The sequence below is a fragment of the Lathyrus oleraceus genome, chromosome 3 (genome assembly GCF_024323335.1).
Source record: "Lathyrus oleraceus cultivar Zhongwan6 chromosome 3, CAAS_Psat_ZW6_1.0, whole genome shotgun sequence".
NCBI lineage: Eukaryota > Viridiplantae > Streptophyta > Magnoliopsida > Fabales > Fabaceae > Lathyrus > Lathyrus oleraceus.
Genome location: NC_066581.1, coordinates 240,437,475 through 240,509,563, shown reverse-complemented (window position 1 = coordinate 240,509,563; position 72,089 = coordinate 240,437,475). Strand labels below are relative to the sequence as shown.

Below are 72,089 nucleotides of genomic sequence, written 5' to 3'. Positions count from 1 at the left end.
TTTGCACCTCCAAAGTCACCCAGGAGTCTTTCCGGAGGTGGAGGAGGTGGAATTGGAGGAACTTCAGCCATTGGTTCCTTGACTTCTGAGTGATCAGAGGTACTTTCTTCTGTAGAATCCACTTTTTGTTCTCTGCGTTTTCGGTGAAGGGTTCTCTCGATCTCTGCGTCAAAAAGAAATCCAGCTGAGGGTTCTCCTCGCATACACAAATTAGTAAATTATAAATGACAGAAAAATAATTTTTATTGCAGAGCAACAAAATTTTAATTGAAATAAAATTAAACTCTATATTTTTGGCAGTCCCGGGCAACGGCGCCAAAAACTTGATCGGGAAAATAGCAAGTGTACTATTTCGCCTTTTATAGTAATAATGGGGAAATTCCCCGGATGTCGATCTCAAGGATTGCACGTTAATATTGAGTTTAAATTATCATTCAATTAAACAAAAAATATTAATTTGGTTTTTGAGTGTAAAAATATAATAATAAAAGTGAAGGTAAAGAAATATGAAAATAAGGGTTTATAGAGGAATAGGAACAATGCCAGGAAAGGTGTATGATTTATCCCTGTAACAACTCCGAGTCACTATTGCATCAACAAATATCAATTACTACCAGTTCTCAAGGGTATTTTCTCCCAAGTCCTTTGTGAGAAAAACTTTAATCAATCTACCCTAATTCCTATGTCCATAGCCAATTAGGGTGAAGTTAAGTTGTATAATATCAAGAATGCTCTGGTTCATACAGGGTATCCCTAGTCCTAGGTGATATCTACTGTAGAATAACCTTATGAAAACCTTATCAATTGCAGTACAGCCTAAATGATAACCATAATTCAATCTCAATTGGTCTGAAAGAGAAAGCAATAAACACATCAAAAGATTACCGTAAAACCAATATTATAAATGCAAATGTAAACTCAAAGTTATTACAATTCTAAATCAGGGACACCCCCTAGCATTGGGGGGTTTAGCTACTCATATTGTTTAAAACAAATTCAAGATAAAAATTACACATTACAAGTAATTGGATGACTTTGATCTTCAATCGCTCTCGCTCATGAATATCTTCAGCTCTCTGAATGCCTTGATCTCTGTAATACTTGATTGCTTCACAATACTGTGTTTTGTTGTATTCCAAGATGATTTTTCCTTTGGCAGAAGACCTCTTTTTATAGTGAAAATTCCCAGCAGCAGTTGGACAGGTCCAAAGATGTCTCTAAAAAGCCCGACGAATGAAAAGCCCGAGAAAACTGGAATTTTTGGGCTTGGGCTGACACGGGTGGCCGTGTCAGCCTACTGTTTAAGATGACATGCCCATGGCAGGGGGTGACACGGTTGAGGGCTCCGCCTGACACGGCCCGTGTCAGCTGACACGGGTGGCCGTGTCAGGCTACTGTTTTCTTCACTTGTCTTCCCTTGCCCTGACACGGCCCGTGTCAGGTGACATGGGTGACCGTGTTAGACCTCCTGTACCAGGGTTTTCTGCTCCTTTGCGTGCCAGAATCTTGCACTGTCTTGTTCTGAGTTCTTCGGTTCCTCTACCTGGATCTATCGGACAAAAACACAGCTATCCCACTGTAACACCTCAAAATTTGCCCTCCTCTTCTTGAGACTAGTTTGACACATTGTATTTCATATTTTAGAGCATTAGCCATTGCATTTTGCATCTCATGTGAAATAAGAAGGTCATCCTCCAAAGTCTTTTCAAAAGATGGAGAAGTTAAGTGATTCAAGCCTGAGGGTCTCTCTGAATTGATTATCAACCATCTTAGAGTTGCTTTTCATTAGGGTTTCTTGATTCTTCAAAGGTCTTGAGCATCATCTTATCTGCAAGGATATATCACCATCATCATGGTTTTATCTTCATCAAGGCATTTCAAGGTCATCTGAGGACCAATGGTCAATTGTGCAATCAACTAAGGGCTATAAGATGGGGAAATGAGTTGAGACACCTCAATCATGTTCAAAAGAGGTCCATTCATCATTTTAAGCATATATCTTGAAGATTCAAAGGTCATGGCAAAAGTTACTAAAAATGGAAAATGACCTATAATTCAAAGTTTCCAAATTTGGCAAGTTTTTGGTCCACTTTCAACTTGACTTTTCAATATCAAATAAGTTTCAAATGGATTTTTGGTGAACATGAAAGTTATAGATCTTTGTCTCCCCTTTCCAAAAAGTCCTAATTCATGTTCATATGATGAATGGTTGAGGAGTTATGGTTATTTGATCACAAGGTGTGCATGGAAATTCAAAATGGCATAACCTGTGATACAATGCTCCAAATTGGTTCATTCTTTTGGCAAAATGTTTCTCATGTTCAAGGCATCTCAAATGTGCTTTTGCCATGCATGGGAAAAGTTTGTATGCTCATTATTTCACACATGTTCAAATTAAAGTGAATCTTCATCATTCATATTTGGCTTAAGATACAAGCAAAATAACACTTCAATCTTGACCCTTGGATGTCCATAAGTGAGTTGAAAGCCTCGCATGGGAAACTATACGTGCATTATGGCCATGAAGTGTCATTATTCATTTTTTGCAAATTGGTTTAATAATTCATTAATCATGTTTAGTGAAGGTCTAATTTGGTTTTCAACATCATTAGCATGAAGCATAAATACCAAAACCCTAGCCATAACTGCCATAACTAACTTTTGAGATCAAAAATTCAAGAACTCTCTCAACTTTCTCTCTCTTTGAATCTTCATTTTCTCCACATAACTCTCAAAGATCTTTGCATATTCTTGTTCCTGGTGCTTCACTGATCAAGAATCACCATTCATTTTTTGCAATTCATCAAGAAACCATGCAGATCAAGAGCTTCCTCATGTGGATCGGATTTGGAAATTGAAGAAGATTCAAGAGGTTTCAATCGTTGATTCTTGCTTAAAGCTTCAAAGGAAGCGCAGTGGAGTTGATCTGGAGCTATTGAGCTTGTGAGAGCGTGAATTCAGAGGTCTTCACTTCAAGGTGACTCGAATTTCACTTTCTCCTTTTGTTGTTTTTAGACCATAGATGTGAAGATCGTTTTGCATAGGTTATGTACATATGTTTAGATTTGAATTTGGTGGAGTATTGAGGTTGTATGATGAACTGGAAGTTTGGATCTAGGAAATGTTTCTCTTCGATTTGAAAAATATAGGAAGAATTAGGAGAAATGGATTACATATTTGGAATCTACATGAGAAGGCGGTTCGAATGATATAGGCCTTGCAAATTTCTGGAAATTTTTTAGTGGCGCCACCGTGGGAGCCACCGCTGGTTCGCCGGAGAAGACGACCGGAGCTGTAGCTCCGGTGTCTGTAATATGTTAGGGTTTGTGCTGATGTTAGCGCCACATGGCCTCATGCGTGGAAGGATGATTGGCTGAGCTTCATTGACCAAGTCCACGCACGCTTTGACTGGTGATTGGGCTGATGACATCGTTTAATGAAACCATGCGTTTTGATTGTTTGAATAAGAGCCATTGATCTCATCAGCGCGCCATATCCAATGGTTGTGGATTTTCTGGATTTAATTCAAATTAATTTGTTTCCCTCCAATTTTCATGCATTATTCAATTATTTTGCTTGTTTTAGAAAATTCATAAAAAAATGCAAAAATAGTCCAAATGAACCCCAATTTTTTTCCATAGTTTTGTATGGATGTCTACTTTTTTATGGTGCTAAATTCATGAATTCTTGATGGCTGGATTTTTATTTGTGAATTTTTGAATAGATGTTGTGTTAATTGGACCTATTACATTCAATGCTTTGTGAAATCCTCATTTTTGAGCCATTTGATCCCATCTTTTGCATACATGATCTTCACATATGATATGAATTTTTGGTCACTGGTTTGGAATTTTTCTCACAAGCTATCATTTATTTTGACACATGGAGATAAATGTGACAATTTATGTCATATTTTTGACATTGAATTGGTACATTTTTGTTCACATAGCATTTGCATCATTCTGGATTTGATTTTTTTGCATGTTGATTATCCATGACATAAGAAACTTGTACAAAAAATCTCAAGGTCATTGCATGCATTTCTGATTTGATATGGATTTTCTAAGTTGGAAGTTCATTTTGTGCATATTTTTTGGACATTGCATTACATAAACCATTTGAGACACTTGCTTATTGATTTGATGTTGGTCCTTTTGAGGACATTTTGTGGAGTGTTTGAATGTGTGATGTGTAGAATATTGGGTTCTGTTCTAGTCATTTGGTTAGGTTTTGAATTCATCTCTTATGCCTTTGTTTGTTGGGGTTTTGTTGTGTTGTTTGAATGCACATAAACTAACTTCGTTTTGTGTTTCAGGTTTGGATACTCATCATTGATGATTGTGAGATGCAAATGCATTTGAGTTCTAACCTATGTTTGTTTTGTAGGTTTTAATTGATGTAGTGAACTCATGAGCTCATTTGAGTGCTAAGGCACTTGTGCATTGAATTGTGTAACTGGTGGAGAGTTTCACTGTTTGTCTGTTGGTTTTATGACTGAAGTACTAACTGGTTAGCCTTTGTACAGGTACCTTAGTTGCTTGCTTGCTTTAGCTCTTGCTTGAGCATTGGATTGTGGTTGATACACCATTCAGGTAGTTAGCTTCTTATTTCATGTAGTCTGAAGTCCTGTCACCTTTTTGGCAGGCATTTTGCTGGCAAGTCCTCCTTCAGAGGCTCTGTTTGTGTTTGTCTACAATTATGCTCAAAGACCTCCAAGATGAGGCATGTGCTATCTGATAAGACCTCCAAGAGAAGAGGCAATTGACGGATAAAAGGGATTAGCAGCCAATCCCTCGTTATTCAGTGTGTCGTTCTTTATGCTCGCACTACGTGCTGATGCTTCTGAACATGTACCCCAGATCTTTGTTCAGAGTCTGTCAAGTGGAATAGGATCCCACTTTCCGGATCCCCACGCTTTCTGTGTCATGAGCTCACCCTAGCCAGGGTTAAGAGCTATGAGGTCTCATCCTCATTACCATTTTGATATGTTCACCCTAACGTTCAATGTTAGTGGTTAAGGGCTACAAATTACCTCTTACAGTTTGGCTTGTTTGTCGAGGTTGATATGACCCCTCTTGACTAAAGCCCACCCATTGTTTGAGCCTCTTGTATGAATATAGAGTGTGATGGCTTGTATGAATATAGTAATTGTGACTATAATATCATCCACGTACACCAATAACACAGTTACTCCCCATGTTTCAGAATGTTTGATAAATATGGTATGATCTCCTTGACTTTTTTTTAAACTCAAACCTATCATAACTTTGGTGAATCTTCCAAATTATACTCGTGGTGATTGCTTCAACCCATATAAAGTTTTTCTTAATTTAGACACATTGTTGGTGGAAATATGTTCACGAAACCCAGGAGGTATCTCCATGTAGATTTCTTCTTCAAGTTCACCATGAATGAATGCACTTTTCAAAAGAAATTGGTTTGAGTTCTAATTGTAATTATATGCTAGAGATAATATCACTCAGATAATATTCCTTTTTGGAACTAGAGAAAATGTCTCTGAATAATCTACTCCATAGGTTTGGGTAAATCCTTTGACTACCAATGTTTCCTTGTATCTCTCAATAGACCCAATTGCCTTGTATTTAATAGTGTATGTGGAACCATATTTTTCAGGTTAAGGAAGCTTTAATGATGAATATGCTTTTGATGGTGACAACTAAAGGAAAACATAACAAGCGGTTAAAGAAGCAAGCAAACTAAGTAGGGTTTGATGAGTTTGATGATCATTACACATATCCTCTGATGATGACACCATATAGAATATAACACAATCCTCGTCTTCAAGTGGAATTCAAGTAAGTGTCTATAAGATTGAAGTACCTGGAAAGTTTTGAAGCTTCAAAGTGAGAAAGCTTGTAGTGTCATGCTTGAGTGAACAATATGTTGTAAAAGTAAAAGGGCATTTTTGTAAAGTTATACTGATTAATCACACACACACACACACACACACACACACACTAAAAACATATTTTCAAGTCTATTTTTCTAAAAGAATTATTCCTGAAAATGTTTTGAAGTCGTGCCAGTTAAATCAGGAACTGCCTAAATGATTTTGGACAAACTTTGTATTGTCCAATCGATTGGCACTTATAACCAATTGACTAGGTCAATGTAAAAATCGTCCTTAATCATTTTGGACAATGTATTAATGAAAGTTAAAGACTATAAATACATACACACTTATACCCAATTGATTAGGTCAATGTAAAAATCGTCCTTAATCATTTTGGACAATGTATTAATGAAAGTTAAAGACTATAAATACATACATACATACATACATATATATATATATATATATATATATTTCTTCCTTTTTAAATAGCCTAAACAATCAATTTGGGATCTTCCAATCAAAGCGAGCAAGATGTCAGTCGATTGGAGCAAGATGCCAATTGATTGACACATCAATTTTTTCGTGTCAGCATCTAGCCTATAAATAGAGGACATTTCCTTCATATTTTCACATCCAGAATCGTGACCTCTCATCTCTCTCTCTCTCTCTCTCTCTCTCTCTCTCTCTCTCTCTCTCTCTCTCTCTCTCTCTCTCTCTCTCTCTCTCTCTCTCTCTCTCTCTCTCTCTCTCTCTCTCTCTCTCTCTCTCTCTCTCTCTCTCTCTCTCTCTCTCTCTCTCTCTCTCTCTCTCTCTCTCTCTCTCTCTCTCTCTCTCTCTCTCTCTCTCTCTCTCTCTCTCTCTCTCTCTCTCTCTATATATATATATATATATATATATATATATATATATATATATATATATATATATATATATATATATATATATATATATATATATATATATATATATAATATATATATATATATATATATATATATATATATATATATATATATATATATATATATATATATATATATATATATATATATATTAACTTCCTCTCACTTAGACTCACTTAGAAATTTAGTCATATTGCTCTCGAGAAAGGTCTTTTGCAAGTTAAGCATATTTGTAATTTTGGAAAGGTAGCATTGTGAATCTGCAAAGGAATAGTTTTACCTTGGTTGAATAATTTATCCAATTAGGGATTTTTTATTTGGGTTCGAAAGTAAACTCTTTAAAATATTTTTTTCAGGGATTTAATTACTAAGTCGTCAGTTCAGTTCGGAAGCTCAGTCTGTTCAAAAGCTTTCATCGGTTCGAGATTAACCCAATATAATATCTTCCTTTGGTTCGTGGTTATCCTAGTAAATACTTTGGTTCGATTCTTAAGCTCATCCCGGTTAAAATATTTCTATGGTTGGATGTAAGCCCAGTATAAAATCTCCTAGATTTGTGGACATCACGTCAAAACCTCAGTTCGGATCATGTTCAGCCCAGATCAAAAGCTCACCTAGGTTCGAGATCAACCTATGTAAAATCTTAGTTTATCTTGGGTCTAACCGCTTTTAGTTTGAAAAGAAGACTAATCACTTCAATTCATCGTTTTGGAAGGAAGACGCACTTCTTCTCTCCTTGTTCAATATTTGGTTGGAAATTAGCGAGAAATTTCATTTTCCTTGTATAAGGGGGTTCGAGAGTTCAACCAACTAAAAGCTCTTAAGATTTATTGGATTCTCCCAAACACATATCTTGGGGACATGATTAGGTCTTTTATTTTTTACTAAACCTCTATAATTCTTGGTGTTATCTCTCTATCCCTTAACTCTTTACTTTCACATTTTATTTTCGTTGCTAATTTCTAAAATCTTTTTTAAATGAATTTAAACTCCGAAAATGATCCTAATTTTTTTTAAACTACCTCTTTTCTAAAACCCATTTTTCACCCCCTTTTGTGTGTGGAGTCATATGTCCAACAATGTATACCCATTTGCACCCTACAAGTTTCTTTAGATTTGGTAGAGAAACCAATTTCCAAGTATTGTTCTTTTCCAGTGCCTCCATTTTCGAAGCCATTGTTTGTTTCCATTTCCTGTCAAATAATGCATCATATAGAGAGTTAGGTATTGTTATAGTCTTCATATTTGTTAGGAATGTCTTATGGGTAGGTGAAACAGGTTCAAAGCTTAGGTAGTTGGATAAAGGGTAAAATGGTTTCTTGGTACAATTTATGGTATCTTTCTTAAGGGAAATTGGAAAATGTAAATATTTATAATGTGATGGTAGTGATGGTAGAGAAAGGTTGGATTATGGATCATTTCATGAGAAAATTCAAAAATTGAATCACTAAAGGTTGAAGGGCTAACAGAATTTAGGTCATGTAATGTCAGATCAAACTCTTGAATATGAATAAATTCAAGAATAGTCTTATTTCTTGTATATACTAAGTTTTTCCCATATCTTACATCAATTTCAACATTTTCATCTTTTTCATAATTAAGTTCAGTTCCAACATTGTCACTACTAGTTTCAACCTCAACTTTTGATTTGTGAGTATGGTCAGAAAGTAGGAGAAACATGTCTTCCTTATTTATGTTCTCCCCATGGATATGATATTCAACAAAATAAGTTTCTTGTTCCTGAAAGGTGACATCTCTAGAGACAAAGAATTTATGAGATGGTTGATGACAACATCTGTAACCCTTTGGGATGGAAGTATAACAAATGAAAACACACTTTAAGGCTCTAAGATCAAGTTTCCATCTATCATCACTATGAATATGGACAAACAATGTACACCCAAATATTATAGCAATGAGGTTACTAGAGATGGACACATTAGGATAAAACGAGGATATGTCTTCCATAAGAGTTTTAGAGGCAATGATAGTAGAAGGAAAACGATTTATGAGATGTGATGTAGTTAAAACTACCTCGCCCCAATATTTCTTGGGAACTTTATTTTGAAATATCATAGCACGTGTTTGGTCTAACAAAATCCATTTTTTTCTCTCAGCAATTCCATTTTGTTGAGGTGTTTTAACACACAAAGACTTATGGATGATACCTTCATTTTGACACAAAGAATTAAGATTATGATTAAAGTAATCCCTAGCATTATCATACTCAATCTCCTTAATACTCATACCAAATTGAATTTTAACCATGGAGAGAAACCGACGAAACACACTACTAACTTTAGATTTTTGTTTAAGTAGACTCAAGTAACCCGATCACAATCTTCAATAAAGATTATAAACTAACGGGCACCCTAAATACTTGAATATTAGTGGGACTCCATACATCTCTATGAAAAAAAGGTACATGTTTGTGTTTAGAAAGCTCACACACCACATAATGAAGACTCTAAACATCTAATGTTTTAAATAAAACATAAAATAACTGCTTAATGATTCTAAATGAAGGATAACCCAAACAACAATGGTATAAGATAACCTTATCCCTATTGGTCTTTATTAATTCGTAAAAAAAGGAATTGTTGTTGAATAATTGTGACTTGAATCTTTGTTATCCAAGTAGTAAAGACCACTCCTTTCTCTAGCACTTTATAGTTATAAGAGTACCTTCTGCAGTGGATTTCTTTTTTACTAGAAGAAAAGTGAATAAGTGGTGAAGAGTGTGGATAAGAGTGTCATGTGATTAGTGGTTCCAGAACCCAGTATTTAGTATTATTTAAATGGTACAAATGAAGTATTAAGTCTAAACGAAAATTGCATGTGTGTATGTCCTTCCTTTTTTATAAGTCTCCCTTTTGTCCCCACTTTCTATTAGGATGTTCTCCATTCAATTTTTAACATTTTCTCGATTATGACGGACACTCTTTCGCTCTTCTTCTTGACTTAGGTTCCTCCCCATTTTTTCATATCATCCATGGAGAAGAAAAAAATATTTTTTTTCGATAGTGGTGTGAGTGGTGAAATTAAAAAATGGACTGAAATAGGTTCAGTTGTATGAATAGTTAACACAGATGAATAGTACTTGAAATTTGTTAAAGGTGAATGCAATGAAGGCATCAACAAATAAACTCAACTAAGATAGCTAGAGTTTTGGCAAAGGAGTAGTAATTAAGATAGTTAGGATTTTGAAAAAGGAACAGTAGTTAATGCGACTATAATTTTAAAAGAATAAACTGCAATTAAAGCGACTAATGTTTGTTATGCAAGAAACATAACCCTCTCGAATCGGGACTTTACCATATTAAATCTAAATATTATTTATATTAATTAATATATGCAACCATTAATCTCGTTAAATAAAATATTCCAAACTATCGATAGTTAGTTGGTTCATTAGTAATTGGTGCTAGACTTCACAGAGAGCACCACGTTCGATTTCCCACAACTGCGATCGGGAGGGGGTCGGAATCAATATTTTAAAAATTAGATCGAAGATCGAACCGATTAAATAATCAGATTAAGGTTCAATTGGTTCAATCAGTTAAATCTATGATTGAACTGTTTATTAAATAAACTAATAATATAACATTAAATTTCATAAATATAACACAGTCATATATTCACAACTTAATAAAATAAATATTACAAACTCGATATAATAATATCAATAATATATATAATAACACAGCATAAATACACTTAATTTCAACTTTCATTTAAGAATAATTTGAACAAATTAAAAAATTAAAATAAAATAAATTAAACTAATTCAAATCAAAACTAAAATAATAGAACATAATAACTAAAATAAAATTCAAATAATTAAGAATATCTAAATTAAATAAGATAGGATTACAAAGGTAAACAATATAATGTATTTAATTAAATAACAATAAACAAATTTGACTTCAAAGACAAAAAAACAAAGAATTATTTTTTGTATTTGAGTAATATTTTAAATTTTGATATTGACATATTAATTTTTTCAAAAACAAAAATTAAAAAATGACTAGTTTGATGTATTTTTTTTAACCGAACAGAATAAATTTGACTTCAAAGACAAAAAAACAAAGAATTATTTTTTGTATTTGAGTAATATTTTAAGTTTTGATAATCATATTAATTTTTTCAAAAACAAAAATTTAAAATTGACTAGTTTGATGTATTTTTTTTAACCGAACAGTTTTATAAAATCGGCTTCGATTCTTTGATTCGAACAGTTCAATATGATATTACTCCAATTTTAACCTACTAACGGTTTTAAAGGGTTAATCGGATCGAACTCAACTCTTATTTCCTATCCAACCGATTGAACCAGCAAGTTCATATCAGTTTTCAAAATATTGAGTAAAACCACTTGATATCAAAACTGACCTCCGAACCTGATTACTTGATATATAAAAAAATTAACTATTTGCAATACAATACAATTGATTAAGAAAATGTTTGGAATTTCAAACATTTTTAACTTGGTAAAGGTTTCGATTGGTTATAGATAATGAAATGTTTCTTTAGAAAAGAAGCTGTCAAACTTGTATCTTAATTAATATATCCATGCACCCGCACAACTTTTTAAAGTATGGTTAAAATTAATGAGATTACCCAATAAAGCTGGTCTTCAGGTTATCTAAAATACCATTTTTCAATTAGCCAAATAAAATGTCGTGCACATGCACAATAATATTACTTCTCCCGTATCACAAGTAAGATAGTACTGTTGTACTATGATTTACATTGGATATCATTTAAATAATTGAAGATTAGAGCACAAGGCTTAAGATGCAGAGGTATCATTGGGAGAAACAGAAAAAATTCCCATGACATACTATTATCACATACAAACATCTTATGCAATACAAGTGAGATTTGCAGACTATACAAAGGGAGTTTCGAATAGTAAAACTCTTGGCATCTTTCCCTCACAAGCAAGATTTATGTGCCTTAAAATGTAGAGTCCCGTAAGTGTCTATACTCTCAGTTCAGACACCAGGATGTGCCAAAAAATCTGTTGTGAATAGCATCTGTTCAGGGAAAGTGAATCAGGAGAATGATTGATTGCTCATACCATTTATTTGTTAGTTTGTAAGTTGCAGCCTCTTTGTGTGCATATGATGAAACCATTTTTATCATAAGCATTGTCATTCTCCGTTTTCCTTGGAAATATTTTAGCTCTCAATTTTATGCCTCTTCACCAACCAAACTACTTTCATCTTTGCTAGAGACACTACTGACTGCTTTATTGCTGCTCTTCTTTATCTTGTCTTTCTTCGCGGCAGGCTTCTCCTGGGAAGGGCTTACCGATCTGCTAAATTTTTTTGATGGAAGTGCGGAATTGTCCTCTGAACTTCTTTTAGATGAGGCTGTGCCCTTGGGTGTGTTAACCTCATCATTAGGCTGTTCAGTTTTCTCTTCAAATAAACCAGAATTTGTCGGGCTGCTTACTTCTTCCAATGAACTCTTATCAGTTGAGTTTGAATTGTCTGAATCTGCATCTGGAAGCAATGCTCGGTGACTAAGACGCAGCTGTCCCTTTTCATTTATCTGCAGCATGTAGCTAAAATCCATTAGAAAGAATGCATACCATGAGATTCGGTTAAATACAATGTCCATGAGATATAATATATGTTCGGATTTGCGTTGAAATGGCTTGAACATCCGTTACTAGTGTCAAACATGATTTGCCTCATATAATTTTACACAATTCAAAACAAAGCATATGAAGCAGGAAGTATCAACTCACAAACATGGAATTGACTTGACTGGATGCAATATTACTAATTTTGGCAAGTTCAAGTGATAAGAAAGAATCTCAAAACAATATTATAAAAAAAAAAAGAAACTTCACATAGGCATATATAAAGACAAAGAACCAACCTTACTTAACACAAATGTAGTTAAAATAATTATCCATGTAATTTATCCAAAACAACTTATCAAATAACGACCATCTCGCTACAGGCTATATAAACTACTATCCCACTTTTGGGGTCAGCAGAGCTCAAACCTGCTGTCCGGGATTGACTGTACTACAAATCTGGGTACTTCAGGACCACTGATAATGCTCAACATGATTTAAAGCTAACAAAAAGTAAAATGACATACCTCTGTAAGTTTTACATCAATATGATCTCCCACCTTGAAAACCTGGAAAAATGTAAGTCATATAGTATCCTACCACTTTTCGGGTACAAACAAGGACAATTTGTGTTCTTTAAAAAAGGAATCAAAATAAAATCCTTACATCTTCTGCCTTAGCTAGCCAACCTGAACTCAGTTCACTAATATGGCAAAGTCCCTACATAAAATGAGAAGAAAAATCCAAATATTAGTTACAAAGTTTGGAATTTCCATCATTCTAGAGAAGATTTACCTTTTTTCTTTAAAACATTTTAAAGTATTATCAAATGAAATGATACAAAAAAGAAAGGCAAGGAACAATAAACATTTATAACACCTGAAGAAACAACTATAATTTTAAAACTTCTTTTGACAGCTAGGAGAAAGTATGTACCTCTCGTCCAGGTGCTATCTCTACAAAAACTCCATATGGAACTATTGATTTGATTTCACAATTCCTGAGGTATACAAGGAAGAAAAATCAGATATAGTCTAGTGTCAAGTAGTTTTGCAAAAAAAAAGAAGAAAAAATGTACTTTTATTTTTATTCAGGACAAATTCGTTCAGACAAAAGAAAAAGGGGAGCGATACCATTCATGGCAATACAAAAACAACACAACAATATCATTAACTAGTGAAGAGATTATTATAAGCTCAAGAGACTAAAAGTCTATCTCTCAAGTAATTCCCAACTAATTTTAGTCTCATTCCAGTTCGTATTAGAGCTTACATCTCGTGGGCCTGTTACCCAATCTTTTATGAAAGACAATGCTAATCAGCTTGAGACTGCTTACTCACGAAATTCAACAAGAGTGTAACAGCACTAACCATACAAGTGAAGTGGTCAAATAGAAAATGAGTTTCAAGCCCTGTTCCTCTCAAATTACAAATCAATAGCTCGTTCATTCTTTGCTTTCGTATATATGATTTTCATAACATCAAGTCCGCCTACCTCCCAATGCCATAAGGCCCTGTTCCTCTCAAATTACAAGATGCTGCCCTCTCTAATCCTCCTATTTGTTTATAAGCAGCATACCTTGTTTATTTGGCCTAACTACCTCTCAACAAACTACTAACTACCCATTAACTAATTAATTAGCGAACTAACTACTTAACAAACAAGTAACAACTTAATTAACAAGTAACAACTTCTTAACTAACAATAATAGACCTATCAGACACCCAACACCAAACTAAAAAATAAACAAGGTTATCCTTGACGGTGGCTGAACCCAAAAACAAAGAATAATGATTTCAAACCTTGCTAGAAAAAAACTATTGTATATTCCCAACCGTTTGAGAATTCTATAACAGAAAAGTGGTGAGATGGTTCAAGAGGATCAAACCAACTCTAGATAGCGTGTTGAATGAGATGATTTGAATTGCTTTAGAGAAATTACTCTAAGCCTTGTTATTTACAGCCAAATGATTACAATCAAATCTAAAACTAAATCCCTTGATTATAAGGATAAAACCAACAAACCGAATCTTAGAGATATTTACTCAACAAACTATAAATCTAATATTTAACACGTAACAGACAGAAGTTGAACACTGAGTCTCTCACAAATGTTTCACTCTTTAGGAATACTTTGAACACTGAATCACTCATAAATGTTTCACTCTAAAGGAATACTTCAAAAAATTTACACATTTTAAAGTTATTTTTTTTAAGCTCACTTGCTTATACAATTGAGAATAGTCATGTCAGTTCAAGGAACAGTCCGATATAAACATAAGAACAAAGAAATTACCCATATATATTACCAATAGTTGGAACCGAGTAACAAATCCATATAAGCAGAAGAATAAAGGGATATTTACCTATATATATCACCAATATTTGGAACCATTGTCAAACTACTAATGATAGCCTTAGACTTCTCTAAACTAGCCAAATCTTTCGCAAATATTCTCACCTGCAATAGCCACAGAAACATTAATCATTATCTACAGAAATATCTATCAACAAAAAAGTACTGTTTTAGTCAGAGAAAATAAGCTGATTGCTGACATACAGTGCCATTATCTTCGGTATCAATAGCCTCTATTCCAGATTGCTCAATAATGCTCTTCACTTTTTTCCCACCGGAGCCAATTATAAGATTTATTTTATCCGGTCTGACCTAAATTTTTTATAGATATAAGAAAGAGATGTCATGTGTTGTAGATCAAAATACTGGGATGAGGAAATAAAATGTGCGACTGAATGAAAAAAACTGAGAAAAGAAGTAAAATAACAAACAGACCTTCATAACGTGAATCAAAGGAGCATACTTGGAAAGCCTTTTGGCTGGAGGGGGCAAGCTTTTCATCATTTCTCCTAGATTAGGTAATAAAAAATATCAGCAAGAAAATACAAATATTTATAGGACCTCTAAAACAACCAAAGATGTTTAACTTAAAACTTCAAAAATTCAGATAAGAAAAACAGATCAAACTTTCCCCTCCTTAATTAATCTTCTCTCAACTTTACTTACCTCTCATGACTATCCATTTTTCTATTACAAGAATCAAACTTTCCCCTACTTAATTACTTTTCTCTCAACTTTAATTAAGTCTTCTCTCTCCTATGTAATTTGTGATGCACCCATTTAATATTCTCTCACGATTGCCATTTTTTAAGATAGGTTTCTTTTTCTCATAATTCCTTTACTAATTATTATATTTTGCAAATTCAATTGGTTTTTGTTAGACAATGATTTAAGTAATGGCTAGTTGTAATTTTAATTTTCATATATGTATCTTAAACATATTGCATCCTATATTTTTCAATGACTGATGTATCGGATATGTATCGTATCCGATACCTGTATTGTGTTTGTGCTTCATTGCTTGCAAAACAAGCTTGGGTTTATACATACATATCATTGTGACTATCAGATCAAACAGAAGCAAATGATAAGCAAAATTCACATATTTTTGGATCAATTCTCTTTTGATTCTCCTTCTAGGTTCTCGTATGTGTTTGGTTTCATGGTAGGGTATAGGAACTGATTTTGCTTTATGTTAAACGTAAGTTTAGTGAAAATAAAGGTGTTTGGTAATAATCAGGCAGAATTGGTTGTCTCTGTATCTCACTTTAACTAGAAATGATAAAAAGTAGCTTTTGATTGGCTTGAAAAACTTACACTAGGTTTTGTTTCAAACATGCTTTTGAGTAAAAACATTCAATTTATAAATCACTTCACTTCAAACTCAATTATAAGTAAATCAACTTTACAGTATCAACGTACTTGTAATCATCTTTTTTAAACATTCACCCAAATACACACCTAATGAGTTTTAACTTTAAACTTACCAAGTATATGCTTCCTGCCGTCTCTTGCCTGTAGCAGTGCTTCTCTCATTATGGGCAAAGTAATTCCAGCAACCTGTAATGCCAAGACATTAATAGCCCTTAGAGAACAACAATATTATATTAAAAAATAGATATCAAAAACAAGAGAAAATTATTATTTACTTATTCAGGAGAAAATAACTGCTGGAAGCCTATTAATAAATGATTTACCTTAAGAGAAAATAAGCAGTTTTTCGTAATCCAAACAAACAAGAAAAAAGGAAATAAGCATGTCAAGACATTACCACTAGCATAAAAAACGTTTATACTACTTAACCTTAATGTCCATCTGAAATGCAGTTATGCCATCTTCATTCCCAGCAACCTGCATTATATCATTTACATCATTTTCAGAAGATCCCTCTATCATACTAATATCATCATCTTGTTGATCAAATATGGTTTGAAATAAGAAATCAGCTAGTGGAAGAAACCAAAAATAAGTGAAACAAAGATGAAAGAATCAAAGAGTCCCAACTACTTTATGTACAAAACAGTAAGGCCAGTTAAACTAACAGCTGAACATAATGACATGCAAAAGCATCATCAGCATCACAAAAATATAACAGCTGAATATAAATGACCTAACTATTACTCTAACATTTACCCTTCAAAACTCAGGGTGAATGCATCAGTGAGAATTGACAACACCCTAAACTTGTTGAGCAATTCAGAGCTTAGTGACAAACAAACCCAGAGCAAAGGATTCCTGACTTGAAGGCAGTCAAAATCTAAAGTTTCATGGCCAGTCATTCATTCGTCCTTTCAGATGTGCCCTCCTCACATGTGTCGCAAAAGAGGGATTTTGTCAGTTCAGGTTCAACATGGGCCACCTTCTAAAATCCAGACATCTGTCACCAGTTCCCACCTTGCAGATTCAACCACCTCCTCACACGCGGATACAACGTGCTGCAGTTTAAAGTAGCACTACCCCCTCCGCTGTACAAGGAGGAACGCTTGGCGGCTTTCCGGTCCACTTTTTTGTTGCCCAAGTCACCTTCCCAGCCTGTTCCATTTTGGGCCTCAGTTTTCTATTTTACGCCAATGGTCATGGGGAGCCATTATCAGATTTGTTAGATATTATAATTATAATAGTATATTATTATACTGATATAGTACAGAGGCTGAATATCCAGTGGCGAAGCTACACTAGGGCGGGTGGGGGCCGTGGCACCCCAACCTTTTTATATATTTACAGTAATATGTGATATATCATACTAACTTTTCTTTAGCTTAGCGGTATTTACATGTGAATTTTGTTGAAGCGTAAGGTGGTTCGAACCCTGCAGTAAACATTTTTGGTCTCATTTACTTATGTCTTTGAGTAACACATGGAATTTTACAACTAAGCCAATAGAACATTGTTGTTTTTATCTCGCATCTATTATATTTATAGATGGTTAAAGGCTTGGCCCCTCAACAAATTTTGTCAAGATCCGCCATTGTGAGTATCGAGCCATGGGTCCTAACATACATCGAAAGTGCTATAGAAAAATGGCATATTTGTGAAGACATGGGACATACTCAAATAGTCAGTGAAGAAGCTTAATAGATGGCCATAGCATTTGTGAATTGTGAGAACTTATTTGGTTGAAACAATTTTAGCAAGCTTCAGTTCTAAGAGATTGTGCAAATGATGCTAATATGTGAAAAACAAGCCTCATAGCATATTGTCTCTAATCTTATTTTCCATGAGACGATCAAATATATTGAAACTGATTGCTATTTCAGCAGGAGAAGTTGGCATCATGAAACGCCAGAACAGGCTTTTACAACTTTAATGATCGACTAGCAGATGCTTTCACCAAATCCCTAAGAGCTCCTCGAATCAATTATTAAAGTAACAAAGCTTGGTGCATGTGGTTTATATGCTCCAGCTTGTGGGGAGTGTTGAAAATATATTAGGATCTTCACATTTATTGGAAGGCATATTGTATCGTATCATAAAATGTAAATAGGAATAATATCTCCTATATTCACATTTATTGCCTTCACATTTACTGGATAGGCATATTGTATCATCATATCTTAAAATGTAAATAGGAACAATATCTCCTATATTTATTGTGTATTTATTGTCTTGAACCTAAATAAATCTGACTCTTGTGTAGTTGAAACAAGGTTTAGCCATCTCATTCTCATGCCTCTGCTTTCTCTTATTCAACAATATGTAGCTCACACGCGTTGATTAATCCACCAAATTGTTGTTTCCAAAGCAAAACGTTCTCATCTCGACACATGGATATGAATGCTAAATGCAACAGGTGCAGAGAGGGGTTTCACAGAAGAGTTTGAGATCTAGTATTGATTAAGAGATGAAGCAATGGCTTCATACCATCCTGAAAACCAAGAACCAGCAAGAAAGCAAAAGCAAATGAGGGGTATTGAGAGACAAAGCCAGCAACTTTGTACTCCTGAAAACTGCACAGAAAAATGAGAACATGGGCTTAAATGAAAAGCTAGCACATCAGTTGCCCAAGCCCATAGTGTGGTGAATTTATGTTTTAGGAAAAATAAGAGGAAGGGAGAGAATGCAAATGAGACAGAGAGTCAGGGTGGATTATTTATGTGATGAATCATGTTATACTGAGTCTGACGAAGAGCGAGAGTATCTTGGAGAAACATTTTGGGGTTAGCTGTCGGTGTGGATAAAGAGCATTGTTCTTTGAAGGAGCTCAACTCTGTGGAAAGTAGAATATTCATCTTTCTACAATTTGCTATAATTTTCAGAAATAATATATTCCTCGTTTTCCATCATTGATCTAGTTTCTATGTTAATTACTATTGTGTGAAGCAGGCTCGCAGCAAGAACAACACAAAATAAATTGTAAAGATTCTGTCATATCTATCGTTAGGAATAAAACTCAGATTCTCATCTGATTCAGTTACAGTGAAGGCTGAGCATAACTGAACTGAGTATTACTCTAACTCTCAGAATTTGGGTTGGCCCTAACTCATCCCTACAAAACCGATTTAAAAACCGGCTTGTAAGGTGAGGATTGCCCCCACTTATAAACACAACACAAGCCATATCTCTAAGCAATGTGGGACTAAATCCACTCCTTCAAAGCTAACACAACGAAGGTGTTAGGGGCTGCAATAAGGCAAGCCAAAGAGCCGCAATTAAGATGGAAAGTCTAACACTAACAAATGTAAATGAAGAAACCAGAAGTTAAAGAGAAATCCAACTTAACTCTTCAATTCACTTATTCAACCAAAAAATTATGAACAAATATGTATCACAAGTTCAATTATGTAAATAAAAACCTTAAAATCCATATCTCCAGATGCATCTTCAGATCCAGTTATGTCAGACAGAATAAGCGGAGTTCCATCTCCACCAAATTCCTTGGTATCAAGAACCAAACCCATAGCAATTCCAGCAATTGAGCACTTAATAGGAACCCCAGCATCTTGCAATGCTAAGCAACCTCCACAAACAGACGCCATGCTATCACAAGAAAATCATGTTAAATAACAGCCGTGTGTAAAAACACAATTCCTAAAACCCTAATAAGATCTTTAAAATTGCAAATTATTATACGAATGTGGAAACATGTTTGGTCTAACATATAAGATTTTTTGTTTATAGAAGAATATTGATCACAAATAATTAAGGAATGCGGCTTCATGTAGGATCTATCTGTATATATACTCACCTCGAAGAGCCATTGCTTTCTGTGATGGTACTTTCAACACGAATAGTGTAAGGGAAGTCATTATCAGAAGGCAAAATTGTTTCAAGGGATCTCTCAGCAAGCATTCCGTGACCAATTTCTCTTCTACTCGGTGCACCAATACGGCCCGCCTCCCCAACACATGAAGGAGGAAACGAATACTGCCAATTTTCTTGAGTTAGTACCAACAATTCCATTTTGAAAATTTTACAAAAAAAATTATAATAAACTTGTACATCCCAACAATTTTTTTCATGTACAAACAGTCGCAAAATATATGTGTGGATGTACGTGCACACACAGAATATTGTCCAAAAGAAAATGTTGCAGTAGCGGAAAAAAATGGAAGAAGTACAAAGAAACCTATGCACTGAACCAATCACCAGGCTAAATATTGAAATGTGTGTATAATTACAGGTCATGGAAGATCTTCGTTGTGAATTTAATTTTAATGAATAATCAAGTTGTGGAAGAACATAAGAAACAAAAACGTTTAGCTTTCAGATTGTAATTTGAGGAAAATTGTGAGCCCATGAGTTGCGTTCATATCACAAAAAAGAAACAGCCGTGCCAACTCATGTTATAAATGAAGAAAAAACTCCTTGCCTAATTATTTTACTATATCATGGAAAATAACTCCTTCAAAAAGATGAGGCATTGTTGATATTAAATTACATAAAGGTTCAACAGAATTCTAATTCAAAATTTTCTATATTTATTATCCCGGAAAAATAATCTTTAAACAAAATATGCTCTAATGAAACTAATAATTTATTTCAATGGCATAGAAACAGTTTTTTAAAACTTAGGTATTAAACAAACAAAAAAACTAAAGTATTGATCTAATAACACCAACAGCACCAAATGGTTAAGTAGTTTCTATCATGGCCAGTTTACTAAAGTGAACAAGGTTCCATTCTTCATCTGACTACCCTATCCCCTAGGATTTCATTTTGATGGTGCCATGTTATCTGGCCATACTTACTGAATGACAGTGCAGTCAGTGTATTTTTGTCTCGGTTCATGGCATTTAAAGCTCTAACCAAAAACTGAGCTTGACATAGGACTGGTTCACAAGTCAAGCAAACCAATCCAGTTGGGGTTTTCAACTACAACCACAAAAGCATAAGATAAAAGTAGTCAAAGTTCTAATGAGACCTGCAGATAGAACCTCTTATAATCATCAACTTCTATAAGATTGTTTATTCGTTGTGCCATCTTGTTATCTCCAAGTGTAGCAACAGCCAGTGCCTGCCAAACAGACAAAGCAGATTTACTACTCAAGATACAGAGATATGAATATCGCTAGCAAAGTACTAACTCTAAATAAATCAGAACAATAAAACTATCAATGGTAAAAGAGAATCTATGAAGCTCCGACACGCCATTCACACGGCGTATCGCTGTGTCGGACACCGACACACGTACGACACGTGTACGACACGTATCAAACACGTTTTTGAAGTGTCCAACTAAAAAAAAATTAATTGCTACGGATACGGATACGACACCTTATTTCAAACAAAGGACACAATCCAATTCAGAAAATTCCAGAATTTTTTTAAATAATAAAAACTCAGGTAAAAAAATTTCGAAATTTTAAAAATAAATACGTTTTTTAGCTTTCATATTCCACTTATTTACTATAAAAACAACACAATTAGGATTCCTTATTTTGTTTATATTTCACTGTTTTTGTCTCCACAAAATTCTTTTATCTTCTCCGGTTATTTTCATCTTTGCACACCATTGCTTCGGTTTTCACAAGGTATCTATGAATATCAATTATCATGTTCGAAATTTATTTGAAAGTGTTGAAAGAATTTTTTATTATTTTATCTTAAATAAACATAAATTTTGCTTCTCATTTTAAACTTTTTTACAAATTTTGCGCATAAATTATATTATTATATTAATATATAAAATATATATATAGCCGTGTCGGTGTCCTATGATTTTTACATTAGCGGGGCCCTCGTGTCCGTGTCCGTGTCATGTCCCGTGTCCGAGTCCGGACTTCATAGACTGTATGAGTATGAAGCCTAGATACACAGTACCACACAGATATGATGATACAGGAAACTTTTGAAATTTATGATTCGATAGTAAACTTATATGGATACATATTAGTAAAAAAGGAGACATTGATCATTCCTCATTAATAGTAATTTATAATCTTCAAACAAGGACTAAAAACAAATTTGTCAGTGTCCATGAATGTGGCGAAGTATGGGAATATATCCAAAGAGTGTCCATAAAGATCATTTTTAAAAACAAATAAAAAAGGTTGGGATACTTTTGAGATACATAACAAAATATACAAAGTGTCTGACACCACCGACCCTTTTCCTTGTTTAGACTGTATCCAGTCTTCTTAGCTGCATGCGCATATAAAGACAGCACCACAAAACATCAAAGCATAATTGGGGACAAGGAAAAGTCACCACAAACCTGTGTTTCGCCCCTCGTAAAAAGAGCACTTCCATGTGCTCTAGGCAATATGCTACAACTTGAGTTAATTGGGCGGATTTCTTTTGGTGTTCTCCCATCACTCCTTTTCCCACCCTGTACATGCATAGAAAAGGAACTGATAAACAAAGACTCTTTCTGCTTCGTAGATTCAATATTTACAAACAGCAACTCCCAGAAGACACTCTTGGTGGAATAATTATTCCATTTGCGCTTCCACAAATGCTTGAGTAGATATGTTTACCTATATTATCATACCATTCTATTGGGTCCATACCTATTTCTTCTACTTTCTAGGGCGAGATCTTTTCAGTCATGAAGAAAACAGAATTCTAAAAGTCCATTTGATAAAGCCCCACTAAGACAGAAATAAATCATGCTTATATAATTATGTTGGAATAGTATTTTATGTTAGGTGTCCATACCTCTACTATACGTTTCCTCAAAAACTTGGATGTAACTTCTTTAAATACCAACTTCACATCTACCTCAGAAAACTGTAAGAAGAAGAAGAAACAATGTGTACAAGTTCAAAGGTAAAATAAAATGAATACAAAACAACAGGCACTCGAGAGGGAAGGGCATAAACTGTACATTAATGACCAATCAGGTAGTTCCAAGAACAAAGGAAGAAAGTAAACTAGCTCAAATGCATGAAAATAATTTAGAAAGAACATAATGTCTATTGCCAGCAAAAATTAAACGGGAAAAGAAAATGTACAAACTTCTTTGGGTGCTATTTAGGTTAGTGATAAATAAGTAAAGCATGCATGAATGTAGATGCTATTAGTAATCCTTTTAAGCCTACAAAGATACTACAGAAAAAAAATGAAAGATAAAAATTAGCTCATTCAAGAAACACAATGTATTTGCATGGCTAACCTAAACATGCTAATGAAACATAACAATTGGCAAAGAGAGCACTGAGTTTATGATGCCAATATTATGTTTCGCTTTATAATCTAAAAAAAGAAATGAAGACTGTAGAACTACATGAGTGGTGCTTACTAAAGGCGTTGGTCTGCGTGGAGTTGGCTTTATATGAACATCACCTTCATCAACTTCACCATCAACAATCACTTCCTCATCTTCATCCTCAAGAATCTCTGCGATGGTTTCAGCATTACTCCTGGGTGCTGATTCATCAATGACAAACCCATTTTCTGTCAGTATCTTAAGAACTCTTTCTTCCAATGATGAAAGGGCTTTCCTTCTTGGTATTTTATTTCTAATTTGAAGAACTTTTACCAACTCATCACCAGCGATTTCCTGCATATTACCACTAACTTCAGTTTTTATCCTAACCACCATGTTCAACAGAACTATTTAACAAAGCCTTCAATCATTAAGTTAAACATGATGGTCAAACAAGTCAATGCCAATTACTTTCATAAACATGTGCATGTAACAAACTGAATATATGCCAAAATGACTATAGAAAGGTTTCAACAGCAAAAGAACCTAGTAAACTTCACACCAAATTACATATCATGGCAAATTTCTAAAATTTTAGAGGAAACATTCTAGGAGTGTTTCTTGGGGAAATGAGGACTGAAATGAGAGTGAAGATACACAACCACGGTATCATCAGCGTCATGAAAGGCATAAATCTGACTAGATATGGAATAGAAGCAGTGTACTTTTCCTCCCATAAATTGTTCCGGCAAAGGTCCATTGACCAGCTTGATTCGAGGACAGTCATCATTGGGCCTAGTAAGAAATATCACTGGTCCAACCAACTGTCAAATAGGAAAAACTAGAGGATAGAGCTCCAATTTACTAGACCAAAAACTTCAGACCAATCGGTACAAATCCAGACAGAAATCAAGAAGTCCAGCAGCCGCCATATTAGGAATTTATTAGAAGGGGAAAGGGTAGATGTGTTCAATATGACAGACCATTTGATTACATGCAAATACACCCAGAAAAAAGTGCAAGGGTTACAGGGCCCGTTTGTTTTGCCTTTTTTTTAATGATTTTTATAGTGTTACATAATATCATAGCTGAATAATTTGATATATTATAATTAAGAATATACGAGTGTTAATCTCTTTAAATAGAGTATTCTGATCTGATGGGTCTTACTAAAGATCCAAACTTAAATTACTAATAAAAATAACAAACTAAATAATTATTTATAACACTCCCACTCAAGCCGATAAATATATATCTATTATTCTCAGCTTGGAAACAATTTCTTCAAAGTTATTGTTGTACAACCCTTTTGTTAGAAGATCTACAAGGTTGCCTTGGGAGGACACATATGGAGTGCAAATAAGGCAACTGTCTAATTTTTCTTTAATGAAGTGTCTATCAACTTCAATATGTTTGGTTTTGTCATGTTGCACTAGGTTATGAGCTATGCTGATAGCCGACTTATTATCATAATAAAGTCTCATATTGGTTCATCGCACTTTATCCTCAGATCTTCTAAGATTGATTTCAACCATAATAATTCACATATCCCTTGTGTCATTGCCCTGAACTTTGCTTCAGACTAGATCTCGATACTACATTATGTTTCTTACTTTTCCAAGTCACAAGATTTTCACCTAGGAAAGTGCAGTAACCTGTAGTTGATCTCCGATCCACAATTGACCCTGCATAGTCGGCATCGATATATGCTTCAAGATCTACACTGCCATTTCTTTCAAACAAAATTCTTCTACCAGGTGTTCCTGTCAAATATCGTACAATTCGGAGCGCAGCTTGTAAGTGAATCTCCTTTGGTCGGTACATGAATTGGCTGACTAAGCTAACAGCAAAAACAACATCATGTCTAGTATGTAAGAGATATATAAGTTTTCCGACTAATCTCAGATACATTTCCTTATCAACCGCAATATCTTCTTTTGCATTTCCCAACTTTACATTTGGATCAACCGGAGTATTTGCAGGCTTGCATGCTGTCTTGCCAGTTTCCTGCAAAAGATCAATAATGTATTTCTATTGAGATATGAAAATTCCTTTCTTAGAGTGGGCAACTTCAATTCCCATAAAGTATTTCAATTTTCCAAAGGATTTAATCTCAAATTCCTTGTCTAAGTGTATATCCAACAATTGTTGTTCTTCCTCATCATTACCAATGACTATAATATCATCCACATATACCAATAACACAGTTACTCCCCCTGTTTCAGAATGTCTGATAAATAAGATATGATCTCCTTGACTTTGTTTGAAGCCCAAACCTATCATAACTTTAGTGAATCTTCCAAACCATGCTCGTGGCGATTGCTTTAACCAATATAAAGATTATTTGAACTTACAAACGGTGTTGGTGGTAGAATGTTCACGGAACCCAGAAGGTATATCCATGTAGATTTCTTCTTCAAGTTCACCATGAAGGAATGCATTTTTCACATCGAATTGGTTTAAGTTCCAATTACAATTAGCCGCTAAAGATAATATCATCCTAACTGTATTCATTTTTGCAATTGGAGCAAATGTCTCTGAATAATCAACTCCAGAGGTTTGAGTAAATCCTTTGGCTACCAATCTTGCCTTGTACCTCTCAATCGATCCATCTGCCTTGTATTTTATAGTGTATACCCACTTGTACCCTGCAGGTTTCTTTACACTCCAAGTATTGTTCTTTTCCGGTGCTTCCATCTCCAAATCCATGGCTTGTTTCCATTTCCTGCCAGACAATGCCTCAGATAGAGAGGTAGGTAGTTTTATAGTGTTCAGATTTGTATGGAAGACTTTATAGGTAGGTGAAACGTGTTCAAAACTTAGGTAGTTGGATAGAGAGTAAAGTGTTTGTTTCGTACAGTTTTTGGTATCTTTCCTAAGGGCAATTGGAAGACGTAAATCTTGATAGTGTGATGGTAGTGGTGGTGGAGTTGAATTGAATTTTGGTTTCTGTTCATGAGAAAATTCAAAAGTTGAATCACTAGAGTTAGAATTTACCTCATGTAATGTCAGATCAGACTCTTGGATATGAGTAGATTCAGGAATGGTCTTCCTTATTGTATATACTAAATTCTTCCCATGTCTTACATCAGTTTCATCTTTTTCAGAATCACGTTCAGTTCCAAGTGTAAGGTCAGGAAGTATAAGGGACTCATCTTCCTTATTTATGTTCTCCCCCTAAAGATGAGTTTGAACGAAGTAATTTTCTTGTTCATGGAAAGTGACGTCTCGAGAGACAAAGAACTTGTGAGACGGTGAATGATAACATTTGTAACCTTTTTGGGTGGAAGAATATCCTATAAAGAAACACTTTAAGGCTCTAGGATCAAGTTTCCCTCTACCATCACTATGAATATGGACGAATGATGTACACCCAGATATCCTAGGAGTAAGGTTACTAGAGGTAGACACATTAGGATAGAACGAGGATAAGACTTCCATAGGAGTTTTGGAAGCAAGGACACTAGAAGGTAAACGATTTATGAGATACGGTGCAATTAAGCTGCCTCGCCCCAATATTTCTTGGGAACTTTACTTTGAAATATCATAGTACGTGTTTGCTCTAACAAATGCCCATTTTTTCTTTCAGCAATGACATTTTGTTGGAGTGTTTTAACACATGAAGACTCATGAATGATACCTTCATTTTGACACAAAGAATTAAGATTATGATTAAAATAATCCTTGGCATTATCAGACTAAATCCTCTTAATACTCATACCAAATTGATTTTTAACCATAAAGAGAAATTGAGGAACCACGTGACTAACTTCAGATTTTTGTTTAAGGTAAATATACCCAAGTAACCCAAGTACAATCATCAATAAAGGTGATAAACCAACGGACACCTGAAATATTTGGAATATTAAATGGACCCCACACATTTATATGAACTAGATAAACGGAAAAGTACTCATTTTATTACTAATAAAGAAAGGTACACGCGTGTGTTTAGCAAGCTCGCACACCTCACAATGAAGATTCTCAACATCTAATGTTTTAAATAAAACAAGAAATAATTGCTTAATGACTCTAAACGAAGGATGACCCAGGCGACAATGGTATAAGAGAACCTTCTCGCTATTAGTCGTTATTGATTCTGACAAAAACGAATTGCTGATATGGGTTTGAATCTTTTTTAGTAAAGACCATTCCATTCTCTAGCACTTTCAATCGTCCTCCCCGAATTCTTGTCCTGAAAAACACAAGAGTTGGAAAATAACATTACATGATAGGTCTTTTGTGAACTTATGTATGAAAATTAGGCTAGTAGTCAACTTTGGGATATGAAGGACGTTGTTAAGAGTCATGAATGAATTAAGTTTAATTGTTCCTTCACCTGCTACAGTTATAAGGGTGCCATCTGCAGTTGATATTTTTTCTGTTACTGGGACAAGGTGAATAGGTGGAGAAGTGTGTGGATAATGGTGTCATATGGTCAGTGGCTCCAGAATCTAACATTCAGTATTGTTTAAAGGGTATATCTGAGGCATTAAGTCCAAACGAAAAAGGAGAGTTGCCAAATGATAAAGATAATAGAAACGTACTTGGACGTGATAAAGAACAAGTACCTCTTAGTTACTCCAACTTATTGAGAAGAGATCTCACTTTTTCTACTTCACTTAGGTTAAGGTGCACCCCTCCTTCTAGACTGTCTTCACTAGTACTTCCAGCCATGTGTGCATGTCCTCCCTTTCTGGATAAGTCTTTTTTTTGTCCCCATTCTCTATTAGGAGGTCGGCCAATCAATTTCCAATATTTTTCTCGAGTATGACGAGGCTTGTTGCAATAGGTGCACCACACCCCTTAACCCTTCTTCTCGACATAGGTTTCTCCCAATTTCTTCTGATCAACTAACATGGTTGAACTCTTCTCAACTAGCAATGTTGAGCTTTCCACAAATGGTGGTGTCAGTATTAATTCCTTTCTACTTTCTTCACCCCTCACTATATACACTACATCATTAATGTTCGGTACTTTTTCTTTGTCAAGAATTTGTACTCTAACATGGTCAAAGTCAGAGTTGAGCCCTACCAGAAAATTGTAGACGCTATCTTACTCAATGTACTCCCTAAGTTTTGTTGCATCTGTTGTACATTCGGTTTTGGTAACTTTGTAGTGGTCTAACTCCATCCACAAGGCTTTGAGATGATTGGCGTATTCTGTAACTGTTTTGTTGCCACAGTACAAAAGTGGCAATGAACAGCACCGCAAACAGTGCGGTGAACAGTGACGCACAGTGCAATGAACAATTCCGCACAATGCAATGAACATTGCGAACAGCGCGGAAGATTATCCAAAGAACCGCAATTAAGACGGCTAGGGTTTTTTATGCGGAAGCGAGACCTTCTCGAACGAGAGCTCGTGATACCATATCAAAGCTGAATAATTTGATATGTTATAATTAAGAATATACAAGTGTTAATCTCTTTAAATAGAGTATTGTGACCTAATGGGTCTTACTAAAGATCCAAACTTAAATTACTAATAAAAATAATTATTGAATTAGGAGAGACTAAGAGACATTTAGGTTAAACCGTGTGTTTTAAAAGCACTACGGAGACTTTATTATATAGAGAGAGATTACAACTAATTACATGATATAGTCGATGTGGGACTATTCTATATACAAATATTCTAACACTATGTATTTACAAATATCAACACTCCCCCTCAAGCTTGAGCATATAAGTCAAATGCACCAAGCTTGTTACATATATAATTAGTTCGGGGACTTCTCAGAGATTTTGTAAACACGTCTGCCAATTGATCATTAGAATTGACAAAGCTTGTGACAATGTCACCTGACTCGATCTTCTCTCTAACAAAGTGACAGTCTATCTCAATATGTTTGGTCCTCTCATGGAAGACTGGATTTGAAGCAATGTGCAATGCAGCTTGATTATCACAAATAAATGTCATTGGTCTTGCTTCTTCAATTTGAAGTTCCTTGAGCTACTGCTTTAACCAAATAAGTTCACATGTTGCCATTGCCATGGCCCTATACTCTGCCTCGGCGCTTGATCTTGCAACTACGTTTACTAAAGTTCCGCTTATCCCATGTGAAAAACTAACCGGATCAGCCAACTACAACATATGGGCTCGTGCTGTCGATATTTGGTTTCATGGTCAGGGATATGAAGATCACCTACCACAAAATTGGTTGATGTTGCCACCGCAAAACTCGCTAAATGGAAGAAAACGGATGCCTCTCTCTGTACTGTGTTATGGTTTTCCATCGCACCTAACCTCCAAGCGCACTATCAAGTATTCTCCACTTGCAACGAGGTTTGGGAAAAGGCTAAGAAAGTCTTCTCCAACGACGTTCATTGTCTATATAGCGTTATCCTCAAACTCGACACACTGAAGTTGCAAAATATGGATATGCAAGCCTATCTGAGTAAGCTTGATGCCTTGAAAGCGAGTTACGAAACTCTCATGCCTTATGCAAAAGATGCAACAGCTCATTCCGAACAACAGAGTAAACTTTTCATGGTCATGGCACTTAAGGGACTACCACCAGAACTCGAGTCTGTTCGTAATCAAATTTTATCAGGTACTATTGTTCCTAACTACGATGCAGTTAGTGAACAACCGTTGCGCTTGGCTACACCTCATGCATTTGGTCTGGTTTCCCCTCCATCTATTGTTGCTCCGATACCAGGTGACACTGCTGCCCTTGCATCTCTTGGCAACAATCAGAATCGCCTTCGAGGAGGGTCATCCAACTCCAAACCTCGTCCCAAGTGTGACCATTGTAACCGGCTTGGACATACTATCGACCGTTGCTGGAAGTTACATGGCAGACCTCCACGCCAGGTAAATGCAGCTCAAATTGATAATCCAGATATTATGCAAACTTTACCTTCTCTTCAGAGCCCTACGCCAAGCTACGAGGATTTTCTCAAGTGGTGTCAGAATAATCAGACCTCTGGTTCCACGGCTTCGGTTGCACACACTGGTAATTCATCTGTTTGCTTCTCTCAATCATCTCCTATTGGTCCTTGGGTCCTCGATTCTGGTGCGTCTGATCATGTTACCGGTAATAAAGGTATTTTTTCTTCCCTCTCTACCTCTGGTTTCTTACCGAGTATAACTTCCGCAAATGGTTCTCAAACCTGATCCCAAGGGATTGGTACTGTTCAAATTCTACCATCTCTCTCTATGACTTCTGTCCTATATGTACCTAATTGCCCATTTAATTTACTGTCAGTCAGTCGTTTAACTCGTTCTCTAAATTGTTCTATCACCTTTACTAATAGTAATGTTACTCTGCAGGATCGGAGTTCGGGACAAACGTTTGGCGTCGGATGTGAGTCTCAAGGCCTCTACTACTTCTCTATGTCATCTACCACATGCTCCACCACAGATTCTCCACTCATTATACATGCGTAGTTAGGTCATCCATGTCTTCCCAAGCTACAAAAGTTGGTGCCTAGTCTATCTAAATTGTCCACTTTACATTGTGAGTCTTGTCAGTTAGGGAAACATACTCGTAGTCACTTTCCTGATCGAGTCAATAAACAGGCTGCGTCCCCTTTTGCTTTAGTTCACTCCGATGTTTGGGGTCCCTCGCGTACCGTGTCGACTTTTGAGTCTAGATATTTTGTAACTTTTATGCATGATTTTTCACGTTGCACATGGCTATTTTTAATGAAGAACAGATCTGAATTGTTTTCTATTTTTGAACAATTTTATCGAGAAATAAGAACCCAATTTGGTTTGTCTATTCGTACCTTAAGAAGTAACAATGCACGTGAATATTTATCCCAAGTTTCAAACTTTTATGTCATCCAATGGTATTCTGCACCAAACATCTTGCCCTCATACACCCCAACAAAACGGGGTAGCCGAACGCAAAAATCGACATCTTGTAGAAACCACTCGGACCCTACTTATCCATGGTAATGTTCCTCTCCGTTTTTGGGGGGATGCGGTGCTCACGGCATATTACCTCATAAATCGCATGCCCTCATCTGTCCTTAATAATAAAATCCCTCATTCAATCTTGTTTCCAAATTCTCCTCTCCACCCAATTCCTCCTCGAGTATTCGGGTCAACGTGTTTTGTACACAATCTCTCCCCTGGTCTTGATAAACTAGCAGCTCGATCACTAAAGTGTGTCTTTCTTGGTTATCATTGTTCCCAAAAGGGTTATCGTTGTTATTCTCATACTCTACAACGATACCTCATATCGACCGATGTTACCTTCTTCGAGTCTGTTCCATATTTCGGGTCCAACCCAGTATCTCCGGAACCTCTTCAAGAAAGTACTCCCACACCTTTTCCGACAGTTATTAACGTCCCGCCTACCATTATCCCCCACCAGTCTATGGCTCCTGACCCCCCTACTTCTCGACCACTTCAAACATATCAGCGTCGTCGCCCAACGTCTGTCGTCCCCATCCCTGAGGTCATACCTGCCCCTGAGATCATTGCAGACTCTCCTCCGACGCCTCCGTCATCACCGGATCCGATCCTGCAACCTGAGTCCGATCTTCCGATTGCCCTTCGAAAAGGTATACGTCAAACACGAAATCATTCTCCACATTATATTGATTTATGTTATCATCCTATTTCCCCTTTGCAGTATACTTGTTTGTCTTCTTTGTCTTCTGTTTCTATTCCTAAAACTCCAGGTGAAGCATTATCTCACCCTGAGTGGAGGCATGCAATGATTGATGAAATGTGTGCTCTTCAAAACAGTGATACCTGGGAACTGGTTCCTCTACCCCCTGGAAAATCTTTAGTAGGTTGTCGTTGGCTTTATACAGTGAAGGTTGGCCCAGATGGTAAGATTGATTGATTTAAAGCTCGCTTGGTAGCCAAAGGATACACTCAGATTTTTGGATTGGATTATAGTGATACCTTCTCGCCTGTAGCCAAGATGGCATTTGTTAGACTTCTTCTAGCCATTGCAGCCATTCGGCATTGGCCTATTCATCAACTTGACATCAAAAATGCTTTTTTACATGGTGATCTTGAAGAGGAAGTATATATGGAGCAACCACCTGGATTTGTTGCTCAGGGGGAGTCATTGAATATGGTGTGTAGGTTACACAGGTCTCTTTATGGTCTTAAGCAATCTCCGAGAGCTTGGTTCGGCAGATTCAGCGCTGTAGTACAACAGTTTGGTATGGTCCGTAGTGAAGCTGACCATTCTGTTTTTTATCGTCACTCACCCAAGGGTGTATTTATCTTATTGTGTACGTAGATGATATTGTCATAACTGGTAGTGATCAACAGGGTATACTCCAGTTAAAACAACATCTCTCGAATCAATTTCTGACAAAAGACCTTGGTAAACTCCGTTATTTCTTGGGTATTGAGGTAGCTCAATCTAAAGATGGTTTGGTGATTTCTCAGCGGAAATATACTATGGATATTTCGGAAGAAACAGGTTTGTTGAATGCCAAACCAGCTGATACTCCTATGGATCCAAGTGTCAAACTACTACCCAATCAGGGGGAGCCTCTATCTGACTCAGGAAGGTATAGGAGATTGGTTGGAAAGTTGAATTATCTCACAGTCACACGTCCAGACATTTCTTTTGCAGTTAGTGTGGTAAGTCAGTTCTTAAATTCCCCTTGTCAGGAACATATGGATGTTGTCATCCGGATTCTGAGATACATCAAATGTGCTCCAGGAAAAGGTTTAGTGTATGAAGATAAAGGACATACTCAGACAATTGGATACTCTGATGCTGATTGGGCAGGGTCACCCATTGATAGACGATCCACCTCTGGGTATTGTGTACTTGTTGGAGGAAACCTTATATCCTGGAAAAGTAAGAAACAAAATTGGGGTTGTGCAGACCAGATCTGTGAGCGATGGAGGGAGCCGAGTGGGACGACTGAGAAAAACGGCCGGATCGGGCGGCAAGGTGGTTTGACCTGAGAATTTTGAGAAGTTAGAGGCAAACCGGAGTGATAACACGGTTTGAAAAAAAAATTATCACCGAAAGACAGTGGGTCAACCGGGTAAAACACGGCGAAAAGTTGTCTCTTAGTAGGCTCTAGATACCATATTGAATTAGGAGAGACTAAGAGACATTTAGGTTAAACCGTGTGTTTTAAAAGCACTACGGAGACTTTATTATATATAGAGAGATTACAACTAATTACATGATATAGTCAATGTGGGACTATTCTATATACAAATATTCCAACACTATGTATTTACAAATATCAACAATAATAAACTAAATAATTATTTATAACACATAATTTGATGTAAAAAAAAAAATTTTAAAAACTTTTCATTAAAACTTCAAATGAAAATTTGATTTGAATAGTTATTTGAAAAATGTTATTTGAGGTATTTCAAAATTTTATTGAAACTTTTTTTTAATATCAAAATTTCAAAAAATCACTTAATTTTGAAACTATTTCAAATAGTTTTTCATAAAAATCATTTTTGAAATACAATTTTTTTTAAAAATTGTGATTTCAACTATGTTATGATCTTCTTCAATAATGTCTGTTTATGTTATAGGATGTCAAAATTAGTCTTTCAATTTAGAAAAAACGAATATAAAAAATTTGTAATATTTTGAGAACGGTTTTGTAAAATCTATTTTTAAAAATACAAAGAAAAAATATATTTTTTAAAGCTAAAACAAACACAAAGAAAAAATATATTTTTTAAAATCTTGTCGAAAAATGAACTAGTGGATGAGGACCGCGAGATTATACAAACAAAGAAAACAAATTGCAAGCAATACAGAAACTGTGGAGAAGAGAATAACATCTCCTCACATAGAGAATTTCATGAATCAGGGACACTTATGAAAAAGTTTATCATAAAACAAACAAATGAGGATGTAGGATAGCAAAGGGTTATACCTCAACATGTTTATAAAGCTCAGGAGGAGGCAACTTGATGGCATCAATCATCTTTGGCTTCCCACATTTCTTGACCAAGGCTTCTACCTCATTACAGATTGCTCGCACTGCATCCTGACAACAGACGATAGGAAAAAGATTAAGCATCAATGCACAGTTGTTCATAAACAATCAAAGAAAACAAATAACACATAAAAAGAAGAACATCAGCGACATAAACTATACTCTATATCAAACCCTTTATCCCTAAAATGAAATCCCTTAGGGAGGCAAGCAAACTCTTGTACCGATGAATAACCATATAACATTTTTCTACTGAACATTTACAATGCTCAATGGCATAATAATCAATAGAAAGAGGAGTTATTTATAGGTCTTAATAATCTTAAATATATTTGGATCTCAACCCCAAAAGTTAGCTCAAAGGGTGAGGTTTCCCTCACATATTTATACATCAACAACACAATTATCAACTTCAACACCAACCCTCATGCCCAGCGTGGGCTTGAGTCAAATGCCCACACTGCAGTCCTTAACCCAACTCTGATATCATGTTAAATATGTTTAGATCTCACCCCAAAAGTTATCTCAAAGGGTGAGGTTGCCCTCACATATTTATACATTCAACAGTCTGAGAACCTAAACAATGTGGGACTTCAAACAACTCCAACAATACAACTATCAACTTCAATAATAATAATAATAATAATAATAATAATTTACTTAGACTTATGTTGAATAATGGCGGGTTGAAATAACATAACATCGTGAGATAATTTATCTTATATGGTACATTTGCAAAGCCAATAATATTTTAAGAACACGTGCATATGAATTTAGAGGAGGAAAAGGAAATTCCTAATAACTAGTAAGCTTGTCTACAAACTACGAGATGAAAAAGTGTCTGAAATATTTTTGTAAGATAATTCGGAAAGCGATTATATATAGAGACTACTTCTAACATAATTAAGGAATTACAAATTGCATCATATCAAATCTTTCCGAATTATGGAAACAAATCTCAACTAACTATATTAGACAACACTACGATAATGTAACAACCTGACCAACTTCTACAGCTTTAAGTAGCTTCTCTTCAGGAAGAAAATTGCCATAACCCTGAAATAAAATTTTAAACCAGTTCATTTAGTATGGAAGTACAACTATAAGAGTTCGAAGAATCAAGACTGGAAAGATATCAGATTCTGGGAAGCTATTGTTTCCCCAGCATTTTATGTTCCAACTTCAATGCAAATTCCAGCAACTTGTCTTTGACAAGGCTGATAGTATGTGATAATAGTTCATCTTTTGCAAAATACATGGAATTCTGGGTAGGAAAATTTGAGAATCTGTTTGCCCTACTGACAGATAATAGTTCAATAACAAAATCTGGTAGCAGGGATACTTGATGTGGATAAATAACACTGAGTTTCAAATATTCGATCTTTATATGTAAAAAACTCTCATATTTGGTTGCACACAAAAATTAGTTCTAAATTAGAGCCCTGGTTAAATGTTGGAATTAAAAATAGTAATTTTGGGTTTTTCCCTTTTCAGCATTTCCACCGCACTAGACCAAGGAATATAATGAAATAAATGTGTGATTTTCTTTTGAATTATAAATAGCAATGATAGCCAGTATCTTTTCTATTATCATATCCCTAACATGTTATTGGCCACAAGCAAGTGATGTTATTACCTCTATCATCAATATTGCGCTATCTGTGCCCGCCAGCATGAGGTCCAACTCAGAGTTTTCCATCTCCTCAGTTGTAGGATTTACTATATACTTATCACCAATGAGACCAACTCGAACTCCAGCAACTGCTTTTGACGTAGGAATTTCTGAAAGTGCACTGCGAAAATTATATTATTAGGAATGATGGTGATGCATAGAGTGCCTCTAGGCATAGCTTCATGTATGTGACCAAAGTACCTCAGACTTAACTTAGATACATGTCTATCTATATGTTTGAATCTATGAGATCACTGGCGTATGTGCTTTATTTTCACATCTTTTCCAAGATATCTTATCATCTTATCCTCTTTTCTACTTGTACTTCTTTCATCTATTTACTCAACTCTTTAATTTTATATTTCAGCAAACAAAAGTACAGAATATAAAGTATGAGAAATTTATGTTAATATTTAAAAAAGAAATAGATAGCACTGTGCATGGGGTCTAAGTGCCCAGGGTTGGGAGCAAAATACAATGACCAACTTACAGTGCTATACCAGCAGCAGTGATGGCCAAGGAATCGGGGGCATGTGATCCATCATAGCTTAAAACCTGGAAGAATAAATTCACGGCTGAAAACATCATGCTAATTTTCCACAAGGTTACATATGATTAAAAGCATAATAGAGTGAAGAAAGAATAAAGCAAAATAAAAGAATCCTTTAAGTTAGTACAGCGGAGAAATGAAATAAACATTGTTATGTTGTTATATCTCCTGGACTCCTGGTTATATCTCCCACTTGAATTATCAAAAGGAAGCTATACATTCCCACCACCAGCCAATTTCTTTATAAAATACTTCATCAACAATAAAACTTGTGGTATTTTCTAACATCAATTGAAAACCAACAAGAAAAGGGGGCAGGGGATCTCTATAACTATGTATGCATAAATTTTTTTGTTGTAATTGTATCTCACACATGCTGTATATTTATATGCAAAAGAGTTATACACAATAGGTAATAGTATAATTTACACTTATGACTAATTGAATATCAATCAATACTCACTGATAACGGATTCTCTGTAAGATAATGGAAATCGTGTCTTTCTCATTGATTTGAGTAGAATATATATACATCAATGTGTAATATTTGGTCAACTATCTAATTATGATACAACATAGTTCTATTCTATCATTCTCAACACACACCCTCAAGCCGGATCGTATATGTTGAATTAGGAGACTAAGAGACATTTGAATAAACCATGTCTTAAAAAGCACTACGGAGACTTTATTTTATATAGAGATTATAACTAATTACATGATATAGTCGATGTGGGACTATTCGATATACAAATATTCTTAATATTATATTTACAAATATCAACACTCCCCCTCAAGCTTGAGCATATAAGTCAAATGCACCAAGCTTGTTACATATATAATTAGTTCTAGGGCTTCGCAGAGATTTTGTAAACACGTCTGCCAATTGATCATTAGAGTTGACAAAGTTTGTGACGATGTCACCTGATTCGATTTTCTCTCTGACAAAGTGACAGTCTATCTCAATATGTTTGGTCCTCTCATGGAAGACTGGATTTGAAGCAATGTGCAATGCGGCTTGATTATCACAAATAAGTGTCATTGGTCTTGCTTCTTCAATTTGAAGTTCCTTGAGCAACTGTTTTAACCAAATAAGTTCACATGTTGTCATTGCCATGGCCCTATACTCTGCCTCGGCGCTTGATCTTGCAACTACGTTTTGTTTCTTACTTTTTCAGGATATAAGATTTCCTCCAACAAGTACACAATACCGAGAGGTGGATCGTCTATCAATGGGTGACCCTGCCCAATCAGCATCGGAGTATCCAACTATCTGAGTATGTCCTTTATTTTCATACACTAGACCTTTTCCTGGAGCACGTTTGATGTATCTCAGAATCCGGATAACAGCATCCATGTGTTCCTGACAAGGGGAGTTTAAGAACTGACTTACCACACTAACTGCAAAAGAAATGTCTGGACGAGTGACTGTGAGATAATTCAACTTTCCAACCAAGCTTCTATACCTTCCTGAGTCAGATAGAGGCTCCCCCTGATTGGGTAGTAGTTTGACACCTGGATCCATAGGAGTATCAGCTGGTTTGGCATTCAACAAACCTGTTTCTTCCAAAATATCCATAGCATGTTTTCGTTGAGATATCACCAAACCATCTATAGATTGGGCTACCTCAATACCCAAGAAATAACGAAGTTTACCAAGATCTTTTGTCTGAAATTGATTTGAGAGATGTTGCTTTAACTGGAGTATACCCTGCTGATCACTACCAGTTATGACAATATCATCTACATACACAATAAGATAAATACACCCTTGGGCTGAGTGACGATAAAAAACAGAATGGTCAGCTTCACTACGGACCATACCAAACTGTTGTACTATAGTGCTGAATCTGCCGAACCAAACTCTCGGAGATTGCTTGAGACCATAAAGAGACATGTGTAACCTACACACCATATTCGATGACTCCCCCTGAGCAACAAATCCAGGTGGTTGCTCCATATATACTTCCTCTTCAAGATCACCATGTAAAAAAGCATTTTTGATGTCAAGTTGATGAAGAGGCCAATGTCGAATGGCTGCAATGGCTAGAAGAAGTCTAACAGATGCCATCTTGGCTACAGGCGAGAAGGTATCACTATAATCCAATCCAAAAATCTGAGTGTATCCTTTGGCTACCAAGCGAGCTTTAAATCGATCAATCTTACCATCTGGGCCAACCTTCACTGTATAAAGCCAACGACAACCAACTAAAGATTTCCCATGGGGTAGAGGAACTAGTTCCTAGGTACCACTGCTTTGAAGAGCACACATTTCATCAATCATTGTTTGCCTCCACTCAGGGTGAGACAATGCTTCACATGGAGTTTTAGGAATAGAAACAGAAGACAAAGACAAACAAGTATACTGCAAAAGGGAAAAGACGATGATAACATAAATCAATATAATGTGGAGAAGGATTTTGTGTTTGACGTAAAGTTATGAGGAGTAGCCATGAGTATCGGATCTGAAACAATTGCCCTATGGAGAGTGGAGCGGTGGAAAAATTGTCGGGATCAGCCGTCGGACGTGTTGTCACGTGCGGAGGTTTCTGCCGATGAAAAGTAGGGAACGGCTGGATTGGAAGAGGTGCTTCTGCTGGTAGGTTACCGGAGAATTTTGAAAAGTGAGAAGCAAACCGGAGTGATGACACGGTTTGTAAAAAAATTCTCACCGGAAGACAGTGGGTCAACCGGGTAAAGTACGGCGAAGAAAGAATTGTCTCTTAGCAGGCTCTAGATACCATGTTGAATTAGGAGACTAAGAGACATTTGAATAAACCGTGTGTCTTAAAAAGCACTACGGAGACTTTATTTTATATAGAGAGATTATAACTAATTACATGATATAGTCGATGTGGGACTATTCGATATACAAATATTCTTAATATTATATTTACAAATATCAACAGTATATATTGTATGATCCGAACTTGTTACAAATATAATTCACTCGAGAGCCCTTGAGAGACTTGGTAAACATATCAGCCGGTTGATCTTCAGATTTGACAAATTTTGTAGTTATTTCTCCTAACAGTATCTTATAATGTGTTTGGTCCGTTCATGGAAAACCGGATTGAATGCAATGTGAAGTGCCGCTTGATTGTCGTATATGAGTTTTGTGGCCTGAAGGTCTCCCAACCAAAGTTCTTAGAGCAAATTCTTAAGCCATGCAAGTTCTTTTGATATTGCTGCCATAGCACGGTATTCAGCTTCAGCGCTAGATAGTGCAACTGTGTTTTGTTTCTTGCTCCTCCATGAGATCATATTTCCTCCAATAAGAACACAATATCCAGAAGTGGATCTCCTATCCGACGGTGATCCTACCCAGTCTGCATCTGAATAACAAGTGATTTTAGCATCACCTTTATCTTCATATAATAGGTATTTTCCTGGTGCATTCTTTATACTCCCTCCGTCTCATAAAAAAATGTCTTATTTGCACTTTTTGTCTCAAAATAAATGTCCCTTTATAATACTAATACAACATTTATTATTTTTTTCCCACTACTATACCCCTATTTATTAACTTTCATTATTTTCAACAACACCACTAACTATAATAAATAAGGTTATTTTAGTAAATGATACTAATTTTATCATTAAAATTAACACATCTAATCATTTTCTTAAGAACTGCACAGAGCTCAAACAAGACACTTATTATGAGACGGGGGGAGTATATATGAGAATCCGAATAACTGCATTCTAATGAGTATCACAAGGAGTGTTCAGGAACTGACTCACAAAGCTCACTAAAAAGTAATATCCGATCTGATGACGGTAAGATAATTGAGTCTACCCACTAAACGTCGATACCTTCTTGGGTCTTTCAACAGCTCCCCTGACCCGGAAGAAGCTTGACGTTGGGATCCATAGAAGTATCAAATGGACGACGGTCAAGCAGACCAATTTCAATTAGGATGTCTAATGCATGCTTACGTTGGTTAATTGCAATGCCTGATGAGGACTGAGCAACTTCAATACCTAAGAAGTATCTGAGTGGACCTAAATCTTTTGTCTGAAAGTTTTTGAAAATATGAGTTTTGAATCGCTGGATACCCTTTGTATCGTCTCCAATGATAACAATGTCATCAACATAGACCACAAGAAAGATGCGCTGACCGGTGGAGGAATGAAGGAAGAAAACAGAGTGATCTACTTCACATCTAGTGATATCAAACTGTATCAAAACAGAACTGAATCGACCAAACCAAGCACGTGGAGACTGTTTCAGCCCATAAAGAGAACGATGAAGCCGACAAACAAGTCTTGAATTTCCAGGAACCATAAAACCTAGAGGTTGATCCATATACACTTCCTCCTCTAATTCTCCGTGTAAAAAGACATTTTTAATGTCCAACTGATGAAGCGAGCAATGATTAATAGTAGTCACTGCAACGAAGAGAGGACTGAACTAATCTTGGCCACTGGAGAAAAAGTGTCACCATAATCAAGGTCAAATATTTGTGTATCCCTAAACGAGCTTTGAAACGATCAATCTGACCATCTGGTCCAACTTTCACTATATAAACCCATCAACATCCCACTGTAGTTTTGTCGGAAGGTAAAGTAGCAATGTCCCAAGTGTTATTTGAATGCAATGCAGCCATTTCTTCCACCATCGCCTGACGCCAATTGGGATCAGTCATAGCTTCACTTGTAGACTTAGAAATAGACACAGAATCCAAAGCAGACATAAAAAAAACATAGGAAGTAGAGAGACGGTAATAATTTAAAACACAAGCATATTTAGGATTTGGGTTATGAGACCCTTTCGTAATGCTATTGGAAGGTCAAGTTCAGGTGACATAGCTGGAGGAACAGTTGGAGCAGGAGATGGTGTTGGTGGATTAATATCATCTCTAACTTCCAAGGGACGGGGTGCCCGTCGCTGGTAGACCTGCAATGGAGGTTTAATGGATGTGGGGATGACATAATAGATATCTCGAACATCTGAATTACAAATCTAATCAGGTGACACCGAGGCAGAGAAAAAAGGGGAACCTTCAAAGAATGTAACATCGAAGAAAATAATGTATCGTTCAAGTTGAGGACAAAAACAATGAAATCCCTTTTGTATACGTGAATAGCCTAGAAAAATACATTTGAGAGATTTTGCATTGTGGTGAAGTAAAAGAGTTTGTGTGGTTTCAACTAAATGAAGACTCTTCCGTTCAGCAACATCGTTTTGTTGTAGTGTATAAGCATATGATGATTGATGAACCATTCCCTGTGATGTTAAAAAAGATTGAAACTGGGATGACATATATTCACGAGCATTATCAGTGCGGAAAATTTTAATGAAAATGTTAAACTGGTTTTTAATTTCAGCATAAAACTCTTGAAATATACGAAAGACATCTGAATGATTTTTCATTAGAAATAACCAAGTGCATCGAGAGAAATCATCGATGAAAGTTACAAAGTAATAATATCTTAAAGTAGACTTCACACGACTAGGACTCCAAATATCAGAATGAACCAAAGCAAACGGTGATGCAACACTATTATGTACTCATTGGCAATAAGTATTACGAGTATGTTTGCCTAATTGACAGGACTGACACTCAAAAGATGAAATATTAGGAACTAAAAGACACATTTTATTAAGACTAGGGTGACCCAAACATTGATGTGTAAGATCTTGAGAAGCAATAGACACACATGCCACCAGTGGAGATAGATGATATAATCTTCCAGATTCACTCTGCTCCAATCGTCTGTCTTGTACGTCGATCCTGGACATAAACAGATTTATCATTAAAAAGGACTGAACAATCAAGAGTACGAGTAAGCTTGTGAACAGATATTAGATTAAAAGGACAACCAGAAATGTAAAGGACAGACTCTAAAGACAAGTTTGGAAGTGGATGTGCCTGACTAAGGTCATTAACTTTGATTTTAGAACCATCTACCACAATGACAGAAGACAAAGAATCAGAATAAGACAAGTGAGATAAAAGAAATTTATTATCAGTCATATGATCAGAGGCACCAGAGTCAAGGACCTCAGGACCAAGAGAAGATGTAGAGACAAAGGCTACAGGATTACTCGACTGAGCAACAGCGACAGATGATGATGGTTGATGGGTTGCTTTAAATTGAAGGAAATCATTGTAATCAGCGGAGGGAATGGTAACGTCTTTAGTAATATCCGGTTGAGCAACGACAGCGACTCGTGGTTGTCGTTGTTCTCTTGCCTTTGTACGACAATCAGCTTCAATGTGACCGTAACGATTGCAATAGTTACAACGAATACCATGACGATGTCCACCCCGTTCTCCAGTTCGTCCACCACGACCGTGATAGTGGGAAGCAATAGCAGATGATTCAGTGGGGGATGGGGTACAAACCGGTCCAAAAGCATGAGGGGTAGCCAAGTGCAATAGTTGTTCACTAACTGCTTCATAGTTAGAACATTGGATCCTGACAAAATTTGGTTCCGAACGGAATCAAGTTCTGATGGTAGTCCGACAAGTGCCACAATCATGAAATACTTACTTTGTTGTTCAGCATAAGTTGTTGCATCTTTTGTAAAGGCATTAGGGTTGTTAAATTTGTCTTTAAAGCGTCAAGCTTACTCAGATAGACTTGCATATCTATATTCTCCAATTTCAAAGAGTTTAGTTTGGTGATGACACTGTAATAATTATGGACATCATTAGAGAAAACTTTCTTAGTCTTTTTCCAAACCTCATAGCAAGTGGTAAAGGCTTGGTACTGTGTTTGGAGATTATTTGCTATGGAAAACCATAACACAGTGCATAAAGAAGCGTCAGTTTGTTTCCGCTTATCGCGTTTGACGGGAGAAATACTATCGGATTTTATAGTTAAGTGATCCTCATATCCTTGACTGTGAAACCACATTTTGGCAGCACCAACCCATATGTTATAGTTGGCTGTTCCGGTTAGTTTCTCACACGGGATAAGTGGAACCTTAGTGAACGTGACGGAATCGGTATCTCCCGTGATATTTGATGGCTTGGAACAAAAAATCGAGAGCAGATCTAGAGAGAGCGCAGGAAGGAGGTGTCGGCGACGAAAACGGCGACGGCAGGGGCGGCGGGACGCGCAGCTGGTAGGGTGGCGCGTGAGATTCACGTGCGGGTTACAGGAGGGCGCGTCAGACGACGGATCACAGCAGGGTTTTTGGATTCCGGCCGACCGGGAGGAGACGAATCTGGCGGTATGGTTATCTCGCTAGAATGTCTTCGGGAGCGGTGGGGCGCTCGTGTCAGTGTCGTGGATGGCCGAAATTTTAGGGAAAAACGAGAGGGAAAAAAGTGTGAAAGACAGTAGATCAACCAACTCTAAATATCATGTTATAATTGTATCTCTGTGTGTCGAATAAGATCACACGTGTGTATATTTATATGCAGAAGAGGTATACACAATAGGTAATAGTATAATTTACACTTATGACTAATTGAATATCACAATCAATACTAATTGATTGATAACGGATTCTCAACATTTTTTAACAGCGGTGACCCTGAAGTTTAATTTAATAAATAATGAATAAATGTTGGTTAATAAGTTCAAAAAAAAAATATTGACTAACCAATTATTAGCTAATTACATATTTTTTCATGTCTCATACAATTAATTAAACAAGAAGTATACAAATGTCCAATATGGAGGTGATGCATATGATATTTTAAAATATTATAAAAATTATTAAGTCAAAATAAAATAAAAATAACTTTCTGGTTCCAATATTTTGTTTCACAGCCAATGTAATTAATTTGTTGCATTTTGCTTCACAGCCAATGTAATTATAATCTGTTTCATTTTGCACTTATTTCATCATATAACTATAGGACACTGTCAAGCTACTACGTCAGTTTAATCCAAATAATATTTTATTGGTTGTCAAGCAAAATATTTTCTAAAAGGAAATTGTAAGGACCATACCCAAGATAATATTTGAGTTTCATGGTAGAAGCCCTTAGGCATAGTAGGACGCAGAGGCCTATCAATCAATCTACAAATAAGAACCTACAAGAAACAGATGAGGATAAAAAATAAGGAAAAAGAATTAAGAGCAAAAGCCTTTTCCAGATAGCAAAAAATTTATTTGAGTAACATTTCTTCTTTTGTTCAAAAAGAGCTATTCAGATCTAACAAAGAAGACCCTCCCATGAAAAATAGACATCTCCAATTGAATTAAAGAAGTTAGAACAATCCAAAGTAGTACCTCGTGATCCTTGGTTTTTCCTTCTCGTTTGAAGAAACCTCCACTACAAAACATAATAGAAAATCAGAAGAAAAAAAAAAAAAAAAAAAAAAGATCGGAAGTATGTGTAAGACATACCTAGTACGACCAGCAGCTGAAAAGCGCTCTTGATAATTCACAGAAAGGGGGAAAAAATCGGATGGCTCACTAGGAGTATCATTCAAACAAACAGTGGTGTACACAATCTGCAAGAATACAATGAAAATGTTTTTTGTCACGAATGAACTATCCCAAGAACTAAGCTATTGGGTGAAAGCACATATGGTTTTAGGTTTGACAATACATGCCCACTATAAATGTCATGTATCTTTGTTTTGAGTTCGCTTGATTACTCTTGTAAGTTGTATTTAATGTTTCTTAGAGTTTGTTTGGATTGGGCTTAGGATTGAATATTGGAGCGTGGAAAAATTCAGGTAGCCTTACGTCTAAGACTAGACATCTAGAGTGTTGACAAATGTGAGTGGCCTAGTAACAGATCTGTCATAAACACTGATCCCTTTTTAGAATTTAGGCTACATCTAACTCAACCCTAAAAACTAGTTTAAGAAGTGAGGATTGCACAAGCTTTATAAGGACTACATTGCCCATATCTCTAGTTGATGTGGAATCTCGGCAGTTAATTAGGTATTATGTATATAAATATCATTCAAATGAGTGTGTTAATTAACTTATGGTTCTATTAACAACTACTAGTTAGTTAGATAGCTGTTACCGACGTTTCTGATAACTGTTCGAAACCAATTGGCTTATCATAGAAGCCATTGTGCCTACTGGGGTCTCTGTCATTTCAACTACATCAATTTGTGCTTAAGTATCCAGTCATGAGTGTGAGGGAGGGCATTAAGAGTCTCAAATCAACCTATGTTATTAAACTCATTTTGGAACAACGCCGCCCTGTGCGTCAGCCACATATGATACTACCATATCCTTAAATTTTTAAGGATACCAAAATTATGTTTAGACTTTTATTTCAAATATGAATACTCCCTCCGGTCTCATATATAAGAGAATTTACAAAAAAGCCCGTCCTTTAAGAAAAATGTTTGAATGCATTTAATTCTTACACTCTTTTTAATTTTATCTCTATTTTTTCATTGGAAATCGTTACATTGAAATGTAAAAAAAAGTAGTGGTATATTAAAATAGTGACATTGAATGTAATAATTATAGATGGACTTTTGTTTATATTTAAGACTATAGAAATTTTTTTTGTTGCTTATATTTGAGACCGTAGAGAGTACTTCATAAATTTTGATTAACTTATTTTAGTTTTTAACAATTATGTTTTCATTAGTATTAATTGTATTAGTGTCCACGTCACTATAATATTGACCGTTCCGTTCCATTTTTGGAGATGGCTGCGCCGCGATGCTACCCAAGATTGATAACATAGATATCAACTAGAGATATGGCCAGGTGATGCATTTGGAACTTATTAACTTTCAATATCAATATATGCTTCCTAACATGTATGATGGGGACCAGAATCTTATATTAACATTGAAATTGAGAAGAAACCAGTAGAACAAATTAAAAGGAAGATAACAGTGGAGCTATGCTCCTTACAAGATGAACAAATAAAAGTTACAAACTAAAGAATCTATCACTACCCTTTCCTGAGGAAGAACCAACTTCTTCACTCAGCTTTTCCCCAATTTACTTTCACAATTATCTTGATACCCATTCTATTAGACACCCTCTTTTAATATTTCTCATTTCACAATTATCTTGATACCCATTCTGTTAGACGCCCTCTTTTAATATTCTCATTTCCCCTTTTGTTTCTTAATCCTAGAATCCCCCCACAACTCATTCTTTGTCACATGGAACTTCTGTTATTCCCCCTCTTTGTCCCATTCCCTCCACCTACCCACAGACCCGTCCATGTTCATGGGCCCAATTTCACTTCATTATCATGTCCATACATCATTGGCCTATCAATATACAATAGGCATGGACAAACATGGGTGTAATTAACATTGATCGTAAATCACTTTTCTAAGCTAATACAATGGCCCTCACAGAGTAATAAAAGGTTTCTTTTTTAACATGATTATGATCCATATGACAATGTTCACAGTAATGAATAAACTAATCAAAAGAAATATGGAAACTTACGGTCTCCCCATCCGTAACTGTAACAGAACCACTTGCTTGCCTTCCCATGTGACCAGTCTCAACCAAAATCTGCAGAATACCACATACACTGTTATTTAGCAAGTGTCTTTTTTACTCTAAAAAGATACTTTTGCAACACACGCCCCAGCTACAAAAATAATGTAAAAGACTAAAGATTTTCCAATTTCAAACAAAAATGTCTCTAACAAGCCAAAAGCATAATAATCTTCTTGAGAAGCAATAGAAAGAAAAAAAAACTTAACCACAACACTAGAAAGATAAAACTAAATTGTTTCATCTCTGCACTTATTTAGTTAGGAACCCCCTTAAGAACAAACATTATCACACACAACATGCAATTCAATGCGCATGACTTGATTCAATTTGGAAAGCTATTGATATTCATATTATGTGTTGAATAAAAATTGCATTGAATTGTTCATTACATGCATGGCCCAGTATGATTCCATGTCACCAATATGAATTGCAAGATTCAACAATTTGTTTCATTTCATCATAACATACCACAAGATCACAACTTGAGTATTATGATTTATGATAAACCATACAAAATCAACAGGAAATAGAGGGAAACGTCAACTGGAGCTAAACATAAGTATATAGATCTGCAAGCCGGTCAAGTTAAAATGTAACTTACGTGTTGCAGACCCATGTAAATGTGGGACTGCAACCGGTTTGAAAAGGCTGTGGTCCCGGTTAACATACAAGCCGGCAACCCCAAAGTACTTTGCTAATTTCTCAAATAAGAGTTATCTGAAGGAAGCGTGAATACTTCTAAAATCTGTGACCATCATAATTCGTAGAAAGAATCTTCCTTGGCACAAGATAGGTCAAATCATAATTTGTATGATCACAAATCACACACATTTTATGATCACAACATGAGTAAGATTTCGTTCAAACCAGGCGTTAATATTGTCATGCATTTGGCACTAATAACTTTTTCTAAATAGTGAATTTTATCAGCACAACCATTAGATAGAAAGTTCTCATGATGCTAAAGTGATAAATATCACAACATTTCATATAATATTTTGTAATAACAACCATTAATAAAATTTAAATAAAACTAATTGATATCTTATCATTACTTTATTTTATCAAAACACATGCAACAAAGCTGAAAACAAATGTATCCCTTCAAAATGAAGAAAATACTTACATGTCTATCACCAACGGGAATCTTCAAGGAATGCTTTTGCAGGGAACTGTGCGGGACACCAACATCAATGGACTCCAAAACTTCTGATGATGAATTGACGGAAGATTTAACATTGAAACGGCGGCAACTATTTTTACCGGAAAAGTGAGAATTGAACTTTAATTTCCCGAAATTGACTACGCGAGGGAGGCGAGGGAAGAGAAGAGGCTTGGAGAGTAGGAATTTAGAAGGGTGGGATTGGCGGTGGAATGTGGCAGGGCCATGGAAGATGCTGTTAGTACATGCTAGCATATTCTCTGTTAGGGTTTATGATTTTGGTGGTGAGAGAGTGGTGGTGGTGGTGGTTGTGGAAATGAAGCTCAAGAGGGAAGAAATGGGAAGTACCGTTATCCGCTTCTGCAATTTGGCTCAGACGCGCGCAGAGTTTTGGGCCAAAACTATGAGGGTATAATGGGCTTTTCTTATAATTGCTACTTGCACACCTTTTTCTATGCACCCCTTTTGTTCAGGGTGTTGTTCACTACACGACACATCCTATAATCCTAAAATACCTTTAATATTGGTTGGATTTTAAAATTTACCAAACCATTTGCATCCCATTTTTGCTATAAAAAAAAGAATAGTATGAATTCCAATATAAGGATTAACATTGCCTGCATTTTTTTTTGTCTTTCCTTATCATGGGAAAAATATAATTCTGAATTTCAATCTTTGAATTAACCTCGTGACAAACCTTATATTATGAGTCATTTATAAATCAATTTTACAATAAACCATACACATTTGAAGAGATAACAATAATTCATCCGCCCATAATAAATCATATAGAAGATGTTTGCTTATAGAAAGGAACACACAATGGAGCTTTCTTAGTATCTAGTGCGTATAGGAATTTCAGTGCAGAGATTCGGGATGTTGACAATGACAATGTTTGAAAGTCCATTTGGAGACTGAAAGTGCTCGAACGAGTTAAGACTTTTATCTGGTTGGTTAAATGTAAAAGATTGCTGACAAATGCATATATGCATAAGCACTCCATCTATGATATGTGGTGCGTTAATTGTGATGGTGCATAAGAGGATATCATTCATGTTTTGCAGGATTGTTATATGGCTAGAGTTGTTTAGTTGTATCTAGTTGGTGAACATCATATAGATGAATTTTTGGGGGTTAATTTGAAGGATTTGATCTCTGGAAACTTATCTAATTATTTTCACATTGATGGTTATATGATTTTGGTAGTTGTATGGGTAACTATATCCTATACTTTATGGTATTGGAGAAACAAGAGGAAGTCTGATGAAAACTTTGGTATGCCTAGAAATTTACCTCTCTTTATTAACAATATGGTGCAAGAGTACTTTGTTAGTGAACCTCTTAATCTAAACATTTTCAAGAAATCTCAGGAAGTGAAGAAAATTAAATGGCATCCACCACCTCAGAGCTGGATTTGCATCAATGTGGATGGTGTAACACCCCATTTTTTTATTAGATATTTTATTATATTTTAATTGTTTGAATTATGATCTTTGATGATTTATTTGATGGTTGGGTGTTAGTAGGGTATGTATCCTTGAGTTAAGGGTATAGAGAGATGATAAAAATAAGTAGAATAATTTAGAATTGTTTTGATAATTAAAAATAATATTTTATTTATTTTTATTATATTAGTTAGTGAAGATAGAATAATTGGGACAAATATGAGAAATTGACAAAGTTAGTGGGAGGAAGGGGTATGAAATAATTAAGTTTGGGTAAAGTTGGTGATTTGGAAAAGTTTACTCTAAAAATAAGAAGTTAAGAGAAACCTAGGTTTAGGGAGATTTTCACAGTACGTGACATTTGAGAAAAAGGAGCAAAGAAGTGTAGATATTTGATTGGCTGCATTTTGTGTTAAAACACTAACTGTACTCTGATGTCTTGACTGATGTCATGACATGCTTGAGTAGTATGCTGCAGGTTTAGCTAATACAGGATTTACTGAATGTCAAACTGGATGTTATGACATTCATCCATGACAGCAGATATTGAACTATAGAATAGTTGGTTTTTCTGCTACAGTTCAATATGTATTTCAGTCTGTTTATCAGGTGAATAACAGACCTGGCATAGGGCCTATTGTCTAAATGTCAAACTGAATGTTATGACATTTATCTCTGACAGCTGATACTGAATTATAGACTGGTTGGTCTTTCTGTTACAATTCAGCATTTAGTACAGTCTGTTTTTCAGGAGAATAACAGACCTAGCATATGGCCTATGTTCTGAACGTCAAACTGAATGTTATGACATTCATTCCTGACAGCATGTGCTAAAGTGTATGATGGTTAGTTTTTCTGTTTCAGTATTTTTCTCAGGCTATGTTTCAGGAATCTAACAGCTGAGCTAAAATCCAGGAAACTAACAACTGAGCTACAATTAATGGACCTAACAAATAGCCTATTTGTTAGCACCCTAATATGTGGAAATTAGGTTAACTTGCTTAACCTTATTTTTAGGAAATACAAGTACAAGGCCCAAGTGTTGCAATATAAAATGATGGCAATCCTACTTTCAGCAACTCAGGGGTTTTAAGCGTGAAGCATTCATTGTACCATCATACTTCACTGCTGTATTTTTATTTGTGTCTTGTATTAGGTTTAACTTGTGAGCCAAGCAATTATCACCTAAATGATTGCATTGGACTAGGGTGTTCATTGAGTTGTAATTGTTGTGTCACTCTAAGCTTTTAAGCGTGAGTGTTGTGTTTCTTGATTAAAGTTGTTAAGCACAATCAAGAGTTGTTTGAAGTGTGTCTTCACAATTAACTTTAAACTAATTAAAGGTTGTAATCACTGTGGTAATTGAGGGGGAGTGAGTAGGAACTCTGGTCTTAGTTTTAGATTGAAATTGCATTGGGTAGGTATTAAGTGATAGGATTAAACAGCTGGTTTAAGGCTTGAATTAATACTGCTAATAGTGGATTTCCTCCCTGGCTTGGTAGCCCCCAGACGTAGGTGTGTTTGTCACCGAACTGGGTAAATAATTCGTTGTGTTATTTACTGTCCTTTACATTTACGTTTTGCATCATTCTTGTCTGCGTAGAATTGGATGTCATAACATCCAATGTGACATCGAAAGTCTGTTAACTAGAATTTCAATTGGCATCAGAGCAGGCACCCTGCCTGTTAATTTATGGGTGAGATCTAGGGACGTTACTTTCTAGTACCATGGACAAGGATGTAGGATTCTCAAATAGGCCACCCATGCTGGATGGTTCTAACTATGATGACTGGAAACCTCGTATGATAACCTTCTTGAGGTCTCTGGATAACAAAGTCTGGAGAGTTGTCAATAAAGGATGGGAACATCAAATGAAGACAGGTAAATATGGAATCATTATGCAAATTCCTGAAGAAGAGTGGGACAAGGAGCAAGAGGCATTAGTCCTTGGAAACTCTAAGGCCTTGAATGCACTGTTCAATGGGATAAATAAGAACATCTTCAGACTGGTGCATCACTGTGAGCTGGCTAAAGAAGTTTGGTATACTCTCAAAACAACTCATGAAGGTACCTCCAAGGTGAGGATGTCTAAACTTCAGATGCTGACTACCAAGTTTGTAAATCTGAGGATGAAAGAGGATGAGACTATTCATGACTTCCACATGAATATTCTTGAAATTGCCAACACTTCTGGTGGCTTAGGGGAGAAAATGTCTGAAGAAAAACTTGTAAGAAAGATTCTCAGGTCATTGCCCAAGAGATTTGCCATGAAGGTCACTGCTATAGAAGAAGCTCAAGATATCTGCAATATGAAGGTTGATGAGCTTATTGGTTCCGTACAAACGTTTGAAATGGGCTTGTGTGAGAATGTTGAAAAGAAAAACAAAAGCATAGCTTTTGTATCAAATACTGAAGAGGATTCAGAAGAAGGAAGTACTGGAGGTGATGAAAGCATATCAGAGGCCATAGCCATGCTTGGGAGACAGTTCAACAAGTTCATAAAGAAGATTGATAAAAAAGGTAAACCAAATGTCAAGAACATTTCGTCTGACATCAGTAAAAGATCAACATCTGAAGAAAAGTTCAACCAAGGCAAGGGAATCCAGTGTCATGGATGTGAAGGTTTTGGACACGTTAGAGCTGAATGTCCTACTTACCTCAAGATGCAAAAGAAGGGACTATCTGTCACCTGGTCTGAAGGAGACTCTGAGAGTGAATCAGAAGGAGAATCTGCTAAACATGTCACTGCACTAACAAGTGTTTGTGCCTCTGATGATGACTCAAGTGGAGATGAACTTACTTTTGATGAACTTGCTGCTTCATATAAAGAGCTATGTGTCAAAAGTGCAGAAGTGTGTATACAAGGAGAAAAGCAGAAGAAACTCATTAAGGAGCTGGAGGATGAGAAAAAGAAGCATCTGATAGTCATAGATGGTCTAAATGGTGAGATAACCTTGTTGACCTCTAAGCTAGATCAAATGACAAAATCCATCAGAATGCTTAATAAAGGAACTGACACTTTGGAAGAGATTCTAAAGGTGGGACAGAAGTCAGGAACCATGTCTGGTTTAGGCTTTGTTAAGAAATCCTCAGCTGAACTCAAACACTCAAAGGCTGAAGTTCAAAAAATCAAACAGAAGTCACAACCAATGTCACAACATCAGGGAAGCAGGAGGATTAATCATCAGAAGAAGAAATTTCAAAGATGGAGATGTCACTACTGTGGTAGATTTGGCCACATAAAACCCTTCTGTTACAGGTTGCATGGTTATCCTAACCAGACCCCTCAAGTCAGACCTAAGCAGAAGGCAATTAAGCATAATGCCCCCATCAAGAAACAACAATGGGTTGCTAAATTAGCTCACACAGCTCTAAGGGCATCTACCAAAGAAGACTGGTATTTTGATAGTGGTTGCTCAAGACATATGACTGGTATGGAGAACTTGTTGGTGGATATACAACCTCATACTACCAGTTATGTGACCTTTGGTGATGGAGCTAAAGGAAAAATCAAAGGTGTTGGTAAGTTGGACAGTCTTGGAGTTCCAGAACTGAATAATGTGTTGTTAGTAAAAGGACTAATTGCTAATCTCATCAGCATAAGCCAGCTATGTGATCAAGGGTTCTATGTTCAATTCACTAAGGAAGTATGTGTTGTAATGAATGGAGATAATCAGGAAGTTATGAGAGGATCCAGGTCCAAAGATAACTGCTATCTATGGGAACCTAAAGTCTCAAACTACTCCTCAATTTGCTCCTCAGCCAAGGAAGAACATGAGGTGAAGTTGTGGCATAGACGACTTGGACATCTTCATTTAAGAGGAATGAAAAAGATCATCTCCAAGGAAGCAGTGAGAGGAATCCCAAAGCTGCTTATTGATGAAGGAAGAGTCTGTGGTGAATGTCAGGTTGGTAAGCAAACCAAGATGTCACATCCTAAGCTGGGACATCCTACAACATCCAAAACTCTAGAACTTTTGCACATGGACTTAATGGGACCTATGCAGGTTGAAAGTCTTGGTGGGAAGAGATATGCTTATGTGGTTGTTGATGATCATTCCAGATACACATGGATAAGATTCATCAGAGAAAAATCAGATGCATTTGATGTCTTCAAAGATCTGTGCATCAGACTCCAAAGGGAAAAGGATAGGTGTGTTATCAGAATAAGGAGTAACCATGGGACGGAGTTTAAAAATTCCAAGTTTAATGATTTCTTCTCATCTGGAGGAATAAGTCATGAGTTTTCCTCACCTATTACTCCTCAGCAAAATGGAATAGTTGAAAGGAAAAACAGAACTATTCAAGAATCTGCTAAAGTTATGATTCATGCAAAGAAGCTTCCTATGCACTTTTGGGCTGAAGCTATGAATACAACCTGCTATGTTCATAATAGAGTTACCTTGAGAAAGGGAACCTCTTCCACTCTGTATGAAATATGGAAAGGTAGAAAACCTATTGTGAAGTACTTTCATATCTTTGGAAGCAAATGTTATATTCTCACAGATCGTGAACAGAAAAGGAAAATGGACCCCAAAAGTGATGAGGGTATATTCCTGGGATACTCTACTAACAGCAGAGCGTACAGAGTTCTCAACTCCAGAACCAATGTCCTGATGGAATCCATAAATGTGATTGTGGATGATAAAGATGAAGGATCCAATGCCATAGAGGATGTTGGAACATTCCTTGAGACTTCAACAGACATACCAGTCAAGACTGGAGAGGTACAAGATACTCCTCCTGAATTTGAGGTAGATGTATCCAACAAGGTGCCTTCTATCAGAATTCAGAAAGACCACTCTAAGGATCTTATCATAGGGGATCCCAATAGTGGTGTGACTACCAGATCAAGGGAAAATAGCTCAAATTCCTGTTTTGTATCCAAGGCTGAACCAAAAAATGTGAAAGAAGCCCTGACTGATGAATATTGGATCAATGCCATGTAAGATGAACTAGAGCAGTTTAAAAGGAATGAAGTGTGGGAGTTAATTCCACGACCTGAAGGGACTAACATCATTGGTACCAAGTGGATCTACAAGAACAAGTCTAATGAGAAAGGAGTAATCACCAGAAATAAAGCAAGACTAGTAGCACAAGGATATACTCAAGTTGAAGGGGTTGATTTTGATGAGACTTTTGCACCAGTTGTAAGGCTTGAATCAATAAGATTGATGTTAGGTGTTGCCTGCATTCTGAAGTTCAAATTGTTCCAAATGGATGTGAAAAGTGTCTTTTTAAATGGCTACTTGAATGAAGAAGTCTATGTGGAACAACCTAAAGGGTTCTGTGATCCTAACCTACCAAAACATGTGTACAAGTTGAGGAAAGCTTTGTATGGATTGAGCAAGCTCCTAGAGCTTGGTATGAAAGGTTGCATGAATTTCTGACCTCTAATGGGTACAAAAAAGGAGGGATAGATAAGACCTTGTTTGTGAAGGATGAAGATGGAAAAATCATGATTGCCCAAATTTATGTGGATGATATTGTCTTTGGTGGAATGTCAGATAAAATGGTGAAACATTTTGTTAACCAGATGCAATCTGAATTTGAAATGAGTTTGGTTGGGGAATTGACTTATTTTCTTGGACTGCAAGTTAACCAAATGGAAGATTCTATGTTTCTCTCCCAAAGCAAATATGCCAAGAACATAGTTAAGAAGTTTGGTATGGATAATGCTAGTCATAAAAGAACTCCTGCACCTACTCATTTAAAATTAACTAAAGATGAAGGAGGTTCTAGTGTTGACCAATGCTTGTATAGAAGCATGATAGGCAGTCTACTATATCTAACTGCCAGTAAACCTGATATTGCCTATGCAGTTGGTGTGTGTGCTAGATATCAAGCAGAACCCAAAGTGATTCACTTAAATCAAGTCAAGAGAATTCTCAAGTATATCAATGGGACTTGTGACTATGGTATGCTATACTCTCATGGCTCTGAGCCTGTCTTATCTGGGTATTGTGATGCTGATTGGGCTGGGAGTGCTGATGATAGAAAAAGCACATCAGGAGGATGTTTCTTTTGGGGAAACAATCTCATATCGTGGTTCAGCAAAAAACAGAACTGTGTATCATTGTCCACTACAGAGGCTGAGTACACAGCAGCTGGAAGCAGTTGTTCCCAACTGGTATGGATGAAACAGATGCTGACTGAGTATAATGTCTCACAAAATGTCATGACATTGTTCTGTGACAATCTCAGTGCCATCAATATTTCAAAGAATCCCATCCAACACAGCAGGACCAAACATATTGACATTAGACATCACTACATCAGAGATCTGGTGGAAGACAAAGTGATTACCTTGGAACATGTAGCTACTGAACTACAACTTGCTGACATATTCACAAAGGCTTTGGATGCTACTCAGTTTGAAAATTTAAGGGGCAAATTGGGAATATGCCTTTCTGAGGAATTATAGCAACTAAGGATGCTAGGAATGTATTGTTTAATATTTCAAACTATTAAACAATTGAAAGTGTGCTCTGATTGGTCAACAGATCATAGCTATGTCACTTGCAACAAGTGTGTTAACAAGATGTTAAGGGGATATCCTAACATGAGACAGCCTATGTACCTGCTGGAGTTCAAGAACATGGTCATGCAGGAGTGGTTCAAGATGTCATACACAAGGTCATGGCATCTGATATGGTTGTACCTGTTGTGAAGCAAGAGTGTGTGTCTACTTAATCAAAGCTGTGAAGCAAGATCAAGTGGGTGTTGTCTTGATCAAAGTTGTAAAGCAAGATCAAGAGGGGGTATTCTTGATTGAAACTTGAAGTAAAATCAAGATTGTGGTGCTGAAATTGTGTGTAATTTTACTTTGTTTTGGTCTGTAATTTTAAGTGTTGCTTTGGCAACATTTTTGACAAAAAGGGGGAGTAACACCTGTACCCCAGGACAACAGATTAGTTATTTGCTTGAACAGATCCAGAGGTTGTGCTGCAGCTTGATGTTCAACTTCTATGTGTGATGAGTGTGAGTGTGTTGTTGTTTGCTATCTACATGTGTGCTGCTGTTTGAAGTTTTTATTTAACTTTTATGTGTGCTGAGTGTGTTGTTGTTCTGAGTGTATTAGCTATGTTAATTCTCTGCTTGGATGTGTGTTTTCCGCTGCTGTGAACTCTGTTGTGATGCCAAGTTGTTTTAGCCAAATATTTGCCAAAGGGGGGAGTTTGTAGATGTTTGATTGACTGCATTTTATGTTAAAACACTAATTGTACTCTGATGTCTTGACTGATGTCATGACATGCTTGAGTAGTATGCTGCAGGTTTAGCTAATACAGGATTTACTGAATGTCAAACTGGATGTTATGACATTCATCCATGACAGCAGATACTGAACTATAGAATAATTGGTTTTTCTGCTACAGTTCAATATGTATTTCAGTCTGTTTATCAGGTGAATAACAGACTTGGCATAGGGCCTATTGTCTAAATGTCAAACTGAATGTTATGACATTTATCTATGATAACTGATACTGAATTATAGACTGGCTGGTCTTTCTGTTACAGTTTAACATTTAGTACAGTCTGTTTTTCAGGTGAATAACAGACCTAGCATATGGCCTATGTTATGGACGTCAAACTGAATGTTATGACATTCATTCCTGACAGCATATGCTAAAGTGTATGATGGTTAGTTTTTCTGTTTCAGTATTTTTCTCAGGCTATGTTTCAGGAATCTAATAGCTGAGCTAAAATCCAGGAAACTAAGAACTGAGCTACAATTAATGGACCTAACAAATAGCCTATTTGTTAGCACCCTAATATGTGGAAATTAGGTTAACTTGCTTAACCTTATTTTTAGGAAATACAAGTACAAGGCCCAAGTGCTGTAATATAAAATGATGGCAATCCTACTTTCAACAACTCAGGGGTTTTAAGCGTGAAGCATTTATTGTACCATCATACTTCACTGCTGTATTTTTATTTGTGTCTTGTATTAGGTTTAACTTGTGAGCCAAGCAATTATCACCTAGATGATTGCATTGGACTAGGGTGTTCATTGAGTTGTAATTGTTGTGTCACTCTAAGCTTTTAAGCGTGAGTGTTGTGTTTCTTGATTAAAGCTGTTAAGCACAATCAAGAGTTGTTTGAAGTGTGTCTTCGCAATTAACTTTAAACTAATTAAAGGTTGTAATCACTGTGGTGATTGAGGGGGGAGTGAGTAGGAACTCTGGTCTTAGTTTTAGATTGAAATTGCATTGGGTAGGTATTAAGTGATAGGATTAAACAGTTGGTTTAAAGCCTGAATTAATACTGCTAATAGTGGATTTCCTCCCTGGCTTGGTAGCCCCCAGACGTAGGTGTGTTTGTCACCGAACTGGGTAAACAATTTATTGTGTTATTTACTGTCCTTTACATTTACGTTCTGCATCATTCTTGTCTGCGCAAAATTGGATGTCATAACATCCAATGTGACATCGAAAGTCTGTTAACTAGAATTTCAAGAAGCAAGAGGAAAAGTAAACAAGGAAAGAGAGTGAAAGTTTCAATTCAGAATTTTTGCAAGGAATTCAAGTAAGGGTGAGAACTTGTTCCAATAGTAATGAGTATGGTAGAATGGTAGAATGGAGGAACCTTTAACCTCCTTAGGGTTTGGTGTTTTGATTCATAATTTTGAATTTAAATGCTATGATGGTTGTTATATGATGATTATATGATGAATTTTGTGTCCCTTATGTGCGTGTATTTTTCTATTTTTATGATTGAGCATATATCCATCATTGTTGCAGTTTTGAAGGTTTTAGGCATAATCTTAAAATTGTCATAAAATAATTTAATTGTGTTAAAACTATAAGTTAACTTTAGATAATTAGAGTATTGTATGGGTTGTAATTTTATGAGCGTTTGGCTTTTTATGGAATCGAAATCGGAGGTCCGGAAGACCTCCAACGATGAAAAACGCAAAAAAATCGACATTTTGTCCGCCACAATCGCGCTCAGCACGGGAGCTTTTTTTATGTTTTTCGGTCGAAATCGTTTTGGCCATAACTTTTGATCCATGAGTCCAAATCGAGTGCCATTTAAAGCTTTGGATATCTGAAATGGAGGACTATAATTTTGTTTTAGGGATAAAATAATTTTGGTGATTATTTCATGGATGTTTTTGGGGTTGAAGACGATGTAAATTGTGTTGGAAATTTTAGAAAACAACAACTTTTTAGTAACGCCTTCGTGCACGGTTTTAATCATAACTTTCAACTCGTGAATCATTTTGGGTTGCAGTTTAAAGCATTAGAAAGCTGACTCTAAGAGATATAATGTGATTACTCAAAGAGTTGGGTATTGATCGATGAATCTTAAGGGTAAATGAGAAATATTTTTAAAAATATAAATTTATGCTCCAAGAGATTCAAATCAAAAGGTAATAAAACTTATCATTAATTATCAAAGCCAAAATGGAAAAGGCCAAGATGGCATACAAAATCTCCAATCGGAGTTACATTGTCTCGACAAAGAATTACATCAGCCAGGAAACCTAGACTTAAAATCTTTAAAAAGGGTCTTCTCATGACCAATCCTGTTGTCGAGGAGGTTCCTTTTCTCCTGCAGTTGGCTAATCTTTTCTTTAATTTCAAGGTCCTTCTCACCATGTGTAATGCCCTTGAGAATCTCTTGGTCGACAACGCCTTGAGCCGGAAGAGGTTCAGTCGAGTCCATGGAAGCCTTTTGTTCCTCGACTTCAGCAATCTTCTTGGTAGGTTCAGCTATTTGAGCTTGATAGTTTGAGATTTTCTAGTCGAAGGCTTGCTGCTTGTTGAGACGTTCTTGCTTATTGGCCTCAAAATCATTGAGCTTCCTCTAAAAAACTTCACTAAAGTCTCACTCTCGTCTCATCTCATTGCTCTTCGTCTTAATTTGAAAGTCGGAGTGTCGAAGAAGAGGGAGGTCTTTGACAAGTTGCGTGAAGAAAGCTTTAAATTCAATCAGTTATTTTGCCATATGAGCAGGAAACTTATGTCGAGAAAGCTCGTCAAGCAACTTAAGGATGTCGACCCATAAGGCCTCTTCTTCTTCGATGATGGCCAAAACCTCACGCTCAAACAAATGGGTTTTCAACTGTTGGAGTTTGAGAGTGAAGAAAACATCCATTTTTGGAATAGGCATGGCAATCGAGCCAGATGGATGAACCTCAGTCGATGCTTGGTGAAGTGTATGCAACTTTCTCAAAGTCTCTGTCGGATTCTGCTGCTTCATAGATAGAATCTCCTCTGGAGTAAGACTCATATTGGATGTTCCTTTGCGAATCAGATTGTTGGTAGCAATCGAAAGGGTTTCGCCACCAGTAGCGGATGTATTACCTTCGCCGGCAACGGTCGAAGGACCCTGAATTTGATGTGTGTCGGGATTTTTGTTGTCTTCAATCGACGTGCCCTGAAACTCAACAATTTTGGGGGGACTCAAAAGGGTGGCAATTTCAGTTGGATGACTTTTGTCCCTTGTATTTCTTTTAGCCTTAGCAAGAGTCGAATCAACCTTGTTTCCCTACAAAAAGAAGTTAGGATTAATGTCAAAGAATAATTTACGAGGTTACGAAACAAGAATGTTCAACTACCTTGGGAGTTACATGTTGTGGGGAAGTTTGAGTAGTTTCTTCTTGACCAATGGGTGCAAATATTTCAATAAGATTGTTAGGGACATAAGTCTTTGCAGTCGAAGAAACACTTCTCGAAGAAGGTTTTTTGGCTGGAATTTTCTTTTTCTTTCTTGCCGTAGTGGATGGAGTAGATGGTGACGCCTTTATAGTAGGAAAAATACGAGAATGGGTGCTGCCATCAGAATCCTCACTTTTGACAGAAGGCACTTCTTCAAGAACCTAAGTCATGAGAAATGTAAGAGGTTTACTGAATTAAAACATCATGAAACACTAAGACGTGAAATACCTGCGGTTTCAGAGTTGCAAATGCTTTTTGTTTTTTAGGAAGTTCGTTTGGGGTTGGCGCATCAACTAAAGCCCGCTTTCGACTTTATAAAACAAATATAGAGAAGGTTAATGGTTTCTTTTTGCTTCCTAAAGAAAGGAAAGGAAAGGGAGTAATAGTTATCTTATTTGGTTCGGCCTCATCGACATCAATAGTTTGCATTTTCTCGACGTGAGCGTCAGTATGCGGCTGTGAAGCCAGTGTTTCGCCAGCAATGTTAGAAAAAGCATCAATCAAGTTTTGGAGAAATAGTGCACTAAGGAAGTAATGACGTTGGTATTCAGACCACAACTTGTCGAAGTCTTTGATGGTTATGAAGGATTGTTGAAATTTGAAAACGGGTAACTCAAGACCCTGAGTCGATTTGTGAAATTTGAGGCAAACTTTGTGACCTTAAAAGTTCAATTGTCAACCAGCCCACACAATATCAGTTGGATGAGACACCAAAGATTTTGGCAGCATCTGGCTCATGCCAAATTATCGAGCCACCAAGTTAGGCTGATAGTTCATAAACCCATACCCCTTCGACCCAGCCTCTATCCTGAAGGACAACATCGTGAGAGTCAAAATGCCCTTCACACAACACTTCAACGTATGGAGAATCACCAGGAAAAGAGTTTTTAAACCATGTTGGACCAAAGTTTTGATCCACAAAAGGGGCCATTCCTGGAACGAAAGAGGTGACTTCAATGAACATATTGATGTACTTCATGAAAAGATGTTTGTTGGGGGTCTCCTGACAGGTCATCAAGGCAAGCCTTCTATAGGTTGATTCTGGTTCAAAACATCATACGCTCTGACACAAGATAACCCAATTGATATTCGAAGGTGGCATTTAACTAGTGTTGTAGTAACCACATGGGGCCAGACAGATTTAACGTCTTAGAAGTATAGTGGAGAAGTTTTAGTTTTAGTGTCGTGAGCCCTAGAGAATGGTAAAGAGATGCTAGCAGGAGCTTACCCAAAGAAACCTGTCGACCTTCATGGATTTGGATCGCCATGCTTATATAGCTCTTAGCTATCTACAGAGAGCCAGGATAAAACACATAATATGAAAGCCAAAGAGTTAGAAAAGCAATGTATTCCTCTTCGGACACTTCAATGAAGTCTTGATCATAATGATCTTCAATGTAATTCTGAAAACTTACATGATTGAAGGTAAAATTGTTTTCCGTCGGAAGAGTTGGGTGGAAGGTTTCGCTTAGAGGTGAGAGACCAATGATGGTTGCCAAATCGAAAAAGGTAAGCGTTAACATACCACAAGGAAGTTGGAAGGTGTTAGTAGAACCTTCCCAAAAGTACATCGAAGCAAGCATCATACATGGGTTAATTCGATGGGCGTTCCTCGAGATTTAGATGGCGTCGAAGATGCCAGCCTCTTTCCATTGTTCCTGATATTTATTTTGGACTTTGTTGAGCCATGTCATATACTCTTTGTTACCAGGAGTGGGAATCAACCTAAAAACCATGGCCTTTAGGTCCATGAACTTCAGGTTGATGGAACCATTCTTCTCAAAGGTCGATGGAACAACAAGAGTAAAACTAGGGAAGTGGGATTGAACGTTTCTTGGTTGCGTTTTTGTATCCGGATATGGTATGTGGAAAGCGATTAGTTTATCATCGACAACAAAGGAAATGAGCATTTGACGTTGCCAAATATTTACTATAGCCTCGTCAGTGGATGTTGGTTGAGGAATGGGTATTAGACTTTCTTCTTTAGTTAGGTTGAAAGCAATGGGGTTGTTACCAGTGTTAAAGATAACTGCATCCATAACATTAGCAGAAGAGGCCATCACAACAAAGAAAATAAAGGAAATGAGGAAAGTAATATTGTTCTGAAAGATGCAAGAAAAATGCGCAAATGAAGAAGAAGAAAGAAAACCAGAAAATATGGAAGAGTGATATTTATAAGCAAACAAAATGGCAACCAAAAGTCAGTCGATTGGCGACAACTGTCTAATACAGTAGTAGTGGAAAAGTTAGTAAAGGTAGTTAAAAACCCACAGCCTATGAAGTAGCTGAAAATGATGGCATTTCCCCTTGGAAATCATGGCGCAAAAAGGTATCATTGTGCATGACATCATCAACGATTAGACACCCATTGAAATTGGGAAAGTCAAAACGCCAAGTTTCTCGGTCGAAACGTTTCTCAATCGAAACTTGCCTTTTAGGGGGATGAGGGGTTTGTTAGCCAGCAAATTTCGACTATACCAAAGAGGAAAATTGAAGTAAGAGGTACATAATCATAAGGCAAAATATTGAGAGGGGTGAACATGATCGAAGTGTTTCGACAGTCAAGAAGGACATATGCCAAGTCGAAAGGAGGTCGACGGGGGTGAGCTTGTCGAAGTCGAAGTCAAACAAGCAAAAATGATATAATCAGTTGAGTAGAACACGAGGAAAGTTGCAAAAGACGTAGGGTTGCAATTTCGGACGCGTGGCACATTGTAAATGGCCAACAACCATGTAATAGTTATTTTTTATTATTATTTAAGTAGATTTGATTTCTAGTCAAGGGAGACATTTGTAACATTACAAAGGGAAAACACTCAAAGTATCAAGCGTCTAAAGAAAAGAGTTTATTCCTGTAAAATGTATACTTGCTTCCACATTTACCTTCAAGCAATTTAAATTACCAAGTCTTTTTATCTGCTTTGCCATTTACGATTTTATCTTGCCTTTTGTTCATCTATTTTTACTGCACCTTTTACAAGCATTTTTTACCTATCATTTCTTAACCCAAACATTTCAAAAAAACACCCTATATACTTAACACTTAGTCTAGGATTTTGTAGTCGATCCTGCGAGTAAACCTCAATAGGAGGCTAGAGATTGTTCGCACGAAAACCATATGCGAACAAACTGTTAAGTATGTTGAAGAAGAAACTTTGTTTGTTGATCCTGCTGATGCAATATTGTTAGTGAAGAAGAGACTTGACAATCATTTTATTCGATTTATATTAAAGTCTATAAATGAAGGCGAATACTTTGAGTAGTTAGGCCTACGCCCCGTACTTAAAGATACTCTAGACAAGGGTAGGAAAAATCCCTCTCATCATCCTCCATTGCTTAAGTCTCATGGCACACAACTTGAATCATGATTGACAAGTGTTGGTACACTTTTATTGTGCTTAAATAGAAGTCTACTATGTCTTCGATGTGAAGACCTTGTACTGACTTGAAGCCTTGAACTCTTTATCTTGAATCTTGAGGTCTTGAGCTCCTGAGGTCCAGTAAAACTTGAACACAAGAGACTTGTCCTATCAAGTGATTAAGGGTCTTTTGATCACTTGAACAAGCTTGGGGAATTGAGTACAATGAAAAGAATTTGGTTTATCAAAGTAAACTTTGATCAACATGACCAATGGGAATGGAAAAAATAATTGAATTATGTACACAACATACCTAAAGGGTTAATCAATCAACTTGCACCAGATGATTTTTACAAGTCCTAAAATAGGGAAACATGCATATCAAGATATTCTAAACCCTAGGGGTTAAATCATAAATATCTAAGCCTAAGGGAACATGTCATGTTTAAAGTGTAATCGAATCAAGAAAATCAACACCAAAATTATATCAAAAGCAAATGATTAAAAATATGGATTTAAACTTAACAATTCATGACCAAGATTAAATCCACTAATTAAAATCCTAACCAAATAGGACTAACATTCAATCATGAAAGAATCAACTCAAATCACATCATGGAATCAACAAGCATCATGCAATTAACAATCTAAAACTAAATTAAAAAACTATGTTAAATCACAATTAATAAAAAATTAATCATTCAATTAATTCTAACCTAATCAATTAATCATGTTAAAATCATAATTAAAACTATCATTTAATCTTATGTCAACATGAACAATTATCAAAAAAATTATAACAAATCAATTAGCAAAAAAAAACAAGTGTAAAACATTGCAAACATAGGGGGTTTAATTAGTGAAAACAGTGGTGCAAACAAAAGTGTGCATGGCTGGCCCAAAGTGAAACCGAACTCAATTATAACCATCAGCCGGAGGCGCGTAAGTAAAAACATGGTAACATCAGCATAAATGGCCTAAGCCCAAGCAGTTAAGCCCACACGAAATCGAACATGTGTAATATGGATAAGGCAAATGCGTTGGACATGAGTCAGCAATGCAAAATGGACATTAATGAATTGAATTAACAAAACACATACGATACACATGTTAATGAAAACTTAGAGCCACCAACGAACGCGTCCTCTCTCTCAGTTTAGTTTCTAGTTTTCCCTTCGTCATGTCGGAGGCCCTCTCCGGTGGCGGAGACACCTCAAAACACCAATTAAGAACATCACTCAACTCAGTTTCAAGCGTTGAATCCAAATATGCTAATGAAATTTCTTGATTCTTATTGATATGCTCAAATAGAACCAAATTAATGAAGAACCCTAGGTCTAGATTCGAAAGTAAGTCGAGACTGAGGGGAATCAAGCCACTCCACCTTGGGCCTTTGATTCCCCTAATTGAAATCTACATGATGGTAACTCCTTTGAGGCAAAAGGATGAAGATGGAAGTGAAGACTTACCGGAGAAGACGCCGATGTCATGTAAAATGTTGAAACTCTTCTTTGCATTCTCTCTGTTCATTCTTCTTTGTTTTATTTTTCTTATTATGTTATGTGTATGCGTTGTTGTTCCATGTGTGTCTTGTATGCGTGCGTGTTGTTGTGGTTCTGAAGTTTGCTGGTTCGTGAGGTTGAAGGAGAGTGAATTATGAAGAGTGGAAGAGGATGGCTCTATGATGAATGTATGAGGAAGATGATTGTTTTTTGAGATTATGAGAAGTTAGGTTGTGAAATTGTGAAAAGTGAAGAGCTCGATGAAGGTGATGAAATCTGAGAGAATTTTCTGAAATTGGTGAAAAAATAAGAGTTGAAGTTGCAGTGATGTCATCTTTTTATAGCCTTCGATTTTGTAGATTTCTGTTACCTTCTCCTCTCAATTCTGCTAGAGTTTATTGTGGGTTGTTAGAAGTGGTTGGCATTTGGAAAAACGGTTAGAGTTTGTGAATTCAGTTATTTTCTGTTAGGTTAGTTGGAGAGGGAAGTTAGAGGTGTTGAAAAGTTATATTAGTTTAAGCTGATATGAAGTAATTTTGTTTTTGCTTGCAGGTTAATTGGGGATTTCGAATTTAGTTGAAAATAGTATGTTTACTGTGTTCTGAAAATGATGTGATGCATGGTTCTGTTGCTTGTGGTTTCATTGGTTCTTTGTGATTTTGTGCAGGAAGTATGTAAGTTTGGCTTGTTGGGCTTTGGATTCAAGGACTGTCATTGGCCACGTGGAATTGTTGAGCTTGCTTAGGGACTTATTGCAATGGAGTCTTGGACTTGGATTGGCTATGAAGTGCATGTTGGATGCTTGGACTATGTTGTAATTTTTGTAACTTGGAATTGAACTAGGGACTTGTGGCAATTTTGTTGTAATTTGAAATGTTGTAATGTAGGGTTATAATTGGAATGAAATTTGAATGTATGTATGGTTATTCATGGTTAAATGTATGAAATTGAATGTTAGAATATGGAGATTGAATCAAATGTATGGTTGTGTTACAATTTGAAATTGGCTTATGTTTTGAAATTGGAATGATAGTTTAATGGTTGAATATAATATGATTTAATGCATTTGTATTTGGCTTGATGAATTTGGAAATTGAATGATTAAAAATGGTAAAATGGAAAAATGCTTATGTAGGTTCATGTGGTCCATTTGCTGGTTGGTTTGGTGGTCTAACTAGGTCATGGACCTGGTATGTGACTTAGTCATGGACCTGGTTTCTTGGTCCAAATGGTGGTCCATTTGTTGGTCTAACCTAGACATAGACCAAGTCTCTAAGTTACGAAGAAATCAAAAGAAACATGCATTTGGTAATGAAACATGGCAAGAGGGGTAGAAACATGTCTTATGGGGTCAAGGGAGGGTCAATTGACTTTGGTCAACTAGTTGACCAAAAAGTCAACCATTGGCCAAAAGTCAATTGTAACAAATTTTGGCCAAAAGGTGATTCTTGTATGGACATGGACAGTTTTGTAATAAAATGAACAAATTATGAATGGAATTTGATATTTGAATGGATTAAAGACCAATAGGAAAAACATCCAAGACAATGAAAGCAATGAAGCACACTTGCATGAACAAAGACCAATAGGCAAAATAACTGAGACATTGAAGGTGTAGTGAACTAAACTTGAATAACCAAAGACCAATGGATAATTGTGGAATTAAACTTGAATGAAGGATCAATGACCATAGGGACAATCATGAGTGAACCAAACAAGAATGATAATGACTAGGTGAAATGATCAGATGAAATGCTATGAATGTACCAAGTGAGACTTGGGGATTCCATGAGAATATGCTTGGGGTCAAAAGATATCATCAAGCAATAGATGAACATGTGATGACTTGAAATGAATTCAACCCAACCAATGAATCCTCCATATGAACCAATGACAAAAGGCCTTAAGTGGAGCTTGAACAAGCTAGTGAATCATGCACAAATGAGTGGTAATTCACCAAATGAAATCAAGGTTAGGTGTACCCACAAGAAAAGATAGCTATAATTAGGGTTTAGCATGGACTGAACTCCAATTCCAAAAATCAACCAACATGGCACTCAAGCACCCATTATCCATGATTAGGATTTTGCACCTTTGATCACCATGATGAGCTCTCCACAATGATTGTAGCATCACAACTCATAGGGCTTGATTTTCAAACAAACTGTAGATCCTTGTTAAGCAAAATCACCCTCAAACCTTTGAATCTATGATGAGATTAGTACACTATATGATATGGATGTTCATGAATGAAATGAATCTTAAACCACAATGTTAGATGAAAATGAAAATGAAAATGTGAGGGAAAATTTTGGGGTATGACATCACCCCTCACGTCCGTTGTACTCAACAAGAACCTTTTAGTTAAATTTGCGATTTGAATATTAGCTTATATTAGTCGTTTTTTTTAATAAATTAAAAGTGTAAAGGGAAAAAAAGAAACGGATCGCAAAAAGTTTTTTTTATTAATATGCCTGACAAAATTACGGGTCTTGCTCCTATGTATCTCCGGGTGCAATAGAAACTTAAGGCATACGTGGTTCTAGGTAAAAAAAATTGTTTGTTGGTCGATTTTAGCGAAAGCTATTTTGTCGTAATCGACAAAAAACATTGTTTTTTATCCAAAACAGGCGAGGATCTGACATTTGCATCACATTGAATGGATTTCGATATATTAACATTCACGAGAAAATGCCACTTATCTCAACTCAACGGTTGTGGAAGAAGCATCAATTTGCATTATCTCGAGACAAAATATACTTTATTTTGAAAAAGGTTTTAAAGATTAATCGCTCGGCGGTGAGAAAAGAGTTTGATTGGTTGAATGTATTTTTACGTGAATGATGAATGTTTGATGAGAACAAGACATAAGTCTCATGATCAATTATTAGAGGTTCTACCGGAATGCTAGATTCCAATGGTCCTTTTTCATTCGAATTATTTAAGGAAATTGTTTGATGGACTATGAACACTTGATAAGAACAAGACATGTGTCTCGAAATCAATTATTCAAGGGTTACATCGGAATGCCAGATCCCAACGATCCTTTTTAGTCCAAGTTTATTAAGTGTTTTAAGAGCGAAAGAAAGAATGAATGACTGACCCAAAACGTGTGATTCAGGATCAATCATTTGAGCGTTACATCGGAATGCTAGACTCCAACAGTCCTCTTCTTTCACATTTATTAAGAAAAAGGTTTTAATATTGCGTTTGGTTTAAGAAAAGTCACTCGATATGATCGAGGTTTGATTCGTGTCAGTAAAAAAAAGAATTTGTGAAATTCCTTTACTTGATTTTAAAAACGGAAACTTGGTGCGAAATTCAATTTGTGCGAAAAGTCAAGTGCGATTCTTTACATGTACGATAATATGAGCATGGGTTAAAAAAAAATTACCTAAGTAAATGATTTATCAAAATGAGACCGATTAAACAAATAATAAAATGATCCACTTAACATATAAAAGACAATTAATTTATTAAAACTATAATCAACTAATCAATTAAAAATTAATCAATTAATTAAACTAATAAAAGAAATAAAAACACACAAGGGGTACATATATGAACATGGGGTGTGATTATATAAAGAAATGGTGAATAAAAACATAGCTTAGCCCAAAGGCCCATTCACCAAAAACCCTAATACAAATATTAAATGAAATAATAGGTAATGAAAATTAAAAGAAAAGACCAATAAAATAGGGGGGAGGCGGCAGTTTGGAAAGAAAGAGGAAAATGATTTTTTTTTCAAATTTTAAATGCCACCAATCTGAGTTTGACACGTGGCATGGGGAAGAAAACGAAAAAACAAACTAATCCTAATTGCAGCTCTCTCACTCTGCATTATTTGTTTCAGCAAAACAAAAAAATGAAAAGAAAAAAAAATGCTAGCTTCCAATCGTAACAAACATACTCTCTTGTCTCTCTCACAATTCGTTATCTCTTCTTCCTCAAATGCTCTCTAAAAACACTTTGATCTCTTCTCACTCGATTAAAACTCAACCAAAATTTGGCCAACACTTTTCTTGGTGTCGCAGTAATCATCACAATGTTCCATACTCTATCCATCTATATTCATCTGTTACTCTTATCTTGTTTGACTATTGGCTTGTTAAAGTTTAATGAACCAAAACATGATAAAGTAGCTTGGACCTAATCTTAACCCTATGATTCATCTGGAGTATTGAAAACCTTTTGGACTTGGGACTTTGACTTAGGATTTAGGCCCCTTTGCTTGACCTGGAGTGACATTGACCCTAAGACCTTATGGACACTCTGACTCGCCCTTGTGCATATTGAACTTTTGAGTTTGTGTTTTGTTTCATCTGCTTTAGGCCTCTTACATTCATATGCTTGGGTTTAGAACACTCTTACACACACATAGATTTCTCTTGGGCTACCTTACAATAAGATATATGATAATACACTTTGCACCCACATGGCTTTGTCTTGGGCTACCTAACAATGAGACTCTAGGCTAGTATTGTATGATCATGCATCTTTGTTTGTTCATCAATCCTTTCCTTTGATTTGGATTAATCCAATTCATATTGGGTCTACTGAATCCCTTCATCTGTTACACCTCCCCCTTGTCTTTATTAAGTGACCATAAGTCCATTGGCCACTTGATGGGACTAGCCTCTATCACTTTGGAGCTTTAACCTCCTCATAAGTCTAAGACCCTTAGTGGACTACCTCTTTCCTCAACATTCAATCATTTGGTTCATCCCCACTAGCATCTTTGAGAACCTGCTTCAACAACTTATCAGATATTGACTAAGTTTTATATGCCATGAGCCTTAAGCAATAGAGAATGATGAGAGGGGATTTTCCATACACTTGTCTAGAACATCTCTGGATATGGGACGAATGACCCAACTTCTCAGAGTATTTGTCTTTATGGTTTAAACACCATTATAATATCACTATCTTTTGGGATACACCTCTTGGTCATTCTCAATTCCTTAGTTTTGACACCATTTTCTTTTGAGATACACCTCTTGGTCATTCTCATTTTCTTAGTTATGACACCACAATTCAGAGACACGCCTACATGGTTAACCCTCTCTTGGTTTTGACACACCACTTTTATATTTATGTTCTTGGTGTCCCATTAATCATCACATCATTCCATACTCTATCCATCTATCCATATACATTGCGGGTCTAGTTTAGGGGTTTTGTTGGAGAATGTTGGTGAGAAAAATGAGAGGTTGCAGTAGATGGAGATTTAATGGTTATTTTTAGGAGAAGGAAATGATGGTTTATGAGGTTTGTTCATGATGAAAATGGAAGTTGAGAAGTGATATTATGTTGGTGGTTTAAAAATGAAAATAAAAATGAAATATTTATGGTGAGTGTATGTAGAAATGAAGGTGAAGATTCAAGGACTTTTGACTTCTGCTACACAAAACAGACTATTACTTTCGTTGAAACTTTATGAGTGAGGGGGACCTATAGGTGTCATGTTCCGTTTGGAGGTATTATTGGTGTCTAGGTTTTTGATGTCCCCTCTAATCAATGGACACGTGGTATATATAGTGAGAATGTAGGGTTTTATATTTTTAAAAATGCCCTTGGTGCTCATTTAGAGTTCAAAATGAATTAACAATAAATAATCAAATAAAATTCAAACAATTTCAAATAATCACAATAAAATCATAAGGATTACATAATAAATTATATTTATTTTTTAAGAGCATGTTGATAAAAAGATAAAACTAAAAAGAATTAAAATGAATAAAAATCGGACGCAAAAATACTCGAAAAATTAAATTGAATGCACCAAAATGATCAGCGCAAAATAAACTTCTCGGAAACATACAAGTTTTGACCGAATTTTGATATAAAAAATAATTGGTTAAAAGGTTCAGACTGATCAAAATTCGAGTGAAAAAATTGTCAAAAAACTAAAACGAGCACAACAGGTTAAACTATGTGAACCGTAGATTAATAAAATTGACGTTTACAAGCTTAATTTTGAAATTTTCTCCCGCTTATTTCGTGTACATTTGAAAATTAGTTTAACCGTCTGTCTGTAGATTCAAGAATTTATTCTAGTTGACATTTTAGGCATTATACAAGATGCATGTTATGTTGTGTAGATGATGTAAATGTCATGATGCATGTATCAATTTATTGAATAAGGGGCAAATATGGGGTATGATAGTTGCCCCTATTTAAATATCCTCGACCAGAGAATATGAAGAATGTTAATCTTCATATGATCGCGGTAAGAGATAGTTAAATACTAAAAGACCCAAAAAAATTCCCTTGATGAAATTCTATGAAATGATATGAGATGTTATGAATGCATGAATGACCTTTTTTTGTTTGCTGGGGATATGATGTGAGACGAAATGAACCCTAGCATGATTTTTTCTTTATGATGGATAATAAGTAGACCTGTGGGGAATGATGGGAATATGGTAGTGGTGGTCTACGGGGAAATTACAAGGATAATGAGGGTGAAGACTCACTAGGGATAACAAATTGATGGGGAAAAGAAATGACAGAATGTCAGACGGTGCTGGACTTTAAAATGACAAAATGCCAGACGATGCTGGACTTTTAAAATGAAATGCCATGCGCGACTGGACTTGACCGCATGCATAAGTAAAATCTAGCATGGCTTTAAACAGAGTTTTCCAAATGATATTGGACTTAACCGCAAACATTAATAAAATATTTTCCAACTTCAAACAGAGTTTTCCAAATGATACTGGACTGTACCACATACATCAGTAAAATATATACTGGCTTTAAATGGAGTTTTCCAAATGATACTGGACTTGATCACATGCATCAGTCAAATACTTATCGGCTTCAAAAAGAGTTTTCCCGACAAGATTGGACTTTACCGCAGGCATCAGTAAAATATTTACCGGCTTCAAACAAATTTTTCCAGACGAGGTTGGACTTGACCGAAGGCATTAGTAAATATTTACTAACTTCAAACAGAGTTTGCAAGATGATGTTGGACTTGAACGCAAGAACTAGTAAAATATATACCAACTTCAAACAAATTTTATGCCTGCAAAAACCGAACTATGGTTTAAGGGTGCCAAAATAAAGGACTTTATTTTGACGTCAAGGGATATAAGATCAACCAAAAAGGTTAG

General features: G+C 36.0%; 1 protein-coding gene and 1 long non-coding RNA gene across 3 annotated transcripts; one reads left to right on the top strand and one right to left on the bottom strand.

The window, feature by feature from the left end:
• Positions 1-11,474: 11,474 nt before the first annotated feature.
• LOC127126601 (probable polyribonucleotide nucleotidyltransferase 1, chloroplastic) lies at positions 11,475-48,364 on the bottom strand. Its single transcript, XM_051055553.1, has 24 exons — positions 47,962-48,364; positions 46,779-46,847; positions 44,739-44,845; positions 44,622-44,664; positions 44,339-44,422; positions 36,365-36,429; positions 35,839-35,995; positions 35,202-35,258; positions 34,140-34,253; positions 23,389-23,649; positions 22,806-22,877; positions 22,363-22,476; positions 21,070-21,162; positions 19,894-20,072; positions 19,502-19,685; positions 16,512-16,559; positions 16,196-16,268; positions 15,144-15,217; positions 14,913-15,020; positions 14,719-14,813; positions 13,289-13,352; positions 13,019-13,072; positions 12,880-12,921; positions 11,475-12,318 (listed from the first exon to the last, which is right to left on the bottom strand). The coding sequence occupies exons 1-24, from the start codon at positions 48,250-48,252 to the stop codon at positions 11,956-11,958; spliced, it is 2,811 nt and encodes a 936-aa protein (XP_050911510.1). The 5' UTR covers positions 48,253-48,364; the 3' UTR covers positions 11,475-11,955.
• Positions 48,365-64,522: 16,158 nt separating this feature from the next.
• Positions 64,523-65,995, top strand: LOC127126600 (uncharacterized). Of its 2 annotated transcripts, none has more exons than XR_007805028.1 (2): positions 64,523-64,956; positions 65,636-65,995. It is a non-coding gene; the product is annotated as an uncharacterized LOC127126600 (long non-coding RNA). The 2 variants fall into 2 exon arrangements; XR_007805027.1 differs by having other exon boundaries at positions 64,532-64,963.
• Positions 65,996-72,089: the final 6,094 nt, after the last annotated feature.

Coding starts and splice junctions, on each gene's coding strand:
- LOC127126601 (XM_051055553.1), bottom strand. CDS start 48,252: ATGCTAGCATGTACTAACAGCATCTTCCATGGCCCTGCCACATTCCAC. Junction 23,650..34,139: donor AGCTTTATAAACATGTTGAG/GTATAACCCTTT, acceptor GGTAATATGCAG/GAAATCGCTGGTGATGAGTT. Junction 12,922..13,018: donor GGCTAGCTAAGGCAGAAGAT/GTAAGGATTTTA, acceptor ACATTTTTCCAG/GTTTTCAAGGTGGGAGATCA.